The following is a 72,089-nucleotide window of genomic DNA, read 5'->3' as shown; positions in this document are numbered from 1 at the left end:
GCCTGGCATCCAAATTTTACAATTTTGAGTGGCTTCAATACATCACCAGGTACCAGATAATCAGCCTCCAGGAGACATGGGTGGTTGACAATAGCCCCTTTCACATCCAGGGGTACAAATGTTTTTTTGTCCAGGCACTGAAATCACGATCAGGTAGAGCCACGGGAGGACTGTCTATCTATGTAGATCTGAACCTCCAGGGCACATGGTCCAACATGGACAGGTGCTCGCATGCTCTACAGGCAGTACGGTTTAGGGGCAAAGGATTAAGGTTGACCATGTTTAATGTTTACAATAATGGGGCTAGTGGAGATTATAACACATTTATAAGGGAACTGGATGATAGATTGAGCCAAGAATCCACAGTCAGGGAAGGGGCTTATGCCCCGTCTATACTCATTATGGGAGATTTTAACTGCCACCTATGTCTGGCTTTAGTTCCTATAGACGCAAAATGGTCACATTGCCCCGTGGCGGCCGTTCTTTCAGTCTGCTAGCCCCACAGATGTGGAACGCGCTTCCACTCTCACTTCGGGGAGCGACTAGTCTTTTGGACTTCAGGAGAGGTCTTAAAACCTGGTTGTTCACCCAGTAGGCCTCATTAGCTGCTCTTTCTTGTTTTTTTGTGTGTGTGTTGTCTTTTTGTGTTCTTTTTAATTGTGTTATGTTATTCTGAATCTGTTCCCCTTACCCAAAGCGCCGGGACACTCTTTTTGAGTATCCGTTGCGCTATATTAAAAACATAAATAACATAAATAACAGGACGGGCCGCATTTTGACCACACACCAGAAGGTCTCGCCTTTAGTAAACTCCTACATAACAATGATCTAGAGCACACCATTAATATGATGGTTGTGGAGAGGGACGGTAGTTTACCCCCGACATTCAAGGGCAGAGGGTGCTCCTCATTTATTGACTACATCCTTGCTTCTAGAGCCTTAAAAAAAACTGAATTTCCAGTGTAGGGATAAAATGGAGCTCTTTTAGTGATCACAATCCTTTAGTACTGGAGTTCTCCTACTTGGCTCGGCCCAGGTGTAGACAGCCGGGTACAACTATTGAGAAGGTAACGGACCAGGGTAGACGGCTGAGGTGGTCTAAAATAGACGGGGAAAACTTCTACAAATCCTTTTTGGACACTGGGAAATCTGCTGTCGAGGACTGTTTAGATATGTCAGTAGAAGGTTTGGCGTTACTCTCAGCATTTGGGCAGATCGCTAGCCTGATAGACGGGTTGCTAAAAACAAGGGCGCCCACGAGGAACAACTGTCAACCAAGATGGTTTGACAGTGATTGTTCCCACGCTCTAAGGGAGCTTAAAAGTAGCCTCAAAACTAGGCCTAGGAATACCCAACAAGTAGCAATGTGCAGACAAAAATATAAGAGCGAGATCAAGAGGAGGAAATTAGTCCTACAGGGGGAAGCATGGGCTGACTTAAGAGAGGCAGGAGAAAAAAGAGACTTGTCTGAATTCTGGAGAATTATTAACAGACCAAGCTTCCAGGATGACAATGCCCCCGAAATAGGGACAAATATTTTGCCGGAACAGTGGGATACACATTTTAAGGGGCTGTACAACCATGAAGCAGGAATGATTGAAGAGAAGGCAGGGACGGTGCAGCAGGGTCAGCCTGTAGTTTTTTCCATTAAGGAAATTACTGCCGGAATTGAGGGTCTGTCAAAAAATAAAGCCCCGGCCCAGATGGGATCCCGCCTGACTTGTTTCTGAGCTGCATGGAGCTGTGGGCCCCCATAATGACTAGAATTATAAATACAGCTATTAGTTGTAGATTGCTGTCTTCATGGTCAACGGCCATAATTGTCCCTATTTTTAAAAAGGGCAATAGGGACAACCCCCAGTGCTATCGCCCAATTTCACTGATTGACGTGTCTGCGAAACTTCTGGGTCGAGGAATCCTTAATCGTCTGGCTGAGTGGACCGAGGAAAATAACACCATCTCGGACACTCAGTACGGCTTTAGGATAGGGAGGTCTACTAGCGACCAATGCCTGAACCTCTACATGCTGACTGCCAAATACACCAAAGCCAGCAACGAAGTTATCTATATGGGGTTCATGGATTTGGCAGCCGCCTTCGACCACGTGAATAGGGATAAGCTCTGGGCTATGATGACTCTTATGGGGATTGATGTTGGCCTGATTAACATCTTAAGGGAGCTTCATAGTGACACTTCAGCAAAAATACGGTATAACAAGGAGGGTGGGTTGACAGAATCATTCCCATGTAGGAGCGGGGTACGGCAAGGCTGTATTCTCGCCCCTTTTTTATTCTCTCTTTATATACATAGTTCAGAGCAGTTCTTGTTAAATTTGAAGACAGACTGCCCAAGAGTAGGGTCTCGTTACATCCCTGTTTTACTTTTACGCGGATGACGCGGTCCTGCTTGTGCGCACGCCTAAGAGTCTACAAATTTTAATTGACGGATTTGTTAAATTTATGGAATCTTTAGAACTGTCCGTCAACCTGGGCAAGTCTTACGTGCTCTTGGCAGGCAATAAACCTTGCACCAAATCCACCTTCAGGATAGGAAGCCACAAAATAGAAAGGGTTAAAACATTCTCTTAACTAGGCTTACTATTTGATGGGTCTCTACAATTTAATTCCCTGGCGGAGGAGCGTTGTTGTAAAATGATTGCCACTAATGGTGCTATTGCAAGCTAGGGGCGGAGGGTAGGCAGATGGTGCCCCGAACAGGCGATGAACCTTTATGGCTCTATGTGCTGCTCCAGAGTCATCTATGGGGCAGAGGGGCTTTGCTAAGATTACGCAGCTTCAGCGGGAAGAAAATAAATACTTACGATCCATTTTGAAAATCCCACAAAGTACCCCTGCTGTTATAGCACACAGGGAATTAGGGAGGTCATACCTTGAAGATTTGGTGAAGCTCAGACCCATCTTGGCCTGGCGGAAAATTTGGACAAATCCTGAGGCTTCCTTAAGTTGGGAAATTCTAAGTGATTGCCTAGGAAGAGATAAATGTATGAGCATCCCATGGCTCAACTATGTAAAGGCCACCCTAGAAACTCTGGGCTATAAGAATCTCTTTCTCGATCTGGTAACAATTGTACCCCAGGACAAAGTGATCGTAAAGAGAGCCTTTTTAGCGCAGAAAACTAAACATAGAGCAGAGGTTGAAGGGTCTAAAAAAACTGTGAGTGCCCATAGTCTGGTCAAAAGCACTGAGGGAATGGAGCCATATTTATACCTTATGTACAATGCCGAGGATAGGTTTTTTATGTGTCGTTTTAGGCTCAATTTATTACCCTATTTATTAGCGTCCCTGTCAGGGTTTTTAACCACAATTGAGCAGAAGGGATCCTGCTGCTGCGACAATAGGTCTCCGCAGGATTCCCTTCATTTTGTATTATTGTGTTCTTTTTATTCAATGCCTAGGCGTAGATTCCTGGTAGATATTTTAAAACAAGCTAATTTGAAATTTGCTAGAGCTGCTATAATTTTATTTACAACAAGCGACTGACCCTTTTACATTATGCTGTATTATGAATTTCATCAAACTGGCGGTTAGACTGAGGGTAAGGGGTGGACTGATTGATAAGACCTCCAATGTATTTATATTGTTTTCTCCCTCTTTTAAAAATTAGATTGTATTACAAGTTGGGTTCTGACTATGATTTAATGAGATTTTATTAATCTGTATATATGTGTGCTTATATGGTGATTTTTAATCATCGAATAAAGAACTTTTGACTTGACTACTTAATATTTTTTTAATCTCAAATATTTTTTATTGGATCATTTCAGAGATACAAAAAGAGATGCAAATTGTGTACAATCAGTGAGCAGGTAAACATACATCTGAACATAGTCAAAATAAAAAATGTTAAGATCATAGGAAAACAATTGATACAGTAACTGGGCAACTGAGATTGGTATTGTCACGTTCAGATGAGTCCGAGTAGTATCCAAGTACCACGTCCATTAACACAAGGCCATGAGAAGGAGAAGGCCAAGGAAGAGGGAAAAGTAGCAGATAAGGAGAGATAGACAAAGAGAAGAAGAAGAAGAAGAGTAATAAGAAGAAGAAGCAAAATAGTGCACCACGTCGTAGCGGCTAGGGTCTGGTTATCTCAACCCGTCTTGGGACATCTATACAGAGTGTGTATGATCAGGTATCCAGGGGCATTCACGGAGGTTTATGGACACTGGAGTAATTGTCAAGTGTGTTCCACATTTTCCTTCTACTACTAATATCTACTTAATATTTTGATCCATCTGCACCATGATACTTATGCAAAGGTCAGGTGGTACTCTGACGGTAGTCTTTCAAAAGATATTCTGGTTCGCAAAGATGTACGCCAAGGCTGTGTCCTTGCCCCAACATTATTCACCCTCTACATTAATGGGTTAATAGGAGAGCTGTATAATTGCAGTTACGACCCCCTAAAATTAGCAGGCAGTGTAGTGCCCTGTCTGCTTTTCGCAGATGACACGTTATCATTGCCAGGACACCCAAGGGCATTCAGAATATTTTTAATAAGTTTGACAAAGCATGTAAGGACAGGGGGCTAGAAATAAACTGTTCCAAAACAAAGTACATGACATTTAACCCTTATAAATTCCACAAGGGTGAACATGCTGGGCACGCAAATCTTGGTGCAGGTCAATTAATTTGATTATTTGGGACTACGCATTATTAACAGGCTGGTCTGGACACCACAAATTAACAAGCATTGGAAATGCAATAGGTCTCACATTTGTTGGATTTGGAGCTATTAGCATTGTAAATGGCAATGTTTTCTACTTATGTTACGGAGTGTATGTATGTGGTGTATTGTAGAATTATGTGGGCTGGATTGGATTAGTTAGTTGTGCAATTGTGTGTAGTGGAACTGTATGGTGTGTAGTGGATTTATGTATTGTAATTATGTGGATACTAATTATCTGGAATTTAATGTATTGTAATTATGGTGAGTGGGATTCTGTGTTTGAGTGTAATTATGTGGAATGGTATTTTGTGTTGTGGAGTGGTATGTAGTTTAATGATGTGGTGTGCGGTTAATGGTTGCCTTTCATAGTACAGAGACGCCTATAAATAATATTGATAAAATTACATAATACATGATGTAAACAGCTAAACATTATTGCACTTAGTAAGGATAAACCCTTTCCACCTTAATAAAACAAAGAATTGTGTTGTGTCTTTTTTTGTACAACTTTGTACAGAATGCTTATTACTTAGCGAGTCACGTAGCGCCGCTGGAAAGGAAGTTTCCTGTATCAACTCAGCACTTTAAAAACAATATTTTGTAGCAGAACACCATACTCAGTGTGAGAAGTTGGCCTGGTATATGATGTTCACTATTCTAGTGAGCACCTTGCACCAGTCCAAACAACCCTTATGGTGATGGTTGTAAAGTCAACCTTATAGACCAGCTATCCTAGTGGTAGCATGGACAAAGCAGTCTTAGGCTAAACTCAAGAGGGCATGTGAAGCCAGCTGTTTTACCATATGCAAACCTTTTAATATCAAATGAAAGGACACCACACAGGTTATATATTCAAAATATATATGTATTTATATCTAAATTAATCCCCTTAACTCTTTATGAGCACAGGAGCACAAGCGTATAACAAGTAACTTAATATACCATACAAAAGTTGCACAAATATGGATAGGCCCTAGTGGCCCTTAAAACCATATACTAAAATAGTGGTATAAGAACCACGTCACGAACAATGGTAAGGTCTAGGGCCTTGGGAATCGCTGGGGCTACACTGGACTAACAGCAGTTAGAGAGCAGGATGCCCACAGGATGCGGGTGCAGTGTCTAAATGCACACGCGAGCACCTATAGAAGTCAATGGGTGCGTAAAGTTAGAAAGTTGCAGATTTGGAAGTCTTCCGACTGAACTAGAACTTTACCACTTAAAACTAGGACACTAGGAGTGTAAATCTCTACAGGAGCACCGCAGTACTCGCGTTACCTCACCCACAGGAAGCGGGTGCATAGGTGTCAAAGTGTGTCGGGTTTCGTCGTGGAGTTCTATGGAGCCTTGGAGAAAAGATGCTGCAGGCGACCAGGAGAGAAGAGTCCGGTTGGATCCAAGGGTGGATCGTAGATGTAGAGTACCTGAAAGCAGAGGGGACAGAGTCTGGGTCACTAGCCAGTAACCAGGAAGGAACCAGGCTATGTCGGGTTGCGATCAGGTGATGTCGTGAAGTTTGTCTCCGCTGCCACGTGGACCAGGAGGCGTCGACGACGACCAGGAGCTGGACACAGACTGTCCCACGAAGGCTCTCGCTGTCGGCGGTGTCGGTTCTCGATTCGGAGTCAACAGGCCTTGGCAAATGCAACCCACGCAGGAATCAAAGATGGCTTCTGGATCAGACCAGCAAGGTCTGATGGGCTGCTCCTTTTCAGGGGAGCAAGGGCCAGTCTGGAGCAACCAGACCAGTGTTGGAAAATCAAAGGTTCGTCGTCGCAGAGGCCACTAGCCAACGGGCAAGTGACCGGACAGACGCGTCGAGCAGGAAAATGCAAAAGGGCCCCACGCAGCACTCGGTGAGTGTGGAGAGGTGATCTTCGGTGCAAAGGATGCTCAGGGCTGGGGCTTTTAAATCCCCAATGCACAGCTTCGAGGGTGCCTCAGGAGCTGCACAGAAAGCACTTCGCTGGCTTTCCAAGATGGCTGGTCCCACGTCTCTCGTCACCTCCACGGGTCTCAGCTTTGTGGCTGTGGATGTCTGGAAGTCCGGTTCTTGTCAGGCTCTGTCGTTCGAGCTCCGGCGGGAGCAACGATAAAGCAAACCGTTGAGCGCTTGATGGTGCCTGCTTGCACAGGGTGGTCACTCCTTGACCACAAGGGAGATTCTTCAGTCTTCTACGTCGAGTAGGATGTCGAAGGGTCCAGAGTTTCGTATCAGAGTTTCAGTCAGGATTATCTAAAGTCTGAGGACACAGCTCCTATCTTTATTCCAAACCAAGGGGCTGGATTACCTGCTAGGTCCCTCCTATGGGTGGGACCCAGAAAGGGGGTGGTTACACCCCTTTCCCTTTGTCCAGCTTCGCGCTGCCAGCAGCATCCATTTTGTGATGCTGAGGCTCTGGTTAACTTTAACCGGGATTAATGAAAGTAACATGTCTTCTCCCTCTAGAAGGGTGGAATGCTACCCCCGTCGCCAGAATTGGCGAGGGGGTAGTATTCCAAAGCATATGACACCTTACACGACATGTTTTGATAAAGCCAAACCGAAGTTAGCATCTGACTGCGAGGTACATAATGCACTTAAGAGTATATGGTATGGCAATATCCTGGAACAGCTATAAGGACATGGTTCCCGAAAGCTGCAGACAGGCTCAGCTCATGCTAGAGCACCATTTCACATCCAACCAAGCACTCTGCCTTCAGGAATATTAAGGCTGCCTGCCATAGGAGTGACTTATAGGTGTGTATGTGTCCAGATTATAAGGTTAGACATAGTTATACTATATCTAAGCAAGGGGTGATTACACGACCTTGCCCCAGCTGAGTGATCAGCCAGTTGTGTCAGTTTGGATGGCCAGCCAGGGGTGGCAAAAGATATGCTGCAGCCCCGGGTAGGCCTTGGATGCACCTATGCCCTGGGTACCTATAGTACACTGTACAGGGGCTCATAAGGTGACCCAATCCCAATTGGTGATGTACCTAAAGTACATGGTTGTGAATTTAGTGAGAGAACAGCAGGGCTGTGGGTCTGATTAGCAGGCCCACAGCCACATTAAGTCGAAAACCAGTGAAGCAAAAAGCAAAAAAATGGGGTGACCATAGGATAGCAGACCCTACTCTCCTACATAACCCCCCCCCCCCCAACGCAGGGACATTAAACTTAACCTTGACCAGATAAGTCTTCATGTTCTAAGTGGAAATACCTGGAGAGACCATCTGCATTGCCATGGTCAGTCCCTGGTCTGTTCTCCACTGTAAAGTCCATCCCCTGTAGGGAAATGGACCACCTGAGCAGTTTGGGATTCTCACCCTTCATCTGATTTAGCCACAAGAGGGGCCTATGGTCGGTCTGAATTTTGAAGTGAATGCCAAACAAGTATGGTCTCAACTTCTTCAGGACCCAAACCACAGCAAAGGCCTCCCTCTCAATAGCTGACCACCGTTTTTCTCTAGAGGTCAGCCTTCTGCTAATAAAAGCAATGGGCTGGTCTTGACCATCTACATTAAGTTGGGAAAGCACAGCTCCCACCCCCAACTCAGAAGCATCTCTTTGGACAATAAACTCTTTGGAGTAGTCAGGACTCTTTAATATAGGTGCAGAGCACATGGCCTTCTTCAGGTCATCAAATGCCTTTTGACAGCTAACTGTCCACTGAACCTTTTTTGGCATCTTCTTAGAAGTCAAATCATTGAGTGCTGCCACAATGGACCCATAATTCTTGACAAATTTTCTGTAGTACCCAGACAGGCCCAAGAAAGCTCTGACCTGTGTCTGGGTGGTTGGAGGAGCCCAGTCCTGTATGGTCTGGATCTTACTCTCCAGTGGTTGAACCTGACCCCCACCTACAAGGTGGCCCAGGTACACAACCTTACTCTTCCCTATCTGGCACTTTGTGGCCTTGATAGTTAGGCCTGCCTTTTGCAGTGCCTCTAAAACCTTCTTCAGGTGATCCTCCCACCAGGTGGAGCTGAAGACAGCAATATCATCCAGATAAGCTGCACAAAAGTCATCCAACCCAGTAAGGACTTGGTTCACCAACCTTTGGAAAGTGGCAGGTGCATTCTTCAAACCAAAGGGCATTACCACAAATTGATAATGACCTCCTGGGGTTGAGAAAGCAGTTTTTGTCTTGGCATCCGCAGCTAACCTGATTTGCCAATAGCCAGCTGTCAAATCAAATGTGCTCAGAAACTTGGCAGACGCCAATTTATCAATGAGCTCATCTGCACCTTGGAATTGGGTGAGCATCTGTCCTAGTGACAGCATTGAGACCTCTATAGTCCACACAGAACCTCATCTCTCTCTTACCATCTTAGGTGTGAGGTTTTGGTACAAGGACTACTGGGCTGGCCCAGGGGCTCTCTGATGGCTCAATTACTCCCAACACAAGCATTTCCTGCACCTCAGTCTTTATACAATCCCTGACATGGTCAGGATGCCTGTAGAACTTACTCTTCACAGGCAGACTGTCACCAGTGTCCACCTCATGGGTGCACCAGTTAGTCTGACTAGGTGTTAATGAAAACATATGTCTGAAACCCTGCAGAACTTGTCTGCAGTCCTGTTGCTGCTGGTCAGTGAGGCTGCCAGCTAAGGCCACTCCATCAACTGAACCATCATCAGGGTTCTGAGTCAACAGGTCTGGGAGAGGGTCACTCTCTTCCTCCTGTCCCTCATCTGTAGCCATGAGCAAGCCCATGTCTGCCCTGTCAAAATATGCCTTGAGTCTGTTGACATGGAGCACCCTGTGGGGGCTCCTACGGGTACCAAGGTCCATCAAGTAGGTGACCTCTCTCTTTTTCTCAACAATGGTGTGGGGTCCAGACCATTTGTCCTGGAGTGCTGCTGGGGCCACTGGCTCCAACACCCACACTTCTGTCCTGGCTGGAACTCAGTCAGCACAGCCTTTTGGTCATGCCAAGCTTTTTGAAGTTCTTGGCTAGCCTCAAGGTTTTTAGAAGCCTTCTCCATGTATTCAGCCATCCTGGAGCGGAGACCAAGTACATAGTCCACTATGTCATGGTTAGGCTTTTTGAGAGGTAACTCCCATCCTTCCCTCACAAGACATAGGGGTCCTCTTACAGGATGCCCAAACAAAAGCTCAAAAGGGCTGTAGCCAACTCCCTTTTGGGGGACCTCTCTTTAAGCAAACAGAAGGCAGGGTAAAAGGATGTCCCATCTTCGCCTAAGCTTTTCAGGTAACCCTTTTATGATCCCTTTGAGGGTCCTGTTGAACCTTTCAACAAGCCCATTGCACTGTGGATGATAGGGTGTAGTGAATTTATAATTAACACCACACTCCCTCCACATAGCAGTCCAATATCCTGGCATGAAGTTTGCACCTCTGTCAGAGACAACCTCCTTTGGAAAGCCCACTCTGGAGAAAACTCCAAGTAGGGCCCTTGCCACAACAGGAGCTGTTGTGGTCCTCAAGGGAATAGCTTCTGGATACCTGGTGGCATGATTAACTACCACCAGTATAAATCTGTGCCCAGATGCTGTTTGGGATCCATTGGTCCAACAATGTCTATCCCCACTCTTTCAAAGGGTACCCCCACCACAGGTAGTGGTATGAGGGGGGCCTTTGTTGTGCCACCTGATTTGCCACTTGCTTGGCAGGTAACACAGGAGCAACAAAACTCCTTGGTATCTTCTGACATATGGGGCCAGTGAAAGTGAGGGACAAGCCTGTCCCAAGTCTTGTTCTGGCCTAGATGTCCTGCCAAGGGAATATCATGGGCCAGGGTAAGAAGGAAGCCCCTAAATTGCAGAGGTATAACCAACCTCCTGGAAGCACCAGGCTTGTGGTCTCTAGCCTCTGAATAAAGGAGCCCATCATCCCAATACACTTTATGGGTACCTTGAGCATTCCCAGCAGCCTCAGCAGCAGCCTGCTGTCTGAGGGGTTCAAGGGAAGAGCAATCTAATTGAGCCTGCCTCAGATCTGCCCTGGAGGGTCCCCCTGTCCCAAGAAACTCAACCTGATCAGGCTCAAGTTCTTCTGGGACAGTTCCCTCTTGGATCTCAGAATCATCCTCCTGGGAGGGCTGATCCTCAACCTGAGGCAGGGGGGAAGGCACTGCCTTAACCCCCTTGCTCTTTCTCTTGGGTTGTGTCTGGTCTATTGTTTCAAGATCCAGCACTGGTTCAGGTAAGCACTTTTTGGCCTGTGACCTGGTCACAGCAAGGACATGTGCTGAAATACCTAACATCTCTGCATGAGTCCTATACTCCACTTCTGACCATACAGAGTTTTCTAGATCATATCCCAAAAGACATTCAACTGGGAGGTCTGCACTTACCACAACTCTTTTGAGGCCAGTTACCCCTCCCCAGGAGAAAATAACAACTGACACACTATGTGTAGTAGTGACATTGCTAGCATTGGTCACCAGGTAATTATCACCCAGTACAATCTGTCCAGGGTCCACAAAAGTAGATGTCACCATAGTGACACTGGCACATGTGTCCCTGTAGGCCTGAGCCACTTTGTCATTTATCAAAGGTGTCTGTCTGTACTTGCCCAAAGTATTGCGACTCACAGTAGTGGACATAGCCATGTCCACATCACAGATCAGAACAGCCTGAATTGGTACCCTGACTAGGCCAGGATCCACCTCAGTACCCATGGTTAACCCCACTATAGCCTTGGGTTGGGAACTACCACTGCTGACTGTACTAGGGGGTGTAGTTGCCTTAGGGGCTGCAGTGGTAAGGGCAGTGCCTTTCTTGGTGCACTCACTAAACCAGTGAGAGGCAGTTTTACAGTAGTTACTCCAAGGCTTCTTTGGACCTTCTTTCTTTTTCGTAGAGTTTTGGGACCCCCCCCCCCCTCCTTAGAAGTATTTTGGGGGCCTGAAGAAGACTTCTGGTCTTTTTGTTTTTGATCTCCACCCTTTTGGTCTGCCTTTTTCTGGTCACCACCTTGGTTCTGGGGTCTCTGCTTAACCCTGGTTCTGACCCATTTGTCTGCCTTCTTTCCCAATTCTTGGGGAGAGGTCAGATCTGAGTCAATCAGGTGTTGGTGCAACAACTGGTTCTGACAATTATTAAGGATTTGTTCTCTCATTATCAAATTATACAATCCTGTATAGTCCTTAACTTTACTTCCCAGTAACCAACCTTCCAGAGCCTTAGTGGCACAATCAACAAAGTCAGTCCAGTCCTGAGTCTGTGTCTTCTGGGTATCTCTGAACATTAACCTGTACTGTTCAGTGGTTAAGCCAAACCCCTCAATTAGAGCACTCTTCAGGACAGTGTAGTGTTTAGCATCCTCATGGCTAACAGTGAGGAGTTTGTCTCTTCCTTTTTCTGAAAAGGAGAGCCATAAGATTGCTGACCACTGACTTTGGGGAACCTGCTGTACCATGCAGGCTCTTTCCAAAGCAATTATCCACTTGTGGATGTCATCCCCATCTTTGTAGGGGGCACAATCTTGCTCAGGTTTCTATGATCATAGGACCTGTCTTTATCCTTGGGGATATTGCTGCCACCAGTGGAATCTAATCCACTTAACTTTTGCTCCCTTGCTAAAGAAAGTTTAGCTTGGACCAGGGCTGTTTCCTCCTTTTCTATCTGAAGTTGGACAGCTCTCATCCTAGCCTCATGTTCTCTTCTCTGAGGTGAAGTCATTCCCCTTTGAGAACCCCTTGAGGCATTAGAGAGGAGAGACTCCCTGGAAGGAGATCTTTCCCTTCTATTGCTTGGATTAAGTCTACTGTTAGGTCTGGGAATATCCAACCCTTCTCCATTCCCATGTAAGCTTAGGTTAGCCTGGCTAAGCCTCCTGACTTGGACCTGGCTATCATCTCCATCTGAATCTTCCTCCTCCTCTACTTCTGGAGTTAGGGGGTCATCTTCTGTGGATGGTACACCTTCACCTGTATTATCTGGGGGCCTGGTTTAGAGGCCTTCTCAAGATCAGCTGCCTCTAGGACTTCTATCAGGTGTTGGATGATAGGGTTGGAACCCTGTTTCAACTTCCTTGAGGTACACAATGACCTCATCTCTCGGAAGTTGAGCATATCATATCTGGAGGGTGCCTTGGGAAGGTCACTTACCACAGGTAGAGAACTGGAGGGTTCACCTGTGCCAGACATGCCTAGTGAGGTGTGGTGTGTGCACCTACCTACACTAAGTGTTTACCTACTAGAACCTCTCTAGGAGTAGTAGTCAGGGTGTGCTAGGCCCTTTCCTCTACAACAACTAAGTTCAGTAGAACTTAAGTATTTTAAGCTTTGTTATATGTACCTATGGTACCTAATGTGATCTTTCAAATGATATCAAAGATTACAATTGGTAAAACAACAGCAAGCTCAAATCCCAACCGCTGCACACCAATGTGAGAAGTTGGCCTGGTATATGGTGTTCACTATTCTAGTGAGCACCTTGCACCAGTCCAAACAACCCTTATGGTGATGGTTGTAAAGTCAATCTTATAGACCAGCTATCCTAGTGGTAGCATGGTCAAAGCAGTCTTAGGCTAAACTCAAGAGGGCATGTGAAGCCAGCTGTTTTACCATATGCAAACCTTTTAATATCAAATGAAAGGACACCACACAGGTTATATATTAAAAATATATATGTATGTATTTCTAAATTAATCCCCTTAACTCTTTATGAGCACAGGAGCACAGGCGTATAACAAGTAACTTAATATACCATACAAAAGTTGCACAAATATGGATAGGCCCTGTTGGCCCTTAAAACCGTATACTAAAATAGTGGTATAAGAACCACGTCACGAACAATGGTAAGGCCTAGGGCCTTGGGAATCGCTGGGGCTACACTGGACTAACAGCAGTTAGAGAGCAGGAGACCCACAGGATGCGGGTGCAGTGTCTAAATGCACACGCGGGCACCTATAGAAGTCAATGGATGCGTAAAGTTAGAAAGTTGCAGATTTGGAAGTCTTCTGACTGGACTAGAACGTAACCACTTAAAACTAGGACACTAGGAGTGTAAATCTCTACAGGAGCACCGCAGTACTCGCGTTACCTCACCCACAGGGAGCGGGTGCATAGGTGTCAAAGTGTGTCGGATTTAGTTGTGGAGTTCTATAGAGCCTTGGAGAGAAGATGCTGCAGGTGACCAGGAGAGAAGAGTCCGGTTGGATCTAAGGGTGGATCGTAGATGTAGAGTACCTGAAAGCAGAGGGGACAGAGTCTGGGTCACTAGCCAGTAACCAGGAAGGAACCAGGCGATGTCGGGTTGCGATCAGGTGATGTCGTGAAGTTTGTCTTCACTGCCACGTGGACCAGGAGGCGTCGATGACGACCAGGAGCTGGACACGGACTGTGCCACAAAGGGTCTCGCTGACGGCGGTGTCGGTTCTCGATTCGGAGTCAACAGGCCTTCGCAAATGCAACCCACGCAGGAATCAAAGATGGCTTCTGGATCAGACCAGCAAGGTCTGATGGGCTGCTCCTTTTCAGGGGAGCAAGGGCCAGTCTGGAGCAATCAGACCAGCGTTGGAAAATCAAAGGTTCGTCGTCGCAGAGGCCACTAGCCAACGGGCAAGTGACCGGACAGAAGCGTCGAGCAGGAAAATGCAAAAGGGCCCCACGCAGCACTCGGTGAGTGTGGAGAGGTGATCTTCAGTGCAAAGGATGCACGGGGCTGGGGCTTCTCAATCCCCAATGCACAGTTTCGAGGGTGCCTCAGGAGCTGCACAGAAAGCACTTCGCTGGCTTTCCAAGATGGCCGGTCCCACGTTTCTCGTCGCCTCCACGGGTCTCAGCTTTGCTGTGGCTGTGAATCAGGCTGTTGGATGTCTGGAAGTCCGGTTCTTGTCAGGCTCTGTCGTTCGAGCTCCGGCGGGAGCAACGATAAAGTAAACCGTTGAGCGCTTGATGGTGCCTGCTTGCACAGGGTGGTCACTCCTTGACCACAAGGGAGATTCTTCAGTCTTCTACGTCGAGTAGGATGTCGAAGGGTCCAGAGTTTCGTATCAGAGTTTCAGTCAGGATTATCTAAAGTCTAAGGACACAGCTCCTATCTTTATTCCAAATCAAGGGGCTGGATTACCTGCTAGGTCCCGCATATGGGTGGGACCCAGGAAGGGGGTGGTTACACCCCTTTCCCTTTGTCCAGCTTCGCACCAGAGCTGGGGCTGGAGTGCCCCAGCACCGGTTTGAACTGGCCTATGCATGGGACACCTTGTGTGCACCAGGCAGTGTCTAGTTTCATTCAGCCCTACCTGACCCAATCCACTATCTCCTGTCTGGGGTGGTGCTAGCACTTCCCTGTGACAGGAAACCTATTGTCCAGGCTTCCCCTGCCGGAGTTTCGTCCAGCAGCAGGAGGCCAGACTTGTGTCTGTGGCAGCAGCATCCATTTTGTGATGCTGAGGCTCTGGTTAACTTTAACCGGGATTAATGGAAGTAACATGTCTTCTCCCTCTAGAAGGGTGGAATGCTACCCCCGTCGCCAGAATTGGTGAGGGGGTAGTATTCCAAAGTGTATGACACCTTACACGACATGTTTTGATAAAGCCAAACCGAAGTTAGCATCTGACCGCGAGGTACATAATGCACTTAAGAGTATATGGTATGGCAATGTCCTGGAACAGCTATAAGGACATGGTTCCGAAAGCTGCAGACAGGATCAGCTCATGCTAGAGCACCATTTCACATAAAACCAAGCACTCTGCCTTCAGGATTATTAAGGCCTGCCATAGGAGTGACTTATAGGTGTATATGTGTCCAGATTATAAGGTTAGACATAGTTATACTATATCTAAGCAAGGGGTGATTACACGACCTTGCCCCAGCTGAGTGATCAGCCAGTTGTGTCAGTTTGGATGGCCAGCCAGGGGTGGCAAAAGATATGCTGCAGCCCCGGGTAGGCCTTGGATGCACCTATGCCCTGGGTACCTATAGTACACTGTACAGGGGCTCATAAGGTGACCCAATCCCAATTGGTGATGTACCTAAAGTACATGGTTGTGAATTTAGAGAGAGAACAGAAGGGCTGTGGGTCTGATTAGCAGGCCCACAGCCACCTTAAGTCGAAAACCAGTGAAGCAAAAAGCAAAAAAATGGGGTGACCATAGGATAACAGACCCTACTCTCCTACACTCAGCACCAACGTACTGCACTTTGAGATCTTACATGTGCCATCAGTGAACTGCAGTTAGACGTGTTATAGGTGCCATCGTGCACTGCATTCTGATATGTCATTTGAACAACCAGTGCACTGCAGTCAGATGTTATGGGCACCACTATGCAGAGTTGCTCTGCTTTTATAAAAGTCACACGTACAAACAACCTGCCATAATGTTATTGTTGCTCTTAGATGCCTGTGTTCCTGTGCGCACCGATGTTGTTAAATTGCGCAACCTGGACCCCCCGTTCCCACATTAGGCCAAGAAAGGACACCGCCTGAGACAGCTCTGCTTACCCCCTTAGTAGCTGGACAGGAGCAACCAGGCTTATCGCCAAGGCACGAGTTTTTAGTATGTGCAACCACGCCCACAGCAAACCCAATGATGTCACCACAAATGGACTCCACACGAGTTTGTTTAAAATGAGTATGCTTTATATAGAAAGATATACGAAATGACCACACAATACAACTTCCACACATATACAATGGGTAATATTGTTTCTGGTAAGTTGGGTGGTTCTAATCCCCAACCACCGCTTCTAACCAACAGTTACGCTCACTTTTAACTGTTTTCAACAGGTTAGGTACATTGTATCACTAGAATCACATACGTTGCAAAATACAGGAAATTCTGCACTACTTAACGATGGGTTCCTGTACCGTGCCACTGTGAAACAATCAATGCGTAGCGTCACGATAATGTACTGAGTCAACACAAGATAATGTAACTCGGTTTTCTAACAGCATGCCCTGTTCAAGGAAGAAATACATCAATGCGTCACGCTGCAATTACGTACAGTGCGATAGGAAGACAATGCAATGCATATCGCCACCAGCATGCCCTGTGCAAGTAAGGAATAAGGTAATGCATCACAGTGCAATTCAGTACAGTGCAGTAAACAACCAATGTAGTGCACTATGCTAGGATCCTGTATCCTGCAAGAGAAACATAACTTAGTGTGTAGCGCACTAACCACTGAGTTCGTTAAGTACCACTAGTGTCAGACGTTGTTCGATAGTTCGTTAGCATCACATATGCAAAGTGTAATACAACTGTTTTTAGAAGTTATGCGACTGGTTGCCACCAACTCAGATCAACAATGACACCCAAGTTCCACTCCGGGCCCTACTGCCCCATCCGAGACCAGCAACGGCCGAGATCTAGGCCGAAGCAGCAGGTGCACACAACTGCCAGCAGCAAGAGGCCGAGAGAGTGTCCCTCTGAGCCCGCACCCCTGCCCAGGCGATGATCCACTTTACCTGGGGTGGGGGCGCAACCCCACTCTCCTCTCCTGCAGCAGCAGATTGGCCTCACTCCAGAACCTTGTCACTATGGGCAAAGCGCGCTTGGGCCGGTAGTTCAGCTCCTGCGGGGCTGCCGATACGGTCCGCCAATGTTCAGCACAAACTCCTTCCACTGAGCCTTCCACACAACCCTGGTGCCACCCCACGTTGCCTTCGAGGGCCCGGTCACTTGGCCTTCCTCTCCAGCTCTGTTAGGACTTCTTCGCTCCCCAGTGCTCACCACTCTCCGGTACTTCTCACCAGTACCTCCGGTGGCACCTTCGACAAGCACCCCTGGCGCGTCCGAGACTCACTCCTCCAGCCTCAGATGACCTGGCAAACCTCACTACGCCTCGGCTGGCAACTTGACAAGCACCCTGCGCGTCCGAGTCTCGCCCCGTCTCCGGGTGCACACGATCTTCAGGCACTCTCCTCTAGTGCCGCAACTGCGCCCTCACACGCACCCTGCGTGCTGAAGACCCACCTCGTTTCTTGGTGCACTGATGATCCAGGCACTCACCACTATTGCCCTAGGCGCAACACGACACGCACACTGCATGTCTGAGTCTCACCCCTTCTCCTGGTGCACACAAGGTACCAGGCACTCTCCACTAACGCCCTGGCTGCATCACCACACGCCGGTCCACGTGTCGGAGACTCACTCCTTCTTAGTGCCCACGATGTCCCAGCACTCTACACTAGTGCCTGGACTGCACTGCGACACGCACCCCCTTCGCGGCCCGAATCTCGGCTCTCTTCCACGATACCCACAATCCACAGGCGCTCCAACACTTGTAGCCGCACCAAGATATATACCCTGCCCGTCAGAGTCTTGATTCGCTCTGGGTGCCCACGATCACCTTAGGCACCCCTTCGGAGGTCTCAGGCTGCACCGACACGGTCCCACCACCGCGCCACTTGAGACTTCCTGGAAACTTTTATGTTCCTGTCTTTCCGAACAGGGAGCAAGCTCACATCGGGCCCTTGGGGTACAGGACGCAGCACACAGCATAGTCCTGTTCAGGAAGCAGGGGGGACACGACCCACTGCAGCGCCCCTTCAGTCTCTCCTCGGTCAAGAGCGACAAACTGCCCACAAGCCCCAGATCACGAAGGAAGGGTCAAGTGTCTCCCGCAGCCTATTCAGCAACTCTTCCTGAGACAGAGGTTTTCTTCCAGATCGCGGACAGGTCAAAGCCGCCAGAGACTCGAACAGTCTACAGCGTCTTCAAAGCGCTCCCAGCACTTCTCTGAACGAGACCGTTCTCGACGACATCATCAACATAACCCAAGTCTTGGGGTTACCGTTCTTTCAGTTATACCCCTTATTGTCTTTGAAGTTTCCTTGTGCTCAGGGGTCCCGACCCCTCCCTAAATCAGCAGGGCCGGACTGAGAACCAAAACCGGCCCTGGCAAAGTGCTCGGCCGGCCCCCTGGGGGTGCGACTGAGCTCTTTGCCGGGGTCGGTTTTCGACCGATTTTGTTACAGGGCCGATTTTGCAAAAACGGCCCTGTAACAAAAATGGCCCCCAGGGCCCAAAACCGGCCCCCACCCTTGCGGCGCACCGGGGAATTGCCCGGTGCCCGCAACGGCCAGTCCGGGCCTGTAAATCAGTCTTGCGTATCTCCACCCCAGTGTCACCGTCCTCTCCTTGATACTGGGGGCCTGGATCTTTAATCACTCAGAGGGAGATGGGTCTATTGTTTTATGGCTCTGACCCAGGCCTCTTCACCTCGCAGAGCCTCTCCTTCTCCCCTCTCCAGGTGCAGGGCAGCCTGGCGCCGACTCCACCCCTCCCCTGGAGCACGACCTCCCTCATTCTTTCTCACCTTTCCTAGACCCAGGCAGGCAATTCCCAATCTGCTGAGACACACAAAAAGGTCTAAAGCACAAACTCGGCCATTGTCTCAAATAGCAGTTTCTAGACACACAGCGACAAAACCATCTACCCAAAAAGATACGTTATGACGCTGTGAGTTTAGACAAAGCAAACTTCACTGGTCCATTTCCAGTTCTTGGGAAACTAGGCTAACAATACTACACCCAGCATCCCCATTCTGTCCTATGGGCAGGATGGCCTTTCACCAGGGAAAATGAAATGAGAGTATTTTCCACTGTCAGGGCCTAGCACCCACACTGGCACCGATCCTTCCTTTTACCTACACTGCACCCTGCCTAGGGGTTACCCAGGACATCCTACAGGGGTGCCCCATGTGTATGCAGAGTCAGGCCTGACAAGTGGTAGCACTTGTCAGGACAACATGCTAATTTAGCATAATGCGCACAGGCCCTACAATGAAGGCCTATGTTCCCTCTCTGCACATTTTTATAGTACTAGCCCTGGCATACACAGTGCACATCACTTAGGGATCATGCTAGTAAGGCAAACATACCAACCAGAGACAACCAATCACCACTACAATTTATACAGGGAACATCTGTACTTACACACTGATTAGCAGTGGCAAGCACCTACAGCATCTAACTTCACAACTCTGTCAGGAAAACGGTCTAACTTCACAACTCTGTCAGGAAAACGGTCTAACTTCACAACTCTGTCAGGAAAACGGTCTAGGGGAAAAGCAAAAAGTTGAAGTGAACTGTAGCCCGCACGGCCAAGTTCAACAGCTGCCCTAATTTTAGTTAATGTGACCCACTCTTACTGTCCTACAGTGGTCCTACCGAGATTTTAACTTGTGACTTACAGTTCACAAGTAGGTTTCAGTCCACACTGCTTAAATCACTGAGACAACTTGCTGAAAAAAAATGTGAATGCCTATTTAATCGGTGAAAAAATGTCATAAAAAATAGCAAATAAACTGGACAGATGTACCGACAGAAGGGGAAATATAATCTACAACAAAACTAGCACCATAGGGAAAAGACTAAAGAAACTTAAAGGAGAAAGAACTAAGACTAGAACAGTATTATGTGTTGCCGTTTTAAAGAGCGTATTGGCGGGATTTACACGTGCCCTAGTTACATATTAAGTGATTTGCCCAGAATCACAGGATGCTGCTCTGACGCCAGGACTTGGAGCTAGTTTCCCAGGTGAAAAGTCTGCAACTCTGGCTGAAACCCACATCCTCTCCCGGATAACAAATGCTGAGGTAGGACAAGAGAGAAGGTTGGGGGTGGATGCATGCAGAGAGAATGGCGAAAGGGGCTACGGAGGTGAGAGAGAAAATATAGCCAGGAAGGAGATACAGAGGGGGCAAAACAAGGGAGAGGAAAGTGTTGCTATGGGTAACTGATAGAGAGAAGGGGAAGTGGGGCATGGGGAGGAAAAGGCAGAGTTGGAGAGAAGAAAAAAAGGAGGAAGTGAAAAATCTGGAGATTAGTAGAGTACACAGAAGAGAGATTAGTAGACCTGAGAAGAAGAGAGATGTGGAAGGAAAGAGGACAGACTGCTGTTAGAGAGAGATGCAATTTAGAGCGAGAGGGAGAAAAAGAGAAAACAGAAGGTAGGGAGAGGGAATAGAGAACGTAGAGAGGAAGAGAAGAAAAGAGGAGAAATGTGTAGGAGAGCGACGCACGATGGAGTGAGACGAAGAAAGAAGGAGTTGGGAAGAAAAAAGAAAGTTTAATAAAGCTGGCGTCTGCGGAGCTGGGAGAAGCCCCCAACTACGTCCTGCATCACCTGGCTATGCGGATCGAGTTGACAGAGCCCCTTTCCCCCATCCCTATGCCGAGAAACCCTCACCTGAGTCCGCCGCTCCTGTTTCCGGTGAGGCCCTCTCTTTCCCCGCTTAGGGGAGTGAGCCGGGTCTCCTCAGTACCCACCTCACTCACCGGCTCAGTCACACGTCTGTTCTCTCCGCCGAGATACCCTCTTCCCGGGGCAGGAGATGGGCACTTAGTCACCTGTAAGATCCGCACTCTCGGTAGCGCCACGAGGCGCTGCTGGCCTGTGGGGGCGCTGCACCTGTCCCGTCAGCCCCTACTCCCGGGCACACAAATGGAATAATAAATAATAAAAGTACACTCAAGATCAAATCAAAGCCATGCAGCAGTGCTCAAAGAAATCCCGAACAAATAAAGTGAATTATTTTAGTGTCAGGGACGAGTCTCTCCGGAAGGTGGGGCACGACAGCGGAGTATGGCACCCAGAAATGAGTTTACTCTCTGTGCATTGTGGGCCACCACCTCCTCAGCACTGTGGAGGTCACAGCCTGGGCACAGCGAGCCACAGAGATGGCAATTGAAAGCCCAGGGGAGGGCGGTGCATGGGGGTGACGCCAACATGGTAGGGGCGGGCAGAGGGTGAGGAGAGCAAACCTGCCCAAGAAAAGCGAGAGCAGCAGCAGAAAGTGAAATAAAGCGCATTAAAACATATCAGTACCAAATACAACCACTGTGCTTAATTTATACATGTATGTATTGTTATTATTTTATATTGTTACACAATGCATGTGCCACGGTTCTTCTGTCTCTGCAGATTTAGGAAAAGACACAACGGAGAAAGTGTTGCAACTTACTCTGAGGGCCATCTGCCTGAGAGGTAAGCAGCAGCAGAGCATGTTAAAGATGGAGAGGGCGAGGTAGGAGGGAAAGCTGCACTGAGACTGTTCCATGGTGCCTGGAGATGTTGGGCGGCTGTGGTCCTGGAAGTTAGCGGTCCTGGTTGTCTTGGGCCATTCGGGCGCTGGTCCTGTGCCCCGTGGCTCCTTGATGTTAGTTAGACCTGGGCGTGCAGAGCAGTGGGACTTGTCTGGCAGTCGGTCGCAAGGGTTCAGGAGCAAGGGTGAACAGACCCTCCTCGTAGCGCACAGAGGATGTATTAGCGTGCGAATGTCCCCCTCTCATACCGCCCCTCAAACTTTAGGAATTCATCTTCTTCCCCAGCTCTCACGGGCAAGCTGTCACCAATGCTTGAATGCAGCCGCTTGTTTATTTTTGCATTGTGCTTTCACTTTACAGGTAAAGTGAAAGCGCGATCCAAAAATAAACACACGGCTGCCGTTGCCAATGCCGAATGAAAATAATTAACAAGTTACGTGTGCTCCGAGGCGCGGGGCTGAAGCGAGAAGAGTCTCCCTGAGTGGACGTGCGCTCCGAGGCGGGGTGCCAAAGCCGAATGAAAGTAATTATCAAGTTACGTGTGCTCCAAGGCGGGGTTGGGGGGCTGAAGCGAGGAGAGGCAAAACAAGACTTCAGAAACATGACACGTCGCTACACGCCTCCTATAGATAAGAAATATCGTCACGACAGCCATCAAGCAAACGATCCAGTCTGGATGGGCCGTCGCGAAAAGAGACAGAGCTGTAACAAACAAGCCTCATTTTCAATCAGAGACCATCTTTTAGCATAAATAATGACACCAGCCTTTTAAAATAATGGGCGGGGCTTCAAGTCCCCTTCTAAAATATCCTCTACCATGCTATGTCTCGCAACTTCGCTACGCCCAAGGAGTGGGCGTAGTGTTGCCTGCTTCGCCTACTTTGCAAAGGGTGAAGTAGGCAACACTACACCCACTTTGTGGGCGTAGCGAAGTCCTTTGCCCAGGGTTACTTTCAACATGCCGATTGTGCAATAGTCCGGAGGGTTAGGGCTTCCCCATATCGGCCACTCTCGCCCATTCTGGAACTTCACAGGGCCAAAGGTCTAGGAGCAGCCCTACATGGGGCTGAGCTATGGGGGCTGGATAACTTGAAGGATCTAGCCCTTGCACAAAATATATTTATTAGGGCGATCCTGAACCTACCTGTGAATACTCCCCTCCTGCCGCTTAGACTTGATCGTGGTCTTAAACCTATCAACCACTTTGCCATTCTCAGGGCTCTTCTGTTTTGGAAAAGGGTATTGTGATGATCTGTATATTATCTTATGTGCCTGTAACTTTAATTAGTTTGGAGTGTATACATATGAAGATTCTTAGAATGTATAATTGTCAGGATTAGCAGTTTAGCTGAGACCGTTTGTGGCTGAGGTGAATAAAACCCACTTGCTCAATTACACCTCGTAAAATTATTCTTATTTTATTTGTGGTAAACACCACATTAATTTGGCGACGATCGTAAGAAGGGAAAACACCTCAACACATGGTTAAATCTGACCACGAGTGAGGAAGAAACAGCGTCTTGCGCTTCAGTGATGCAGATGACGGCGATTTCATTATGACGCAACACTGATGCTAAGAAGCAAATCAGAAGCTCTGCGCCTGAGGCTAATTGGGAGCATTGTTCTTCTTAAAAACCTGCTGATCTCATAGCGAAAAAAAGGGCTTTGAAGTTGCCTAGCGTGTCTGTAAGATCGGATTACGTCTAGTATGGCGCAATTAACGTGAACACTCATAAAAAGTGGAAATGTTCTTTTTCTGTTGATAATAGATACATGGAATAACAATCTTAATGGTGAAATATAAAAAAAAAAAGAAATATCTGTTTAATAAAATAAAGAATTTCGTCAAAATAAAGAACTCTGAAACTGAACAAATATATATAAAAAAATGAATAATAATAATAACTAAACTGATGTTTGTGCAAAAGAAGAATTAGACTGTTGGATCCATAACAGATACTGTAAAAAAAAAAAAATTAATTATAAACTGCAAAACGTAACTCAACCGGCGTTCTTTCTAACAAGTCCAGGAGAACCTAATGTAAAGTGGCAAAAATGGAAAAAAATCTTTGCGAACTATGCAAAAGTATGTGGCACAAATTTAAGTGCAGAACGTAAGCATTCCTTGCTACTACATTGTTTAGGAGGTGAGGGACAAGACGTTTTGGAACACTTACCTGAACTAAGTGCATCAGAGCAAAGGAATTTAAATGAATATGAAATAGCTATTATACATCTTGATCGACACTATCTACCTAGGTTGAGCACTATTGTGATGTATTTACTATGGGTACTGTATCGATCCGCCTATTTCTGACCCTTGTCTGGTTAATAATTAACTAGCAGCCATTCAACTGCACAGAAACCCGTTATCTGATTAGCCATACAACGGCACAGAAGCCCGTTATCTGATTAGGTCATAGCGCATGCCATCTCATTAGGCAAGCACTATTTCTCCAGCCCCCTAATAGGCATACGGTGTTCTCAAAACAAATCAAACCTACCACGACCTGGGAAATCCCCACAGCCATTGTTTTGATTTGGCCGAGAACTTCAGTAAAGAATGTGCGAACGACCAGTTCGTATGACATCCTTATTGACGTATTTATGTCCATCCTTACGTCAATCTCGGCCCCTTTCAGGTATAAATAATACCGACATTGCCTTAAGAAAACACACGAGGTGGTAACAAGATTGGAGCAGCGAGACTTGCCGAGGAGCCCAGCTGACAGCGAAGCCCACAGACGCTGCCTCTCCTTTCTGACGCGCTGAGAGAGAGACGCTGCCTTTTCTCCTGCCGAGAAATCCAGCTCCGGCGCTTCCAAGCCGCCCTCGCAGGCAGCTGGAATATCAAGCCCTGAGATAGAGATACCAGCCCTCCAGCCTTCTAAATCCCAGGTACTGAACTGAATAACCCCTTGCAGAGAATTCTTGAAGCAGACCCTTGGCAAAGCAAACTTAACTTAAACTGCTACTTATCTACTCCCGCCCACATATTAGGCTTAGGTCAGGTACATTGGGGTAGGCGTAGTTAGAAGCACCAGTTGAGTACGATTAGTCAATGTATATATGTATGTATCTATTTTTTCCATTTTAAGTATCATATGGCTAAGAAACCATATCAATGCTTTTACAGTATTATTTTATAATTCTGTTATTACTGTATGCACTTTACTTAACAATAAGTATTGCAATAATAGCGATTCATTTCTCTTGTATGAGAAAAGAGACTGATCAATAAATAACATCTTTTTATTGAACACGCCCGTCTCTTCCTTTTCTCTACAATCTGGTGAAACTAAGAATGCACTGAACTGACTGAGTAAAATAAGTTGTCTTTTGTTTTCACACGACTCTAGAGATACACTCTTGATTAGGGGAGAGCAAAGTTGTCATGTTCTATGGTTGTCAGAAACTAAATCCCTTCTTGTCTATCCAGGGAGGTTAAACTCCTCCTTGTCTATTCGAGAAAGTTTCTAGTGAACTCTGAGCTAGCTGGCAAAACACTAAACTTTAAGTCTAATATCGTCAGTAGAAGACCTAGTTAACCTCTGTCCTACGTCTATACTATTGAAGATATTATTCCAATGCGCAGAGCCTATTGGGATAATAGGAACTACACTACATGGCGCCCAACGGTTTGGATAGGTGATAAATCTAACGTAAGACATTAGAGTAACTCAGTCGTGCTTTTTCACACAGACCCCTTTTCCCCATAATACTCCAAAGACGTCTGGAGTGGGTGAAAGGTTAAATCCGCCAAACTTAGTAGGAGGAGACTCCTATGTATGGTTCTTGGTGTATTCAACGTTGAAGGATACACTGTTCCAAAATATTGTGCATCTAATCTTTGTTTCCATAGAAACCTGATCTGCAAATAAACAAAATCTTCTTGACAGTAGAATGTCAGAAACTGAAGAAGAAAGGGAGACAGCTAGAATAGCAGCTCAACTCCTAGCAGCTGACAATAGTCTCCTACAGCAAGACCCGGAGGCAATACTCATCCCGGTCAACATAAGGAAATCTATAACTTTAAAACTTATAGAAAATGGGCTGACACCGAGAGGTGGTACAGTCATATTCGTAATTGAGGCACACGAATGTCGGCAGACAGAGGTATTCTATTCATGGATAAACTTTCCAGCAGCAAACGCTGTAACAATGGACTTCCACTATTACAAAATAGAGGAACCTCCTAATGAGTACACTCCTTTCGAGGAAGTGGAAATACCACTCAAATACCAAGAGCACCTGCTCTGGTTTAATGGCGCCCTAAACATAATAATCACATCACCAGGCTCGGTCCACTAGGTAGACCAGGAGCAACGTGGCCGGTCCTAGCCGGATACACACCACATCCAGACATTGAAGAAATGTCTGCACCAGAACTTTTAGCACAGCTAAAACAATTAATTAAAATACATAGACAATTAGTCCAATATGTAATGCGGACTTCAACAGTCCAACCAGCTATTAAAATTCCACAGCTGATCCCTCACCAGGGGAACACAAATAAAATTACACCACAGAACATACAGTCCTGTCTAGGTAAAGTACCCGCGAAACGGGAACAAATTCCATTCTGGTTAGCACAAAAAATCACTCAAAAAGAGGCGGTATTTCCAGATACCACCCCGGTTGAGAAACACAGGTTTCTGACTATCTGTCTTCCAATGGGAATCGCACCACATGTGGAGGACTGTGACACTTGGGGTACAGTCTTTGCTTCCATTTACACAAAAACACATGGTGTTCCATCCATGTCAGTAATACCAGATGTGCTAAAACAAATTCAAGATGAATACGGTCCAGAACCTGCTTTAACTCTTGGTATGAAATTACTAAAAGACTTCAAGCAGGTCTCGGCAATATTATTAGCCAATATAAAAGGAGAAGCAGCAAATGTGGCGATCCGCCAGAGGTTAAAAGAGACAGATATAGCAGACCAACCATTTGAAATTGCCAGAATCATAGAAAAATCCTATGAAGAACTAGGAAGAGATAGTTTGGGTGGAAAACCGGTGAAACCCCAACTTATTGAAAATCCTGAAAAGGTATTTATTAAAAATAATCTAAACACTCAAAAAAAGAGCTGGGATGGAAATAAACAATCCACTCCTAAAGAAAAAAGATTCCAGTCCAGAGGAAGGTCTCCTCGGCGGAGAGAAAGATATCCGGACCAAGGACGCAAGTCTCCCCAAAGGGAGCCCTCTGAGAAAAAATACAACCTTAGAAATAGGAATAATCTAAAAAAAACCTGATAGATATCAAGATATTGATACACGTCCCTCTCAATCTTTTCAGACTTCCTTGCAGAAATCGGAAAGAAGAGGACGATCAGAACACAGGGAAGAGCACGTCAAGTCCAAAGACAAGGAACCTGCTCATCAAAATCAAAAATTACAGTTTCCAAAAAAGAAGGTAGCCAGTATTAAAGTAATCAACCATGCCGAGAATACTGAGGACACAGCTGAAAAACGGAGAGTGGGCTCAGACAATGCTAGACAGCGCAGCAGAAGTGAGCATAGCTCGCAAGATCCTTATGAATCATCTGGAGACAGTGGACACGAATGAATACATTCAGGTGGAAACTGCAGATACCAGAGTTAGCAAACCTCATAAAATATATGAAATAACATTGCGTATAGAGGGGGATAAGACTAGGAAAATAAGGGGTCTCTTTTGGGATAATCTCTCCAAGGGCTATGATATCCTTCTAGCTGAAAGAGACTGGCCACCAGAGTTTGTCAGGGAGTGCCCTCATGGCGAAGAAATAATTATGCCTGCCTTCTCAAATAATATTCCAATTCATAAAAAATATACACTTGCAAGAAAGTGGGCAGTAGCCCAAGCTCCTGCATTATATAAAAACCATGTGGGATGGGATGAGGACTCTCCTCCTCACAAAATCCAGTTAAAATCACAACCTACTGCTCAGAGGCAGTACCCAATTAAGCAAGAAGCTAGAAAACGGGTAAAAGAGATCCTAGATCAACTTGAATACCAGGGGGTGATTGAAACTTGCACCTCACACATGAATAATCCTTTGTTTCCTGTCTCTAAACCAGACAATTCATATCGTCTTGTTTTGGACTACAGACACCTTAACTCATGTTCCAAAACCTTTGCAGTACAAAACTCGCATAGTGCTGCACTAATGAATAACATAGTGCGCAAAAAATACAAAACAACATTAGACATCTCTAATGGATTCTTCTGTCAAAATATAGCACCAGAGAGCAGATATTTGACCGCGTTCTCAATAAATGGCGCGCAAAAAAATTTCTGTCGTTTGCCCCAGGGGTTCAAGAACAGCCCAGGATTATTCTCAGCAAGAGTGACAGAGTTACTACAAATATATGATGATGAGGCATTATCTTATGTCGATGACATCTATCTAACAGATGATGACTTGGATACTCACTTGAAGAGAGTGAACACCATAATACTTGGGTTCGCAGCAGAGGGTTACAAATTCAACTTTAAAAAGTCAAGAATTGCCCATCTAACTGTCCTGTTTTTAGGATATGAACTATCAAGTGAAGGCAAAAGCCTGGCTGACAATTTCCTAGAGAAATGTGCTGTAATCCAAGCACCTAGAACACTAAAAAACGTACAATCAATTCTAGGTTTCCTAAATTTCGGAAGAACTTACATTATAAATTATGCAGAGAGAGTAAAACCTCTCTATGATCTTATAAAACCAGATTTTAAAAGAATCAATTGGACTCAAAAACACACAGAAATTTTGAGATCTTTACAAATAGACATGTTAGTTAAAACTAAATTACAAACACGTGACAACACACGCAACCTTGTGATTCGAGTCATCCAGGAAGATGCGGAGTCTCATACCTGACCTCTAATGAGGGAGAGAAGGTACCAATTGCATACAAATCACATTTGTACACAGAAGCTGAAAAAAGGTTCAGCATTAAGGAAAACATTGTTCATGCGGTTCAAACAGCTGTAGCAAAAGAAAAATACCAAGCCGACGGTAGACAGATTACAGTCAGAACAGCAGAATCAGCTTTTGAGGCATTAACAACACCATGTAATTTACCGACAACGGCACTGAATCCAGAATGGATACAATGGGTAAATTCTGTTGCTACAGACAAAGTAAAATACTATTTTGACCCGGAAATGAAAGAATTAAAATATCTAGAATATGAGAAAGAATACCCTCTACCAATCGACATTCTGCCTTTACGACAGTACGCCTGTGTAATATATACAGACGGTCATGCTCAACCCTCAGTTTGGGGAGAGCTAGCTTACAACGCCACATGCGAAATTGTCAAAGAAGTGTGGCGCGGAGGTAAATTAAGACCTCTACTTACAAAAACACACTCAGTGGAAAATAATTCAGAACAACAAACTGAAATAATAGCGTTAAAAATGGCGCTAGATAATGCCGATCGCGAATTCCCGACACTTATTGTGTGCGATTCGTATTACTGCGTCAAATCATACAATAACGACTTACAGAAATGGATTCAAAACGGTTACAAAGATGACACAGGTGCAACAATAAAGCAAAAAGTGCTTTGGGAACAAGTAGTTCTTTTACAGAAAGAACTACCAAAAACTCACGTGATACATTCACTGAGTCATCAGCGTGATGGCGTTCACGTTGCAGGGAATTCATTGGCTGAGACAGCCACAGCGGTAGCAACTAAATCGGCTTCCGTAGCTACAAAAAAGCGTGCAGTAAAATACATTGACGGTGAAACTGTGCTGGCAGTAAAAACGTCATCAAAAGGCGACTGCTCAGCGCTACCGATCAATTACCCACTCAATTATACATACATAATCGATGCAAACTCAGTCCCTTTTGCTCGAATCCCTGGAGTGGGGGATAGAGTAATTCCAAACACGGACAGGAGAGGCTTGTTAATAGCAGACGCACATATGGGTGAGGGTCTCAGACACCTTAAGCTAAAAGATTCTCTGGAAGAATTACAATCAGTGTACTGGTGGCCAGGCATGAGCCTGCATCATCACATTTTTGTAAAAAACTGCCCAGACTGCAATAGAGATCGCAGTGGCGAGAGAAACGGTTTAATACCATGGCGTTTCACTCCAGAATGTATCAAATCTACAAAAAGAATAAAAACCCAGTATGAATAATGCGTCACATTAACATGTAAAGACTATTTTCACTTATAATGTAGACCCCAACTTTCGGCTGACGTCGGAACTGTTATACAAAGATTTGCGAGTCTAGAATGGCATATACGCTAGAAGCATGTTACGTTCTGACCAAAATCCGTCCTTTAGCTCTAAAACAGCTTATGGGGGTGCCTGGCCAGAATGAACATTGCATTGCGGGACTCTTCTCACTTCCTTCCTGAGGGAAACGGGATGGTGTAAAGAAAAACCCAAGGCATAAAGCAATCTATAACAGCAAAGATATTAGGTTCAGGAGCTGGGTGGGTCAAACATTTAATAAGTGTCCAACGTAGTCTAAATAACCTGCCAAGAAATTCTCTGAAAGGACTCAGTCCGTACGAACTATTGTTTGGGACTAGAATGTTAATCCAGGACTTAGATAGTCAGACTTCAGTGGTTAATGAAAAATGCTTTGATATCAAAGATCGCTTGGCTATTTTACAGGACTTAAATGAAACAAGAAAAGACCTGAGCAACATAAAGTTGAAACAGCAGCCAACAACCACTGAAGAAAAACCACCTGTCCCAGCAAGACCTGTCTGGATTCCAAAAGTCGGGGATCTGGTCAGAGAGAAGATCGCGGTAAAGAAGGAATTTGGGCCTTCTTACAGAAAAGCAGTTCCTGTCTTGTCTATCAACGGGACAAGATCAGTAGTACTACCGCCCCTTGCTGGTAAAAAGGAGAACCGAGTCATATCAATCGACCTGGTTAAACCACAATCATGTGGCCGATAACAAATAGTAGGCCAAGTGGACTCCCAAGAAGTAGCAGAACACCAAAGTTTGCTACATCCACAGAGGTTCAAACTGAAAGACTGACCACATTTGGAAAATCTACAGTGAAACAACAAGGACTATGTAACAAAGCAATGGAACTTGAACCTCTTAAAACCCAAATCAAAGCTTTTCATCAAGAAACAACAACCTACGATGATGTAACCACAGAGTTTTCTAATGAAACAAAGCAAAATCCAAAAGCAAAAAGTAATCCAGAAGCAATTGGAACAATTGACAGAACGGCATCCGGCTACTTCATCAACTTCGATGATTTTTCTGAAGATCAAAGTGAACCAGAAGTACAGTCATCAACAAAAACTTTTAAAGACAAAGCAAAGGAACTTTTTCATCAACTAAAGGGAACCTATCTGACTTCTCCATGGATTGAAATTTGGGTGACATTAGGTGCATTTATCCTCATACTTTGGCTCATCATGGTACTATGCTTGGGACATTTCATTGAGGGAAAATATGCTAAAATGGACACAGCAAGCCAGAAAATCAACTTGGTCCTTAAACCACACACATCTTCACACGTCAAGAAAAGAGAACTTTCTTCAGTGAACTTCACAGCCAATCCTATACCAGGCGGTGTAGCATGGGACAATACTGATTATGAAATCTATGGCCCGGTTGAAATCCTGAAGTATCCACATCAATTTAAAATCTCGTTGAGTGACTTTGTAAAACCAAGCACATTTGCTGATGATTGGGACTTTGAAAGTATTAATGATATGATGTCTGACCTAGTAATGTCTGCCAAATTTACAGAACATGATTATTTGCAGGGTTCGTCTAATTATGATCAAATGTTCTGCTACAACCACTATGGTAACCATTATCTCCATAAATCTGCACAACCTAGAAATGTTTTAAATTATAACCAATGGGAACATTGTGCTACTCCTCCAAAGGGTAGTTCTAAAACATTTTATGATAAATATTCATACTTTTCAGGGTTTAACACAAGTAATGCAGAAACATTTTATTTCAAATTGTCGAATAAGACAGGTATGAAGACCATGCTTACAAACACAAAATTGATATATTCAGATTCATTTTTTGAGCAAATGAATACATTTGGTTTTGATTTCTGGAATAATAACATTGAAACAAAAACTATTTGGGGTACAAAAGATTGGCAAGTACAAGGTATAGAATCATTGTTCAGAGCCTGCATGATCCCAGAACAAATTATATTTTTGAATGACACTATTCAACAAACTACCTGTCTTGGCTTAGCCAAAATCAAAGACTTAAACAAACCGTCTATTCCAAAGCCAACAACGAACAGTAATAGCTCTATAGATGTTGAGATAGACGTGAACCATATTTTAAACCAAAACAGAACACATCCTGATTGGAAACAATGGTTGATCTGGCCCACAGACACAAATAACTGTCAAGACAGATTCCTGAACAAAATACAGGGGTTCAAATTGACCAGGCCAGACCCTAGATATTCCCAAAGACAACATCCAGGGATAGTAACTACTTACAGTGTGGGCAAGCTCTGCCTTCAATGGCTACAAACATCCACACTGGCAGAAATTAAGCAACACCTAACTTTACTTCAAGAGGGTGCTGACTTGCGTGATTTCATTATGGGACCACGCAAACAGCGTCAAAAACGTTTCATAGCGGCCTCTATATATGCAGCTTACAATGAAGTTTGGAAAGTAACTCAAATTGAGACAGCAGAAAAAATACGGGAAATTGACCGTATTAATTTGGAAAAATCACTTTCTGTTGTGGACAATGGGTTAATTACTCTGTCCTCCAGAATATATTCACTGGACAGTATTGTATCTTCAGCAATCGATATAATATCGCAAGACTTACTGATGTTACAACACGGTCAGTCCCAATTGCGTTCTATTGTACAACTTGGCTGGACGTTACAAAATCTGCGTTCAGGCTATGTGCCTTGGCGTTTAATCAACACAACGTCGCTATTTAATATCTTTAACCTTACTGATAAACAAATCAGTTTGGCACAGAAGGGTGCTGACTATACAATTCTGTAGAAAGAAAAAGGAGCTAGGTCCTGGGACGTGTAGTCAGTTGGACCAATAATACTAGAAAAAATATATTTACTGACTACAAGTGGTTTCAAACCTACTACTTATAGGAAAAAAACATACCATGTGATACTTCTAGGTAATTGGGGCATATATTATTCTTACCCTTTTTATTTTATTGTTTCGTTATTTTTCAAGGATTTGAACATGTCATGAAACGAGGGAAACTGAACGTTATCTTCACAATTAACAATTCCCAGTCATATATACAAATATACAATACATTTAAACAATACAGTGCTCACAAATCAACACTAACTTTGCAATATATACAGACTATTACTTCTCAAAAAATGAGAGAAAAAGCATGCGACTCACAAGACAATTTGATTGGAAACAAAACAATTATTTACAACACCAGAACCAAAATAAATTCTATGGTCCTGCCAAGCAACTACTTGCTATCCCTTGTCTTAGTGCCGACGCGTTTCGAACTCGATGTGATCAATAAACGAGTTCTCATCAGGGCTTGATCTCTTGCATATTTCTGGAAGTGTATAAAAACAAAGTGGTCTTACTTATTTGATCATAACCAATCCGCTTTCCAGATGTACATGCCAATGTCTAAATAACTACCTGTGGGCTGGCAGCCGCCGGTCCGCAGGTCCTTTAATTATTTTTCTTATCAGCTGGAGTCACTGGCCTGTAGGTAAGTAAGGACCTAGTATGACATATGTCTGGGCTTCACTAAAACCAAACTACTTTGAGCTAAGCTAGAACTTATTAAAAGCCTACCTTAGGGCTTCTGTCGCAGATATCTGGTTGGGACCTTAAGAGTGTCCTGCGCTGCAATCCACGGCGCTTTATCTGCCTGGATAATAACAGAGCATTACCCTCTATTTCCCGACCTCAATGGAAGAAACAGTGAAGGAGTTCAACATTTAAAACAGGCTCATACCTGGCTGGCTGGCTGGTCGCACGTAGAGGCTGCAGTGTCTCTCACTCTGCCGTGCGCGCCTGCCTGTAATAAACAGTACAATTCTTGAGTCGGTCTGATTGAATTTTTAGTCTAACAAAGGGCATTCACATCCCGAAAGGGACATACCTGGCGAGCGCGGCGTTTTTCTTAGCGCTGCAGCGTTTCTCGCTTTTTCCGCTTATTTCCTTTTAAAGAACAGATTTCTACGTTGTGCTCAGAACTCCGATCAGGAAAACCGCTGTTTGTCTATATATGAAAAAAATCATTAGGCTCTAGTCGGTGGGGGGGCTGACTCTGACATTCTCACAGAGCTAACACTTACTTTCAACCACGGCAATCCGGCGACTTCCTCATTGAGTCTGTGGATGCGGCGGCCATCTTACAGTGGCTTTTTAAGCCCCAAACCTATTACCAGCAATTTACGTCACCGGTGGCGGCCATCTTCGAATGGGTTTTATTTATGAAGAATACAAGGGAAGGAAAGCTTAAACTCGAGTGGTGTGAAGAAGTTTAATTCACCCTCATAAATACAACACCATCTCTTGTGTATTTTATAGCCTTGCGATTTCAGACAGCGAATTCATACCATGTGATGCACTATTGAATTTCAAAATGAGGTATGCCTCCTTTTGCAGCATTATTGAATCTGGATCCATAGGTTTAGTTTGTTGCAAAACATATAGAACAGACCACTTGAAGTCATTTTCTGTGTGGTTTTTCTCCATAAAGTGTTCAACCATTGGAGCGGTTAAAGTTTTGTTTTTCAACCTCGATTTATGCTGCGTTATCCGTGTGTTTACTTGTTGTGTTGTCTTGCCAATATACAACTTTTGGCAAGGGCACACTATGACATACACAACATTTCGTGTTTTGCAATTCGAAAATTGCAAATGTTTCCATTTGGTGCTTCCATGCTGAAATTCCTTACCTTCCAGTGTGTTTGGACATGCCACGCAGGACCCACATTTGTGATGCCCCTCAACTGGTTTCATCCCCCATTTAGACAACAGGTCACTTTTTGGCTTGGGTAGTGTAATGTCAGCCCTAACTAGTTGTTGACCAATACTCCTATTTTTGCGATATGCAAAAAGCGGACGCGGGAAAGGGCATTCCAAATTTTCCAAAAGGTGCCAATTTTTGAGCACCACCTGTCTGTAAATTGCTGGTAATAGGTTTGGGGCTTAAAAAGCCACTGTAAGATGGCCGCCGCATCCACAGACTCAATGAGGAAGTCGCCGGATTGCCGTGGTTGAAAGTAAGTGTTAGCTCTGTGAGAATGTCAGAGTCAGCCCCCCCACCGACTAGAGCCTAATGATTTTTTTCATATATAGACAAACAGCGGTTTCCCTGATCGGAGTTCTGAGCACAACGTAGAAATGTGTTCTTTAAAAGGAAATAAGCGGAAAAAGCGAGAAACGCTGCAGCGCTAAGAAAAACGCCGCGCTCGCCAGGTATGTCCCTTTCGGGATGTGAATGCCCTTTGTTAGACTAAAAATTCAATCAGACCGACTCAAGAATTGTACTGTTTATTACAAGCAGGCGCGCACGGCAGAGTGAGAGACACTGCAGCCTCTACGTGCGACCAGCCAGCCAGCCAGGTATGAGCCTGTTTTAAATGTTGAACTCCTTCACTGTTTCTTCCATTGAGGTCGGGAAATAGAGGGTAATGCTCTGTTATTATCCAGGCAGATAAAGCGCCGTGGATTGCAGCGCAGGACACTCTTAAGGTCCCAACCAGATATCTGCGACAGAAGCCCTAAGGTAGGCTTTTAATAAGTTCTAGCTTAGCTCAAAGTAGTTTGCTTTTAGTGAAGCCCAGACATATGTCATACTAGGTCCTTACTTACCTACAGGCCCAGTGACTCCAGCTGATAAGAAAAATAATTAAAGGACCTGCGGACCGGCGGCTGCCAGCCCACAGGTAGTTATTTAGACATTGGCATGTACATCTGGAAAGCGGATTGGTTATGATCAAATAAGTAAGACCACTTTGTTTTTATACACTTCCAGAAATATGCAAGAGATCAAGCCCTGATGAGAACTCGTTTATTGATCACATCGAGTTCGAAACGCGTCGGCACTAAGACAAGGGATAGCAAGTAGTTGCTTGGCAGGACCATAGAATTTATTTTGGTTCTGGTGTTGTAAATAATTGTTTTGTTTCCAATCAAATTGTCTTGTGAGTCGCATGCTTTTTCTCTCATTTTTTGAGAAGTAATAGTCTGTATATATTGCAAAGTTAGTGTTGATTTGTGAGCACTGTATTGTTTAAATGTATTGTATATTTGTATATATGACTGGGAATTGTTAATTGTGAAGATAACGTTCAGTTTCCCTCGTTTCATGACATGTTCAAATCCTTGAAAAATAACGAAACAATAAAATAAAAAGGGTAAGAATAATATATGCCCCAATTACCTAGAAGTATCACATGGTATGTTTTTTTCCTATAAGTAGTAGGTTTGAAACCACTTGTAGTCAGTAAATATATTTTTTCTAGTATTATTGGTCCAACTGACTACACGTCCCAGGACCTAGCTCCTTTTTCTTTCTAAAGTATAGAGCGGGCAATCCCCGCGAGAGTTCAAAGGGCATATGATTAATTTCTTCCCCTCTGTTTGAATTCTTAATTAAAATACGGAAGGACAATACATCCTTCCCAAGGTATGTCTGAGAGGGATACTTTATCGTTCAGTGAAGATCACATACAAAGCTTAATAGCTTCTGCTGCTTTTTCCAATGTCACTCTTAGCTCAACTGCCCACCAGCAGAATGAGTCAGAAAAATTAATCAGACTGAGTAAAAAACATATTAGGACCGACCTCCATGGTCACTTCTTATTGCAACATTTGAGGGGTGGTACAATACCGTGGGGTCTACAGGTAAAAAATTTTCCTGTAATTTTTACCGAGGATATTGAGTACAGGAAGGGCTTCAGTTGCATTAATACGAAATGCAGCAGGGACCTCATGGTCCATACTATTGAGACTGCACAAAGATTGAGTGCTAAAGAACTAGAGGAAATAGTGGCACTTACCGACGCCATTAAGGCCAGTCCCACAATATCTGACGCAAAGGCCTTACTGGAGAAAATTGAGAAGGAGATTTTGACTTTTAAGGATAACGCACTTAATAACAAACTTGCACAGTACGAAAAAGACTCAAAGGCATTCACACTCGAAAAGGCGTACCCTTTTCTCAAAGACGATTACTACACACAATCTGATTCAAGGCAGGCACTTCATAACTTTCAGGGAAGATCTCGCAATAGGTTTAAAACCTTTTCAGAAACTTCCTCTTCGGCAGAATCATCAGGATCTGATAGCCGTGGAAATCAAAATAAAAAACAGGTGTCTTTTTTAGAAAAGGGCCAACAGGCAAAAACACGGTTCAAAGAACCATGGGAGATGCGGACGAGGAGAAATTACTACAAGTCATGAATAAGACCACCACAGTGGTTAATTTATCATCAAAATTACTCACGAGAGATGAGGAGTCCGTTTTGAACTTGGGACTCAAATTTGTCCCACGCCAGCCTACAGATTTTACCCAGATGAAACTTGAAACAATCGAGTTTTGTCGGAAAATCAGGCTAAGGGCCTTCTTCGCCAACCAGCCACCTATGATGGAGAAAGAAACCACAGGGCTACGCAATAAATCGACCTTTGTACCCACCCAGAGAATTCCAAAACAGGTGTACGCCTTTGAACAAACCTTGCTATCTTCTATTGATAAATTGGAAAAGAACAATAACAAATTTATTCCACAGAATATAAGCAAAGGACAGAGAAGTGCACTAAAAGGCCTAAGGGAAGATCAGTCAATAGTTATCAAACAGGCTGATAAAGGCGGAGCAGTAGTCCTCTGGTCGAGAGATAAATATCTCAAAGAAGCTGAACTACAAGTGAACAATAATACATGGTACAGAATCCTCAATGAGGATCCTGTTAGAAACATTCAAGGCTTAATAGCTGACATTGTTCAAACTGGAATAGATAATGGCTATGTGGGCACAAAAGAAGGCGAGTTTTTAATGAAAAAATTCCCCAGGACACCCGTCCTATATCTCCTCCCAAAAATCCACAAGAACCTGCATGATCCGCCTGGACGACCGATCGTCTCCGGGTGTGATTCTTGCCTGGAACCATTGGCCAAATACGTGGATTTCTTTTTGAAACCCTTTATAAGTACAGTAAAATCATACTTAAAAGACACCATGGACTTTTTGGTTAAAGTCGAGGGCACGGAATTCGATCCAACGTCACATCTGTTGGTCACCATGGATGTGACGTCATTGTATATCCAGATCCCCCAGGATGAGGCACTGGAGGTAATAGAACTTTACCTTGAAAAACGTGAAAGACCACATCGGGTACCCACGAGCTTCATCCTGAAACTAGCTGAAATAGCTCTTAAAAAGAATTACTTTCGATTCAATGAACAATTCTTTTTACAGACGAAGGGGACGGCCATGGGATGTCCCTATGCTCCTGAAATGGCCATTTTGTACATGGCTGAGTACGAAAAAAAGTTCATTTACAGTGATAATCCATATAGTGGCAACATCAAGCAGTGGTTACGTTACATCGACGACGTGTGGCTCCTGTGGCAGGGGAGCCACATTGAATTGATTCAGTTCCACGAATGGCTCAATGCCAAGCACTTGGATATAAAATTCTCAATGGAACAAAGCAACAGACGAATGACTTTTTTAGACGTTGAAATCACATGCAATGAGGGACGGTTAGTCTCTACCTTGTACAAGAAAAAAACTGATAAAAACACCATGCTTCATCATAGAAGTGCCCATCCCAGGAACTTGAAATCTAATTTACCATATGGTCAAATGCTCCGCATAAGGAGGAACTGCACAGAAATTGGAGATTATGAAAGGCATGCATACCAATTTTGCGAGGAATTGAAAGAACGAGGCTACCCGAAAAAATTACTGAAGCACTCATTCAAGAGGGCACGATATACACCTCGTGAGTGTTTGCTGCAGACCAAAACCAAACCAGAATTAGACCGATTGGTCTGTGTAACAACTTTTGGTCCTGATACCAATAAATTTAGACAGGTGGTGCTCAAAAATTGGCACCTTTTGGAAAATTTGGAATGCCCTTTCCCGCGTCCGCTTTTTGCATATCGCAAAAATAGGAGTATTGGTCAACAACTAGTTAGGGCTGACATTACACTACCCAAGCCAAAAAGTGACCTGTTGTATAAATGGGGGATGAAACCAGTTGAGGGGCATCACAAATGTGGGTCCTGCGTGGCATGTCCAAACACACTGGAAGGTAAGGAATTTCAGCATGGAAGCACCAAATGGAAACATTTGCAATTTTCGAATTGCAAAACACGAAATGTTGTGTATGTCATAGTGTGCCCTTGCCAAAAGTTGTATATTGGCAAGACAACACAACAAGTAAACACACGGATAACGCAGCATAAATCGAGGTTGAAAAACAAAACTTTAACCGCTCCAATGGTTGAACACTTTATGGAGAAAAACCACACAGAAAATGACTTCAAGTGGTCTGTTCTATATGTTTTGCAACAAACTAAACCTATGGATCCAGATTCAATATTGCTGCAAAAGGAGGCATACCTCATTTTGAAATTCAATAGTGCATCACATGGTATGAATTCGCTGTCTGAAATCGCAAGGCTATAAAATACACAAAAGATGGTGTTGTATTTATGAGGGTGAATTAAACTTCTTCACACCACTCGAGTTTAAGCATTCCTTCCCTTGTATTCTTCATAAATAAAACCCATTCGAAGATGGCCGCCACCGGTGACGTAAATTGCTGGTAATAGGTTTGGGGCTTAAAAAGCCACTGTAAGATGGCCGCCGCATCCACAGACTCAATGAGGAAGTCGCCGGATTGCCGTGGTTGAAAGTAAGTGTTAGCTCTGTGAGAATGTCAGAGTCAGCCCCCCCACCGACTAGAGCCTAATGATTTTTTTCATATATAGACAAACAGCGGTTTCCCTGATCGGAGTTCTGAGCACAACGTAGAAATCTGTTCTTTAAAAGGAAATAAGCGGAAAAAGCGAGAAACGCTGCAGCGCTAAGAAAAACGCCGCGCTCGCCAGGTATGTCCCTTTCGGGATGTGAATGCCCTTTGTTAGACTAAAAATTCAATCAGACCGACTCAAGAATTGTACTGTTTATTACAGGCAGGCGCGCACGGCAGAGTGAGAGACACTGCAGCCTCTACGTGCGACCAGCCAGCCAGCCAGGTATGAGCCTGTTTTAAATGTTGAACTCCTTCACTGTTTCTTCCATTAAGGTCGGGAAATAGAGGGTAATGCTCTGTTATTATCCAGGCAGATAAAGCGCCGTGGATTGCAGCGCAGGACACTCTTAAGGTCCCAACCAGATATCTGCGACAGAAGCCCTAAGGTAGGCTTTTAATAAGTTCTAGCTTAGCTCAAAGTAGTTTGGTTTTAGTGAAGCCCAGACATATGTCATACTAGGTCCTTACTTACCTACAGGCCCAGTGACTCCAGCTGATAAGAAAAATAATTAAAGGACCTGCGGACCGGCGGCTGCCAGCCCACAGGTAGTTATTTAGACATTGGCATGTACATCTGGAAAGCGGATTGGTTATGATCAAATAAGTAAGACCACTTTGTTTTTATACACTTCCAGAAATATGCAAGAGATCAAGCCCTGATGAGAACTCGTTTATTGATCACATCGAGTTCGAAACGCGTCGGCACTAAGACAAGGGATAGCAAGTAGTTGCTTGGCAGGACCATAGAATTTATTTTGGTTCTGGTGTTGTAAATAATTGTTTTGTTTCCAATCAAATTGTCTTGTGAGTCGCATGCTTTTTCTCTCATTTTTTGAGAAGTAATAGTCTGTATATATTGCAAAGTTAGTGTTGATTTGTGAGCACTGTATTGTTTAAATGTATTGTATATTTGTATATATGACTGGGAATTGTTAATTGTGAAGATAACGTTCAGTTTCCCTCGTTTCATGACATGTTCAAATCCTTGAAAAATAACGAAACAATAAAATAAAAAGGGTAAGAATAATATATGCCCCAATTACCTAGAAGTATCACATGGTATGTTTTTTTCCTATAAGTAGTAGGTTTGAAACCACTTGTAGTCAGTGACTATACAATTCTGAGCATTGAAAAACTTGAGAGATTACCATTGACAATGTCAGAACGACCTGTCATTGAATGGATAATAGATGGGATAATAAATATTCCGATAACAACTTTCCAGTTTCAATACTGCCAAAAATATATACAGGCAGGCCAGTATGAAAGGTTGGGTAAAGGATACATTAAGTCAACATGGAACTTGCCCTATACACACGCATGTGTTAGTAATAAAGGACAAAGTGTGTTCCTTAGTGGCAATAATTGTGAAAGGTCACTAAGCGGTACACTTCTGTGTCAGGGTATTAGTTTGCATGGAGCATGTGAAGGGACTTCAAATAATCTTTCATGTCACCAGCTAGGCACACCTGCAACACAAATAGAACCATTCTTTAGGAGACTCTCGAACGGGAGTTACATTCTAATTGTAGATCGCAGATGTTGCAGTCTGCTGCCCGGAAAACCTTATCTCATAACCGTGACTACGAAGGTCATGTGCTGTGAACGAGTATTGTTTCCAAACGATGCCCGAGACAGGGAGGCAAGGTTATGGCCCAGTTTGAACATTTCTTCTATTCGAATTGATACTTTAAGCAGAATGAAGACAGTGCTCCTCCAGACGCCAACCATGTTAACGTCATCAAAAGAAACGTATGATCTCCAAGTTGCAAGGACAACTGCTGAGATTCATTCACTGTTATCAACCAATTCCCCCATACATTTTGCAGAAATACTGAGCGAAATCTTAAATATTTCTGATACAAGTGGAATCGCGAGTGTATTTAAGACAGTGTTTTCGGGAGCTTTAACCCCATTCAAAGCCATCCTGGGTATTTTTCCTGATTTTGTCCATTCCATCTTTGGCAGACTTCCTCTCCTTTTGGGACTAGTGGCAGGCATCCTATTTTTGATCCTGTTACTTCGCTATGGCAAACCACGTCACAGACAAGACACCAGCGACAATGGAAGAAACAATCCGAGCTATTGGCTACCGGGACCGCATAACTAAAGTCCTTGGACTAGCACGGCTACGAGATTTAAACATGACTTGGTTTCTTTCATTTAGACCGATGTGGCAAAGTTGTGTTATGCCTGTATTAAGGTGCTTGCTGTGCGGCGAAGAATGCGTGTTGGACACCTGTCTGACACTACAATCGGATGTGCCAATGGACGCAGAGACTTTGTTGGGTCCGGTAACGGCTCATGCATTGTATTGTCCCCAGCGGCTACCAATCCTGATGACGGCATTCGTGGAGACTTCACCACTACGATTGAAGAGTAGTGAAGTACAAGATGAAAGCAGCATCGATCAGGTACGACCTTCTGTCAGCTATGCTGATCGAAACATCAATGAAGGCAATCATGCTCATGAATGCATGTTACAAAATTTTTCCGAGTTAGTGGAACTTTCGCAAGAAGCAGTTGACAGTTTTTTCGAAAGTCTCAACAATATGATAAACTAGCACACGGCGTTCCCTACACCCTGTATTTGGCCTTCAACTTTGACAATAAAGCAATAAGAAATTCTCTCACCAGTTTTTACGGAGAGCGAGACATTTTTTTTTCCCCTTCCATTTCCAAAAATATTTACGATTTTTTGGGACACTTATCTTCTGCTTAAAGTAAAACTATTCCTAGAGAACAAAATTTTTATTTTTAGCTACTCTAGAGACATTAGCTACCCTCTAGCATGTTCGCAAGTATTATGATTTTTTGTGATGAGATGGTCTCGACTTTTTCTTCTGTATTAAGAGCCATTTCATGTGTAATTTCCGCATTTTTGTTCATGCTGATTTCAGAATATGCGTATTAGATTTAGCATTATTATACTGCTTGAAGTGCATATAGTAACTATACTCATATTTTCGTGTATTTCGCATTTCCAATTTTCAGAATGCATTTGATTGTATTTTGGGGTGGTTCGGTATACACATGCACTACTAGTTTTGTTTACTATGCCTAGATTTGTAAATATGGACATAGATTACGTGGAGTGGGTGTGATGTATTTACTATGGGTACTGTATCGATCCCCCTATTTCTGACCCTTGTCTGGTTAATAATTAACTAGCAGCCATTCAACTGCACAGAAACCCGTTATCTGATTAGCCATACAACGGCACAGAAGCCCGTTATCTGATTAGGTCATAGCGCATGCCATCTCATTAGGCAAGCACTATTTCTCCAGCCCCCTAATAGGCATACGGTGTTCTCAAAACAAATCAAACCTACCACGACCTGGGAAATCCCCACAGCCATTGTTTTGATTTGGCCGAGAACTTCAGTAAAGAATGTGCGAACGACCAGTTCGTATGACATCCTTATTGACGTATTTATGTCCATCATTACGTCAATCTCGGCCCCTTTCAGGTATAAATAATACCGACATTGCCTTAAGCAAACACACGAGGTGGTATCAAGATTGGAGCAGCGAGACTTGCCGAGGAGCCCAGCTGACAGCGAAGCCCACAGACGCTGCCCCTCCTTTCTGACGCGCTGAGAGAGAGACGCTGCCTTTTCTCCTGCCGAGAAATCCAGCTCCGGCGCTTCCAAGCCGCCCTCGCAGGCAGCTGGAATATCAAGCCCTGAGATAGAGATACCAGCCCTCCAGCCTTCTAAATCCCAGGTACTGAACTGAATAACCCCTTGCAGAGAATTCTTGAAGCAGACCCTTGGCAAAGCAAACTTAACTTAAACTGCTACTTATCTACTCCCGCCCACGTATTAGGCTTAGGTCAGGTACATTGGGGTAGGCGTAGTTAGAAGCACCAGTTGAGTACGATTAGTCAATGTATATATGTATGTATCTATTTTTTCCATTTTAAGTATCATATGGCTAAGAAACCATATCAATGCTTTTACAGTATTATTTTATAATTCTGTTATTACTGTATGCACTTTACTTAACAATAAGTATTGCAATAATAGCGATTCATTTCTCTTGTATGAGAAAAGAGACTGATCAATAAATAACATCTTTTTATTGAACACGCCCGTCTCTTCCTTTTCTCTACAATCTGGTGAAACTAAGAATGCACTGAACTGACTGAGTAAAATAAGTTGTCTTTTGTTTTCACACGACTCTAGAGATACACTCTTGATTAGGGGAGAGCAAAGTTGTCATGTTCTATGGTTGTCAGAAACTAAATCCCTTCTTGTCTATCCAGGGAGGTTAAACTCCTCCTTGTCTATTCGAGAAAGTTTCTAGTGAACTCTGAGCTAGCTGGCAAACACTAAACTTTAAGTCTAATATCGTCAGTAGAAGACCTAGTTAACCTCTGTCCTACGTCTATACTATTGAAGATATTATTCCAATGCGCAGAGCCTATTGGGATAATAGGAACTACACTACACTATAATGGAGAGATATCACTTTGGGTTACGAGCTCAAAAAAAAGATGAATCTGTCGAAGAATATGTATCAGCACTAAGGAAACTAGCCTCGTCATGTAAATTTGGGCCAAACATTGGAAGAAAGGATTAGAGATCAATTTGTTTTGAGGTGTGCAAATGATAACATAAGAAAAGAACTTTGGTTAAAGGACGAACCACCTCTGGAAGAAGTATTAGTCATTGCAAAACAAGTTGAACATATAACAAAATGTGTTGAAGAATTAAAAGGAGAAAAAGAGACAACAATTAACACTGAGACAAAAATAGAATCTAAAGTAGAAGAAGGGATTTGTCAAGTAAAGAAGCAAGATTCTGACCATGTGGAGAAAAATTATCAGAAATTGAGTAACACGTCCACTAATTCTTCTAGTCAGAGCAATAGTTTTTCCTGTTTTAGATGTGGTCAAATTGGGCATTTAGCTAATTTCACAGGTTGTCCAGCATTAAGATCTACGTGTAATACTTGTGGGAAAAAGGGTAATTTTGCGAAATGTTGTAGAACAAAGATGTATAAAAAAGATAACTATGCTAAAAAATGGTCACAACCTCAGGTGAAAACAGTTACTTTTCAGGTGAAAGGAGATTTATTGGAACATCCGTCTCATTTAGTAAATGTTGAAAATATTTTGAATAATTTTAAATTTGATTCATGTTCACAAATTACTATGATTGATGAAAAGTTATATGTTGAAAATTTTGAACATAAGGTAAAAATGTTAAGGAGTGATATATTTCCGTTGGGTTATGGAGAAAAATCCATAAAAATGTTAGGATATTTTATAGCTACCATTGAGTTAGGCAGTTGGATAACTGTTGTAAAAATTTATGTGGCTAAAAAAGGTGATGCGTTATTGGGTTGGAGACATCAGCGGGAACTTGGAGTACAACTTAATCCTAATGCATCACCTCAAGTGCAGATACAGGAGGTTGGAAATATGTCTGCAATGTTTGCAGAGAAATTTCCAGATGTTTTTAAAGATAGTCTAGGGTGCTTGCAAGGATACAAACATCATATAAGGTTGAAAGAGGGTGCTGTTCCAGTTGTGGCTAAAGTAAGGAGAATTCCAATAGGTGAACAGATTGCTGTAGAAAAAGAAATAGAGAAACTGGTTGTTAATAAAATAATAGAACCTGTTGAAGCCACAGAATGGTTGGCTCCTGTTGTTATAGCTAAGTAACCATCAGGCGAAATTTGTTTATGCATTGATTTACGTTCCTTAAACAGAGAAGTGGTAATGGATAAATTTCCGTTACCAAATATAGATGAAATGGTTGGAACATTAGAAGGTGCGAGGTATTTTACAACTCTGGATTTGGCTTCCGCTTACCACCAGGTGGAATTGGATGAAGCTTCACAGGAATTGACAGCGTTTGTTACTCCAATGGGCACATTCAAATTCAGGCATATGCCTTTTTGTCTCATTTCAGCCGCTTCAGTATTCCAACGCATTATGTCTAAAATTCTGCAAGGTCTGAGTGGTGTGAAATGTTACCAAGATGATTTGTTAATTTACGGTGATAACATTCAGGAACACAACAAACGTGTGTGTGCAGTTTTGGATCGTTTGAACGTGGCAGGTCTGTCATTAAAAAAAGAAAAATGTAAATTTGGAGTGGAAGTGGTCAATTATTTAGGACATCGTATAACATGTGAAGGTGTTTTTCCAAAAAGAGAGCTTGTTGAATCTATAGATAGAATTGCTGAACCTGTTAATAAAGAAGAACTTCTTTCTTTTTTGGGCATGGTAGAATTTTATGGGAAATTTATAACAAATTTCGCTGACAAAACTTGCAACTTAAGAAAGTTAACAGCAAAAAATGTGGTATTTGAATGGAATAGTGTGTTCAAGAGTGAATTTGAGGGTATAAAAGTTGAGTTAAAGAAAGCTCCGTCTCTTCATGCGTTTATTCCTGGATTTCCAACATACATGTTTACAGATGCAAGTGATAAAGGACTTGGCGCAGTTCTAGTTCAAAGAAGAAATGGGAAGGAATTTTTAATTGGTTGTTCTTCAAGGTGTCTTAGAGGTTCAGAGATAAACTACTCAGTTATAGAAAAAGAATCATTAGCAATTTTTTGGGCACTGAGAAAATTCAAAAATTTGATTTGGGGTACTAAGATCTGTGTTTTATCTGATCATAAACCTTTAAAAGAGGTATTTTTGAAGAAAGGTCTAGATGCTATTTCATCAAGGATTAGGAAGTGGATTATTACGTTACAAGAATTCGATTTCGAAGTACAGTATATTCCTGGTGTGGCAAATAAATATGCTGATTGTTTGTCGAGATTGGTAGATGGAAATTCTATAGGTGATGAGGATTTATATGAAAATGAAGAAGTGATTAATGTTTGTGAAATTACTGAGGGTGTTGTGGAAGAAGGCGAGTGGAGATGTGAATTGGAGAAAGATGAAGAGTTAATCAAGGTTATGGATTTATTAAAAGAGAATAAAAGATTGACAAAACCCTGGTCTCTTGTTTGTGAAGAACTATCAATAACAGATGGCATGTTGACACGTGGTACAAAATTGGTACCACCTCTTGGTGTTAGGAAAAGACTCCTTTCGCATGTACATTGTGGACACTTAGGTATTGTAAAAACAAAGGAAATAATGCGTATGCAATTTTGGTGGCCAGGAAGGGACTTAGAGATAGAAAGAATGGTTAGAGAATGTGTTGAATGTTGTGCCAGCGATAAGATTCTTAAAACTAAGCAGATGCCCATGGTTAGCAGAGAGTTGCCACGTTATCCGTGGGATGAAGTTGCTATTGATATATTAGGTCCACTTAATGGTGTTTCTGATACTCCTTATTTAATAGTACTTATAGATCTTTACTCTAGGTGGATAGAGGTTTGTGCTGTTAGAGACATTACTTCTGATTCTGCTATTAAGTTTTTAGAGGATATATTCAAGAAAGAAAGTTATCCTAATAGTATTTTATCTCACAATGGTCCTCAATTGTGTTCCACTTTGTTTCAGAGTTTTATAAAAAAAAGAGGGATTTGTCATAAAAGATGTTCTTTATACCATCCCGAGACTAATGGAGCAGTAGAGAGAGTTAATAAAACTCTTAAAGAATGTATACAGCTTGCCAGAGTTAATGGGTTGAATTGGAAGGTTGCTCTTCAAGACAGAATTAATGCTTATCGTTGTTCTCCACATTCCACTACTGGAAAATCACCGTTTGAACTGTTTAAAGGTAGAGTTCCTAATACTTTGTGGTGTCCTGGATGGATGAAATTGAACAAAGGTTTAATTGATAATGGCATAGGAGAATGGAGAGAAAGAGAGTTGAATAAACAGTTGAATAGGAAAAAATATTTTGATGGGAAGAAATGTGTGCAATATCAGGAAGTAAAAATTGGTGATCTAGTTAAGATAAAAACACCAGTTGGTTGTAAAGCTTGGTCTAAGTATACCAATGTTAGACCTGTTACTAACGTTTTTAAAGAATGCTATTAAAACATTAGATGGGAGAATTTGGAACAAAAGTCGTGTAGTGGTGGTTAAAACTAATGATTTATGTCAATATGTTTCTGATTATAACAACAACTTGTTTAACTTAGTGAAGCTTTCCACAGATTACTCCACACCTTTATTTGATGGTAATAAGAGGAGTCAAAGATCTCGCAGGGCTCCTGCATACATAAAAGATTATGTCTGATTTTGTGTTTATTTTTCCTCATTGTTTATTACAGTATTCACTTGAGTATACTTAGCTTTAATTTGTATTTTAGCATTCTTATAAAATAAGTCTCTCTTTTTTCATTTTATTTTGTCTTGTTAAAGAAGGGAGATATGTGATGATCTGTATATTATCTTATGTGCCTGTAACTTTAATTAGTTTGGAGTGTATACATATGAAGATTCTTAGAATGTATAATGGTCAGGATTAGCAGTTTAGCTGAGACCGTTTGTGGCTGAGGTGAATAAAACCCACTTGCTCAATTACACCTCGTAAAATTATTCTTATTTTATTTGTGGTAAACACCACAGGTATAGACTAGTAACACACATGTCCCAGTGAAGGAGGCCCTGGAAGAGCTAATGACTCTACAAAGACAAAAAGATTGTGTTAAGTGGTTTAACGTGATCAAGGATTGGTTTTTAAAACTAGGGTTGCGGTGTATCTGGGAGGAGCCAGGGTCGATAACAAAAATCAATGGTTCCCCTCCTCAAAAAAAGGTTTTGGGAGTATATGGACTTATATACTTAGAAAGTATTGAAGGCAATGCACATGGCACTTTAACCTCAAGTTTTTTAAACATTAAAGGATGGTTTAGTTTCGAAATGTATCTGGATGACATCGAACCACCCCAGGCAAGAGCTCTGTATATCCTATTTAGATATGGAGTTCTCCCCTTAAATTCAAGATGAAGTACCTGGGAAAATGTATCTGTAACACCATTGTGCCCCACCTGTCATACTTCACCTGAGACCCTTGATCACTTTCTTTTCTTATGCCCCTCTTATGTTGACCTTCGGAAAACCTGGATAATTTCTTCCTCCCGTTTATGATCTTTTACACGCTCTAGTGAAGCTCTACGTATATTTAGGTCAGATACCACGAGGTGGCTAGTATTTGCAATCTCGAGATTTCTGCTCTTTGCCTGGTGGAAGAGGTCAAAAATGATAAAAAAATGTTTCTGATAATTTGATATGAAAATGCACACCAAATTAATCTTAGGGAATAGAAACATGAATTTTATTAACAAACTTACTCAGGAACATGGAAATAAGCTTAACCCAACAAACCCTGCAAGAGCTGGACTCAATGCAAAATTTTAATACTGCTAGACGCTGTGATAACTTGTTTAAAATATAATCTTTTATGATGTATTGCAATGTAAAATGTTAACTGTTTTTTATGCTAACAAATTGTTTCTTTTCATGATGTAAATGATCATATTTTTGATCAAATAAAATAATATATATACTCCTAATCATTATGAAATTTAATGCATTTCTACTGTATTTGCACATAATTTTTCCATCATATCACAGTATAATAATATTGCGATGACACCACCTTTAAACATCAAAAAACCAAACCAAAGATTTGGAAAAGGGACCTCAGAGATATCAATACAGCTGACCTAGCTACCCGCTGTAATCGGGCCCTCTCTCCCCAATTGGATATACTTGAAGTCCATGCTCTCACAGACTTCTACAACTCTTCTATTTCCAACATCATGGACTCTTTGGCCCCACTTCAACAAAAAAAGGCACCTGCAAACATTTCCAAACCTTGGTTCAATGGCAACCTAAATTCGGAACGTCGCAATCTAAGGGCCATAGAACGTTCCTGGAGAACCACTCCATCTGCGGACCATCTAAAAAACCTTAGAGCAGCAAGCAGTGCGTATAACAAACAAATCAAGTCAGCTAAGGTGGAGTATTTCAGATCCCAACTTAACCAAGCGGCGAATCGACCCAAGAAACTGTTTGAATTGGTTAAACAACAATCAGTGGTAACCCCTAACCGATCAGCCTCGGAAGTCAGACCTCCCTCATGTGATGATCTGGCTGCCTTTTTCACTGAGTAAACAAGACTTATTAACATTGATCTGGAAGCCAGGAGGGCTCTATTGCTACCTAATGAGCCTACACCCCCACTGGCCGTACTAGACAAGACAGCACCAGTTAGCTGGGGTATCAAGAACAACGCTTCCTGGGACACCTTTACCCCCCCTCAATGAAAATGATATCAAAAAGGTCCTTCGGAGTATCAACCCATCTAATCACTTCAGTGACCCATTACCACCTACCATCTTCAAAGTAATTAAAAGGATGAAATCTCCCCCTTCTGGACAAAGATAGTCAATGCGTCTCTGTCACAAAGCACGATCCCAGAATGCCTAAGAGAAGCTCAAGTTACACCTATATTAAAAAAACACAGCTGACATTACAGACCTTAACAACTTCCGACCTATCTCCAGCATCCCCACTCTAGCCAAACTCCTTGAAAAATGCATCTAGTCACAACTATGTGCACATCGAAAATTTCCATCTCCTGGACCAACACCAATCTGGCTTTCGCAGTGGGCACAGCACCGAATCGGCTCTCACCCACGTGATGGATGACATCCTAATAATGCTTGATCGAAATGAATCCTGCCTCCTTATCCTACTTTACCTTTCCTCTGCATTTGACACTGTCAATCATGACAACCTCCTATTCATTCTAGAGCATAGGATGGGCCTTTCTGGTCAGGTACTGCATTGGTTCTCGTCCTTTTTGCAGCACAGAACCCAAAGAGTTAAAGCGAACCACTCACTCTCCCAGCCATCCCCAGTCAGCATGGGGGTTCCCCAAGGGTCCTCCTTATCTCCCATTCTCTTCAATTTGTTTCTGGAACCATTAGTTAATGTTCAAAAATCCTTGGACATTCGCTTCCATATGTATGCAGACGACACCCAACTCTATCTGAAAAACTCCTCCCGGATGATATCACTTCACTCAACTCCACCCTACAGACTACCCAAAACTGGTTAACTGTAAACCACCTCCTGCTAAACACCTCCAAAACAGAATTCCTCCTCATTTCTCCCCCGAAACATACTCCTAACATCGACCTATGGATGAACCAACTCACAGCCTTCAACTGCTCCCCCCGCATTATCGACTCAGCTAAATCTCTAGGAATTACCCTGGACAAGCATCTGAATATGAAGACTCACATTAGCAACGTGTGCAAGGGAGCTAACCACCTTCTGAGAACACTCAGGAATCTCAAACCTTTCCTACCTCAAGCAGATTTCAAGCAAGTGGTCCAAGCGCTTGTTCTGCCGTGATTTGACTATGGCAGTGCTACACTATGTGGCCTCCCCAAAAACACCTTATCCCCCCTAAAGGCTTCTCTGAACGATGCGGCCAGATTGGTCACGGGCACCAAGAGAAATGCACACATCTCCCCGGTTTTAAAATCGCTAAACTGGCTACCCTTCGAAGCTAGAATTCAACTGAAGATTGCCTGCCTATCACACAAAGCCTCCCACTTCAAACCCCCCATCTACCTTGCACAAAAACTAGAACTATCCGGGGTGGGGGGGGGGGAGGTAGACTGTCAAGGAGTGCTAATTCCCTCCTCTTTAAACCACAGATCTTCAGCAAAAAGAGAACATGCCAACAAGCCTTCTCTGGTGCAGCTCCTAAAATTTGGAACTCTCTTCCACTGGCAATTCGGAGGATCTCTTCCAAGACTGCTTTCAAACTGGAAGCAAAAAAATTCCTCATGAACAAGTTCTAAACTTAACATGAGGGGCACTTTTTAGCTCTAAGCACATAGGACATACTATAGTATTGGTTATTATTCCTGTACATGATTATTGAATTTACTCCCCTTAAGTAATTATGCTCCATGGTCTAGCACATTCTTTGTTTACCCAGGTGCATAAATGATCTGTTAGATGTTCAACATTTGATTCAATGCCTTTTAGACTGCCCATTTGACTCCTGTCTTGATTATTGTTTTGGGTACTGGTTATTATTCCTGTATATGATTATTGTACGTACTCCCCTTATCTCTCTAGGCTCCATCGCATAGCCCATTCCTACTTTTTCACTCAGGTTATATTGAGCTGTTCTGTTTGTACTAGTTGATTCAATGCTTATTAGATTCCCCATGTTAGACTCATGTTTTGATTTGTTTCCTTTGCCTCAAATTGTAAAGCGCTCTGATATCCTTCGGGATCAAGTTCACGCTATATAAAACGTTATAAATAAATGAATAAATAAAACATCGCTTTTATTTAAACAACTTAATCTTTCATTACCCCACTTTTTTTAAATCAGTATTTGGATGCAGTTCTGCAAAGTTACATTACTCAGAAAATAGTTCAGATTTTACAATTAAAATGTTCGGAAGAAAATTAGGACTTTTGCAGCACTCTACACATGACACAAATCACACTGTTAGCATCAGCCAAAATCTTGACCTCGGGCCATTTTGCATAGAATTTAATCAAGACAACAGTGAAACAGCACAGTGAAGAAAACAGATTTAAAGGCCCCAACAAGTCAATTCCTACTTTCACTCAAAGGCCTCGTAGCAGCTCAGTAGTTTATAGAGGAGGTGTGCCTACTCCCAAGTTTATCTCTCAGCCAGCACACACAGTACTGTTCACCACATCCTCCACTTCCTTATCCAGCAGAAGGCGGCACAACCCTTTTGTTTACTGAGAGTGCACCCCATGTGTCTTTACTGCCCATTGTCCATCACCACCAGATATATCCTGGAGGGGAACAAAAGTAAAGAAAATACAAACATTAGCAAAGTCAATATGTCTCCCCCATTTAAATGCATTACCCAACCTTTGGGCTTTGCCAAAGCTTTTTGCTGATGATGTTCCGCATCAGCAAAGTGTAAAAATATGCTTCTTTGCTGATGCAAAAGCCCAAAAAAATAAAAACACAACGGTAAGCTTGTTTGTGAATTTTAAAATGAGCAAATCAAATTGTTGTGTGCCTTTTATTTACAGTAAACGCCCCCAAAATTATTAGATGATACAGAGAACAGAAACTTGAGTTCATATCCCAATTTCCTTTTAGATTGCCGACTGTGATATTGTGTAATTGGGATTATATCTCTGAGCTTCATTTCTAGTATCTTCTAAGAATGGGGGACTCTCAAAAACAGAAAGGGGACCTTTTACTTGTATTTTAACGCCGACCTGCACAGAGTACTTGAAACTCTGCAACGTTTCTTCTGACCCCGCTCCAGCCTAATCCAAAGCCTCGCCGGACCCGCTCCGCGGGTCCCGCAGCGCAGCTACAACCACCGGAGCTGCTTGGGAAGGGGGCTGCTTTCCACTGACCGGCAGGGCTGCGAGCACCAGCAGGGACTCCGAGGACCAGGAGCCCCTGCACGCCCAATCCAGACCAGCTGGGCTGCTCTCCCTGCCGGCCCCGCCCATCCGCCCACGGAGCTAAAGGGCTGCACGGCCAGAAACCACCTGGGACCTTTTACTTGTATTTTAACGCCGACCTGCACAGAGTACTTGAAACTCTGCAACGTTTCTTCTGACCCCGCTCCAGCCTAATCCAAAGCCTCGCCGGACCCGCTCCGCGGGTCCCGCAGCGCAGCTACAACCACCGGAGCTGCTTGGGAAGGGGGCTGCTTTCCACTGACCGGCAGGGCTGCGAGCACCAGCAGGGACTCCGAGGACCAGGAGCCCCTGCACGCCCAATCCAGACCAGCTGGGCTGCTCTCCCTGCCGGCCCCGCCCATCCGCCCACGGAGCTAAAGGGCTGCACGGCCAGAAACCACCTGGGACCTTTTACTTGTATTTTAACGCCGACCTGCACAGAGTACTTGAAACTCTGCAACGTTTCTTCTGACCCCGCTCCAGCCTAATCCAAAGCCTCGCCGGACCCGCTCCGCGGGTCCCGCAGCGCAGCTACAACCACCGGAGCTGCTTGGGAAGGGGGCTGCTTTCCACTGACCGGCAGGGCTGCGAGCACCAGCAGGGACTCCGAGGACCAGGAGCCCCTGCACGCCCAATCCAGACCAGCTGGGCTGCTCTCCCTGCCGGCCCCGCCCATCCGCCAATCACATCACTTGTTATTTAAAGGCAGACGCGCCCCCGCTGCGCGGGAGCGCGCGGGACAGCGCCGGGAGAAGCCCGGGATAAGGGCGGGACCGTCTGTGGCCGTCCGGGGCCGGAGGAGGCCGGGCTGGGCCTATTCCCTTGGCCCCGCCGCCCACCCCCAGGTATAGAAGTCGATCATCAATCACCCAGCTTGGACCACATCCCAAAAGACTATGCCGTCCCCGGCAAAGGAATGTACCCCCTCAAGACAGGCAGGAACAAGAAACATGACCTTAGAAAATTATTTCCCGCGGGCGGGGGTAGAAGGGGACAAGGAAAACACGTTAAGTCGTCTTAGGGCTGAGCGGAGACGCTCTATTGACAATTTGAAAGGTCGACCCCTAGGAGACCATCCCCCTACACCCACCACAGATCTAACACTATTGGAAGACGTCCCTTTTTTGCTCAGGGACGTTACAAAAACTCCCTCAGAAATACCAAGGTCCTCAACCCCAGTGAGGAGCGAAAGCCCAACTAGGGAGATGATAGATCTAATCTCCCAACTCCCCCCACAAACCAAGCCTAGAAATGCTAAATCCAAACAAATTGTTGCGCAGGGTGTATTTGGACCCCCTCCAAATAAACGTAGGAGGAAGTCGAAGGGGGCCCAGGCTAAAAATAAACCCAAGATCTCTCACTCCGAATTTGGGAAGCCACCGAAACATACTACACCAACTGTAACTGTGGCGGGTGATTCACACCCTGTTCCCACGGCGCTGGAGGGTGGGGCCCCCATTGTGCCCAACGAGATGATTAGTAACGCCTCCAATGCCCCTCTCCCTGTTGCACCCATTGTACCTAATGAGATGGCTAGTAACCCCACCAATGTCCCTCTCTCTGTTGCCCCGCTGGGCAATTTGGAATTCCTACTTAGGTCACTTTTGCTACCTATTAGTGAAAGTATTAAAAAAGTGGAAATAAGATTAACAATCCTTGAGGCCACACTAAGTAGTATTAAAAACCCCCCCAAATCCCACGAAAAGGACCTCAAATCTACTGTTAGCCCAAAAGCCTCGAACAGCGTACTACATCTGGCCCCCCCACAGGCGCCCATTACGACCATCCCACCACACACCCAGAGGAACATTCCCGCCTTAAATAAACCATCTCATAGTACAGGACCTAGCACCCCTGTAAAGGTAAACAGTGTTCCTATAGCACAGCGGAAAGAAAGTGTTGCCCCAAACCCATTAATGAAGCCCCCCCCTAGGCCACGCAGACCCAACCTACCACCAGAGGCGAATGACTACACAGTAGTCATGGCGGGCGTCCCACCGTTAAAGGAGGGTGAAGTTGAGGATTTTTGCACTTTAAAAACTAGGGTGATTAAGTGGCTAAATCAGAATAGACCCTTACCTGTACACCTAAATAACGAGATAATAATGGTAAGAAGGGTACCCTGGATAGGGAGAACTCAAAAATCCATCACAGGGGATTGCATATTGGTGAGCCTCAGGGATACTGGAACAGTTGCTCACATATGCCAGGGAAGGAATAGATCACTAGTGACAACAATCCAAACACTTCAGGTGTCCTTTTTCTTTCCTCCCGCACCGGCTCGCACACACGGGACCCGTTCTGATGACAATTGGGAAAGGGTGGGTCGAAGGGGCGCCCAGCACTATGAGTTCAATCCAAGGCCTCCATTTAATGGGCCACTACCACCTTTCCAAACTCTTAATCGGTTCCATTGCTTGGAGGGACTAGAGGGGGTGGATTGACAAACAGATCTCTGTAGGGGGGATAGCGGGGGCAGAGGTGCCCAAAACTTAGAACAGGAGACTCCCAGCCCCCTAGTAAGAGATAGTGCCCAGAGTCAGGTGTTGGATGAACCGAGGGTTGTAGAAAACGCTCAACTGGGGGATGCACAAGGACCAGTCTTGGGGGAGGTAGGGCGAGAACCTCTAGATGGGATGCAACGAAATGGGGACCAGGTGGGGGATGCACTAAAAATTATTTCATGGAATATAGCCGGTTTGGCCGGGAAAATCAACAACAAGGAGTGGCTTGAATATATTAGGAAATTCCACATAATATGCCTGCAGGAGACCTGGGCCATGGAGAATAATTTTCACCTAGAAGGGTATAAGTCCTTTGTTGTACCCGCGCAAAAATCAAGATCAGGGAGAGCCATGGGTGGTTTGGCTATTTATACTGACCTGAGCCTACCGGGAAAATATGCTAGCCTTGAGTGCAACTCTCACAGAATTCAGGCTGTTAGGTTCACGGGGAAAGGACTTAGATTCGTCGCTGTAAACCTCTATAATAATGAGATCGCGGGATCTAACTCTCCTCTTACCCCCGAACTGGATAACAAGTTGAGTCAGGTACTTACAGGTCAAAAAAACGGGCCTTCTTATGGGCTAGTGGTTATGGGAGATTTTAACTGCCATTTGTGCCCTGTATTGGTCCAAACAAATATAGATTGGTCCCGATGTCCACTGGAGAATGGGCCGCATTTCTCACACACGCCGTTGGGCCTTGCCCTTAGGATGTTACGGTCTAAATATGATCTGGGACATACCATTAACAAGGTAGTGTTGCAGGAGGGTGGCACACTCCCCCCCACATTTAAGGGTAGAGGATGCTCCTCTTTTATAGATTATATCTTGGTTTCGAGGGCACTAATGAATAAGACAATCAGTGCTGGGATTGAGTGGAGTGGTTTTAGCGACCACAACCCTCTTACCCTGGAACTGTTGTACTTGGCAGGCCCAAGACCTAGAGCCCACCCCACTATCATTGAGAGGGCAACAGACCAGGGCAGGAGACTAAAATGGGCAAAAATTGATGGGGAAAAGTTTTATAAGGGCTTGGTGGATGCAGGGAGACTAGCTATTAATGACTGCCTGGATACCGAAGTCCATGGACCGAGGGTAATGGCAGCCTTCGACCAGATCGCCAAGCTGGTCGACGGTTTATTAAAAACCAGTGTGCCTCTCAAGTCTGATGGGAATCCGCGTTGGTTTGATAAAGCCTGCTCTAAAGCCCTGAGGGAGCTGAAAAGTAGCCTTAAAGCCAAACCAAGGATCCCCCATAAAGTTAAAGAGTGTAGAGACGTTTACAAAAGAGAAATTAAGAGGAGGAAGTTTGCCTTGCAGGCGGAAGCATGGGCAGATCTTCGAGAAGCGGGGGAAAAAAAGGACCTAGTGGGTTTCTGGAAAATAATTAACAACCCAACTTTCCAGGAAAAAGACTCCCCGGATGTAGGGGCAAATATTCTCCCTGAGCAGTGGATTAACCACTTTAGGGGCCTGTATAACCATGAGTCGGGTCCCATTGTAGACTCCCCGGCCAGTTCTATTGAGGCTACACCGGTGGAATTTTCCATCAAGGAAATAATTGCAGGGATTGAGGGCCTGACCAGAAATAAAGCACCGGGGCCCGACGGAATTCCTCCCGACCTTTTTCTGAGTAACATCGAACTGTGGGACCCCCTTATGACAAGGGTAATAAACACCGCTATTATTCATGGCCTGCCCCGATCCTGGTCCACGGCAGTAATTGTGCCAATTTTCAAAAAGGGCAACAGGGATGACCCAAAGTGCTACCGCCCGATCTCCCTGATTGATGTGTCAGCAAAGCTTTTGGGGAGGGCAATCCTTAATAGATTGTCCGAGTGGACCGAGGAAAGGAACATCTTCTCGGACACCCAATACGGCTTTAGGGTAGGGAGGTCCACTAGCGATCAGTGTTTGAATCTATATATGCTGACTGCCAAGTATACCATAGCTAGTGATGAACCGATTTACATGGGTTTTATGGACTTGGCAGCAGCATTTGATCACGTGAACAGGGAAAAACTGTGGGGCATGATGCTCAACCTGGGGATAGAGAGCGGCTTAGTTAAGATCTTGAAAGAACTGCATAGTGATACTACTGCCAAGGTCCGCTTTAATAGGGAGGGGGGGCTGACTAGTTCCTTTCCTTGCAAGAGTGGAGTTCGTCAAGGCTGCATTCTTGCTCCCTTTTTGTTTTCCCTTTATGTTAACAACTTAGAGCAGTTTCTGCTAGGATTGAAGGCAGATTGCCCAAGGGTGGGGTCGCGGCATATCCCCGTCCTGCTTTATGCAGATGACGCGGTTTTGATCGCACGCACACCGAGGAGCCTTCAAACCCTGATTGATGGATTTGTTAGCTTTATGGGCGCCCTGGATCTTTCAGCAAATCTCAGTAAATGTTATGTGCTCCGGGCAGGGAAAAAAAATGCCTCTAAATTTACCTACAAAATAGGGAGCCATACATTGGAGGAGGTCAAAACATTTCCATACCTTGGTGTTACATTTGATGGTGCCTTGCGGTTTGATACCTTGGTGGGGGAACGCTGCGGTAAAATGTTATCATCGAACGGGGCAATTGCTAGTTATGGCAGGAGGCTAGGAAGATGGTCCCCGGAACAGGTGTTAAACCTGTATAGCTCTGTATCATGCTCCAAGGTAATTTATGGGGCAGAGGTATGGGGCTTTGTTAACACCACTAGCATACAGAGAGAAGAAAACAAATACTTGAAATCAGTTTTGAGGGTCCCACAATGTACCGCTGGTTCGATTGCTCACAGTGAGCTAGGGAGACCACACATAGAAGATCTGATAAAGTTGAGGCCAATTATAGCCTGGCTAAAAATTTGGGTGAACCCGGAGGCGTCACTAAGTAGGGAAATTTTATCAGATTGTCTAAAGAGGGATAAATGTATGTGTATTCCGTGGCTCCTTTATGTAAAGAATAACTTAGTGGAGCTAGGCCTGGGGAACCTCTTCCTTCACCCTACATCGATTGTAGCCCAGGACAAACAGTATGTGGGGAGAATATTCCTGGAACAGAAAACCATGTGCAGAGAGGTGGTTGAAGGCTGTAAAAAAACTGTGAGGGCCCATCGCCTAGTAAAAAGTGTTCAAGGCATGGAGCCGTACTTGTTTCTCATACATAATGCCCAGGATAGGTTCATGATGTGCCGATTTAAAATTAACTTACTCCCATTCATGTTGGCATCACCAGCTGGGTTTGTTACAACAATAGACCAGAAGGGGCCCTGCGGCTGCGACAATAGGTCTCCGCAGGATTCCCTTCATTTGGTCTTACTTTGCCCCCTCTACTCTATGCCCCGGCGTAAATATCTTGTAAACATCTTGAAAAATGCTAATTTGGTCCACGCAAGGGAGGCATTAGTTTTCTTACAGAAAGCTGAGGACCCTTTTACACTGTGTAGTATTTTGAATTTCATTAAAGTTGCCCTAAGATTAAGGCTCACTAGAGGTGTAGATTGAAACTTTTTATTCTGCTTTTTTTTAATGTTAAATATGGTCATATTACTGCAACTATGTCTGTAAATTTATCGTACAAAGAATTCTGAAATGTTTAATGCTTTTTTATTGTGTATATATGAATGTGCTTTTATGGTGTTTTTTAATCACCGAATAAAGATTCTTTGAATTGAATTGAATTGAATATTGTGTAATTGGGATTATATCTCTGAGCTTCATTTCTAGTATCTTCTAAGAATGGGGGACTCTCAAAAACAGAAAAACACACAAATTAAAAAAAGTATATTGAAACTGGATATTTTTTATTTTATTTAGACTATATCAAAGTGCCAACCTTTCTCCGTAAGCGTTGGCACCCAGTTCTGAAGGGAATAACTCCTTGTGGAGAAATCATACATTTTCGTACATATGTCTGTTGTCAATTGGCACAGCCAACTTGCTTCCCCCGAAAAAAACAATTTTGAAACGTGTTGATAACTTCACAGGTCAGCATTTGTCCCCTTCAAGTCCCAATTGCAAAGCAATTGTGTCTCTTTGTGTCCCAGATCCTCGGAGAAAACACAAAACGTGGTCAGAAAAACAGTGCTATTATGATACGTTTGTACTGTTTTCAGAATATCCTATTCTTCAGTTGTGTAATTGGGTTTCAAAGACAGAGGAGCTGCCCAGGAAGGGCAAATACTATTTCTGTTTAGAAAGACTACTTGAAACCATTTCCTTGCCTCCCACAGGCGCTAGTACTGGGAATCCCTCCAACACATCCATCTGGTTGGGCCCTGTTGGCATCACTGAACCTGCAGCATAATTCTTCTTCTGGGACCAACCAATGAAAGTTTTTATTTCCATCATTTTGTTTTACATTACAGTACAGCCACTGCATTACAATCTTTTTTTTAAATAAAGTTAAATTAATAAAATGCGAGTTTACAATGTGAAGAATTTGAAAATAGAGGAAAATGAGTTAGATGAGCCAGCTGCAATGACGGAAAGTCATTGGTCATAAAAGGTCAGTAACAAAGAGGAGGCATAAACAAAGATGTTCTTGATTATTATTATTGTTATTTTGTGCCACCAGGCAACATTTTGTTTTATTAGGAGATGTGCAGCTAATCTTTGATGTATTCCACTGGAGGTCTTGTGTGCTTAACTAAATATCGCAACCTATGGCTTTCATCCAGCAGGCGAGAGCTGACTGGCATTGTGGGCCACAGCGATGTAGAAGTCTAATCAAGGAATTGTTTGTTGGGGGTTGGGGTGGCAGTGGTGGACTATAGGGAGAGTGCGGAGCAGAGGCTGGCGAGGGTGTTTGGGGGCAAGATATTTCAGTGAGCAAGCAGCACATGAGGCAGAGAGGAAAAACACATGAACTCCCTTGGAGTGCTAAAGGAGAAGTTGTTCCCTAAAACTGAGAAAGGATAGAAGCCAGCCAGTCAGAGAGGTGGTAATGCTTCAGGGAGGTATAACCACAAAATGGACAAGCAGGGACAAGGAAAGCTGCTTTGGGAGTTTGCTTTTGAAAACTAAAATACATTGGAAAATTGCAATGGCTGACATACCTTTTTAGGTCTCGCCTACGCTCGCTGCTGGAGTGACCTCTTGGTATCACTCCGGACTTTGTTGGAAACTCATGCATGCTCTGCGCTGATTTCCAATGAGGACTCGTGCATTTACAGCTTTTACCTTGCTGGATCGAGCAGCGGCACCATCTGTTTGCAGTTATCGCGTTCGTGCTTTGGAAATATATGGTGCCTCTGCTCGCTCCCGCAAGGTAAACGCTGTACATGTACCGAGCCTCAAAGCCGCGCCCGTGCAACTTCCAAAATCGCCAGGCATCAAGCAGTTAATGAAGTAATCCCTTGTTAAGCTTTCCTTACTTACAGATTTACTTCCATCGTCCACTAGGTGTCACTGTTTCCACACTTGTTTGTAATGAGCTTTCACTTGCACTGCTCCCGAGCAGTTTCACGAGCACGCTGGTTTCCCTTAAATTTTTAGGTCTCGCGTGGAGTGGCAGCGCATGCGCTACTCGCCTTGCAAGATTTATTGTTAACATGTACTTACACTAGAGGGCTTTAAGCCTGCCCCTCATTTCCATTGGCTGGCATCACCGTTTATGCTAAACATTGGCCTGCCATTGGAAAGGAGGGTTTTATGTAGATGTCCTTTCGCCTCCGAGCCGGACTCGGTGGCCTGCTTTGCGTATGTCGCAAAGCACTTTCTTATCTTTATGGGGCCATGTGTTTTAAGTGATCGATGCTTGTTCTTTCTGCCGCTGTGATCCCTGGCTGAGGTCCTCTTTGTCAGGGACAGCCCGCGGACCCCCGCCACCCTGCCAACCAGCCTCAACAGTTCAGGAGCAAGTCACCGCCATGAGTAATCAGGTCGTAGCTCTGCATTTGCCTGTCTCGCCTGACGAGGTCAAGGAAATTTGCCTTCAATAATACTTGGTTTATCAGCTGGATTGTGGGCTGTGGTTTGTATTCGAGTTTTTCTTATCGCGTCATGCTTTATGCACCCAGGGATGCTTACTTCGCAGTGTGCTTTTACAAGAAGCTGGTCACGCTAAAGGCACAGCCGTAACACTTGTAAAGCTCGCTCCTGTCCCGAGAGCAGGATCTTGGACTTCCATAAAGTTTGAGTCAACAGTTCTGCTCTCCGTCCCACTGAGGCCGGTGGATATCAAAGTGCTCTCCCTTGAGCGTGTTAAGCATAAAGCCTTGCTGTGGGTTTTCCGTCCTCCCTGCCAAGCGGGACAATCTGCAACTCCCAGAACCTTCCGGGGCTCTCTGGGTGTTAACCATCACGAACACCACCCAGCTCTGTGATCCCACACCCCTTCCCCTCGAGGCAGCACCCAGCTCCCACTACCACAGTATAAGGAACGCATATCTAGCCTTCACTTTTACTCCAGTTTACAGGGCAGGGCTGCCTGTGTGCGTTCGCTTTGAAGGCCGGACAGATGTGCCAAGTGCTGCGTGTGCTCAGCACTGCGCCTGAGTGCCGCTCGCGGACTGCCTGCGCACTAATATTTCGCAGGGCTGTCTCCTGGAGTGAATGTCTGCATTGCTTCTGCGCAGGGTGTCTTTGTATCGGACTGCCTGTTGTGCTGGCTGCCTGTCTCTGTATGGTGCCTGTGCGCAGAGCTCTGTTGCTTCTCTGTCTGTACCAGAGGATTTAAGTACCGAACTTTTTTGCTGGCTTCCTGTCTTTGTACTGGAGTGTCTGTGCTGGTTGTCAAAGTGTTCATGTCCCTGAACTACAGTCGTTTCCACGATTCTCTGAAGTATATAAAAAAAGCACGGTTTAAAGGGCACCGGAAGCGAGGGCAAACTAGGAGAGAGCCTCGCCTTTGATAGCACTGACTTTTACTGCATGTAAATGAGTTGCAGCTATGAGAAAGCTGAGCGTGCTCTGGGTAGAGTACTGCCTCGTCTGCCTCTAAGCACTGGCAGTGCTCTCTGCACTATTATGACAAGAGGAAATGATGTCCGATCCTTTTCACTAATTGGATCGGAGAGTTTCGCCATACTCTGCCGAGTGAGGGGGAAGAATGGATTTCGCCTACTAATTGGGCTCCCCAAATGCTTCTTATCGGTAAAAAAGGCGCACATGGATTTTTGAAGTTGGACCTCATTCTTGCACCATTTCCAGGTACAGCGCTTTGAAACCCTTGGGCGGAGGAGCGCTTTATAATAACATTACTATAATTATGTTTGCGCTTTCTGACCAAGTTAAATATACGTCCTGGGTTCGGTATTACTTGCCACAGGGTGTAAGGCTACACCTTTGCCCATCCCTTCCAGATTTCTAGCTCAGTGGGTTGAGCGTCCCAAGCAAACAGGCACGTGCGTCGGGTTCTATATACGCAGGCAGTGATGAAGCAGCATGTAAGTGTTCCTAGGTGATGACAATGAGTAACGTTGCCTTTAAGCTGTCCTATTAAAGATATGCCCTGTTACCATCGGGTATTATTGCCTAAAGTTGCAATCGCCAAGGACTTACACACAGATTTCTATACTGTATGTAGATTTTTCGATGTCCCGTAGATTCTGTACAAGGCTTGCCTCTCTGGGCCCTGCCCAGCCCCTGGGTACCCTGGATGCTGGAGGACTTCTTGTGGACCCTTCTTCCTGGCCCTGAAAGCCTTGTCCTGAGTTGCCCAGCTTGATGCTGGGACCCTTTTCTTTCTGGAGGAGTCCTTCTTTGGGGGATTTTGTAATTGCCATGCCCCCAGCGCCTTGTGAGCGCTGTATTTTGCTGAGTATTGGTGGCTTTGATACCGCAGGAGCCCACCCTGCTTTATATTTAATTATTTATCCTTGCGGGTGCCACCCCGCTTATTTAATTATGGGTGTGCGCAGGTGCCTACCCTGCGACTTTGCCCGCCGTCGTTGTTGCAGCACGGGTGCCCACCCCGCTTATGGCTGCTGGCCGACTTTCCTTACGAGCGGGGGCCCACCCCGCGAATCACCGCCGCAGCCCCAGCTGCTCGTGGAACCGTTGCCGGGCTGCTGCCTGCCACGACCCGGAAGTGCTGGAGGTGGGCGGGGCCTGGCGCCCCTTTGTTCCGCTTCCCCCTGCCCGGGGAAGCCATTGTACGCCTTGCCGGTCTCCCGTCTGGAGAGGGAGACCGGAGAGGCTGGCCGCCGCCAGCAAGGAGAGAAAAGCACGGTCGCCGGTCGGCAGGGCTCCAGAGTTGAAGGGAGAGCCCCGCGCCTGCCGCGCGGACCAGGAGCCGAGTCCTGCCTCCGTCCCCCAACCGTTGAGTTTCACAGGGGAGTCCAGGGGGGAAGGCAGTGCCCGAGTGGCCCAGTCTGGCAGCGGACCGCTCCCCCGTAGGCACAGTAGTTGTTTTTCGAGCCTCGAGGGCTCCGTGGGGGCATAATGATTTTCGGAGTCCGTGCGCTCCGCAATATGCAGAGATGCCTTCAGGGCGGCCCCAGATGGCAGTGGGCTGCCCCAACATGTTAATAGTGATTTCCAGAGCCTGCGTGGCTCTAGCGAGAGGCACAGTTATTTTAAGAGCCTAGATAGCTCCCGGGGCACACTATTCATTCAAAAGGGCCGGAGGAGCCCGTGCTGAGCCCCGTGGCTCCAACGATGGGGGCATTTATGTCTTTAAGGAGCCGGAGTGCTCCCATGCATACAGTTGTCAGGTTCCAGAGCCAGAGGACTCCAACGATGAGCCTGCTTTGTGTCAGAGCCTGGAGGGCTCCCCATGTTTTGCGCAGTGTTTGCTCCTAAGGGCTAGTGAAAGCCCCAGTCGCAGTTTTGAGCTCCCAGCTGCCCAGCAAGTAGTGGGCAGCTGCACCGTTTAGGCTTTTCTTTCAGGGGACCTGTTCTTGGTGAACCTAGGAGTGAGTAGCACTCCTTCGCCCCTACTTTGGCCTTCCCCAGCTGCGCAGTACTTAGTGCCAGCTGCAGCGTTTAGGCCCTTTTCTTGTTCCCAGCTGCCCAGCAAGTAGTGGACAGCTCCAACGTTTAGGCTTGCGCAGATGGCGCCCCCCTGACTGGCGATGCGTTGGCAGCGCGCCCTGACATTCTGGACACAGGGCATTTGAGCCCCTTCTTGGATGGCCAGTTGGCCAGGGGGGCTGGTATATGGATAGGGCGCAAGGCCCTAATGTGATTTATGTGCTAGAGTGATGTGGTGCTAGGAAACGTATTGGACGCCTTGATGCCCTTGGGCTAAGTTGCACGGTATAAGACTCCCTTCATTCATTCATTCATTCATAGTATGTTTTGTGCACCCTGTATCTGATGCCTCTAAACTGTGGTTTATGATTATGAGGTTATTTTGCATTTCTTGTGGTTATGCTAGTGAGATGATGTCTCACTCTGTGATTTACGCCCCTAAATGTGAGCTATTCTTAGGAGGCAGGGTCTAATGTGTTTAGACTAGTGAGGAGATTGCCTACTGTATTTATACTGGTTAGGCCTAATGTGATTTATGCGTAATGTGCAATGCCGTTATGCCTGTGATTCCTCTAAATGTGTTTTCATGCTTAGGAGGTTGTTTTGCCTAGTATAGTTTATACTAGTGAGTTTATGTGTCCCTGCGTGATCTATGCCTATGGTTATTAGTATTGCGTGGTGTGTACCTACCTTTTACCAGTGGTTACTGGTTGTGGTCTATAATTGTTATTTGGTGTTACAGTTACTCTAAGTGCTATTTCTAAGTGCTGATCCTGACAGTGGCCCACGTGGCCCTGTCCTGTGTAAATAATCCCTTGTGAATATTGCCCGTGCCAGTTGGCACAATGTATATTGTGTGATTACTATCTGATGTGTTTTGACAATACAAAAGGCATTTTCATATAACCTTGTGTGGAGTTCCTTTTGTAGTGTGCCTGGGATGTTGTTGCTGTGTGCGTGCGCAAATGCTTTACACATTTCCTCCCGGATAAGCCTGTCTGCTCATGCCAAGCTACCAAGGGGGTGAGCAGGGGTTATCTTTGGCGTGTAACTCTCTTGCCCTGACTAGAGTGGTGGTTTCTGCCTGGCTTTGGCGCAAGCCTTATCCAACCAGAAATCCCAGTTCTAACATTGATGATAAGCGGTGAGGATTAGGACTTGTATTTGCGCAGTACCACAGCGACAACTGGCTACATTACAAAACTCTGAATTTTAGATAGTCACATGTTTGGGATTATTGTTTTTGTTTTTGTTTTTCCTCAAGAGTGTCATTTTCAAATGGTGTTCCTGCGCTTTTATGTTTAGTGGCAGAAGAGAGAAAATGACAGGGCGGGACGCCAGTAGATAGGGATTCCCTTGCTGGGTCCACTGCCCAATCCCTGTTCCTGTCCCCAGAGGTGTGGGTAGATGGAGAGAGGGAGTGTGGAGGAGAAATGACTAGCTCTGTAGGGTGGTTATCCCCTAAGTGTAGTGTGTGTGTCTGGATTCCCCAGTATGGTAGGATCCAGTGGTGGCAGCATAAGTGTGTCCAGTGCATGTGTTCCCCGTCCCGTTCCTGGAGTAATGATACCTGTGTCACATGGTGGTCAGGTTGAGAAATCAGGGGCGGTAGAAACTGTCTCACCAGTCTGGAGGGGGAGTGTGTGGATGAGTGGTGTGTTGAACTGGAGGAGTTGGTGTGAGTTTTTTTTTGGGTGATAAAAAGAGCTTGCACGGGAGGTTACCTCTGGTGGTGCAGGAAGTCCTGCAGAGGCACTGGACGAGAAGTTGGACATCTGGCGGTGTTCTAGAGGTCTTGTAGAGGCATTGGGGAGTGATTCCAAAAGGAGTGACTTGTGTATCTTATGATGCTGTGTAGGGGAAGAGGTTCATGTGTAGCCCAGCTAGGTCCCAGTAGAATGAGGGGGGTGTAGGGGCTCACGTCCTGTCTCAATGGAGGCGTAGTGAGTGTGGGACGGTGTGTCCCACGGTGGCCCGAAACCCTGTCTCAGGGCCTGGAGGGTTCCCTTAGGGAGCGCCAGGTCGGGGGCCTAGGCTGAACTTACAGGTCATTTGAGGAGGATCTTCCTTTGTCTAGAAGACGGGGAGTGTCTGTAACCAGAACTCCGGCAGTGCTGGTGTTGGGCAGTACCGCACCTAAGAGGAGGGTGCAGAAGTCCTGGTTGAGGAGTGAGAGGGGAAAGAGTCCCCAGTGGAAGAACCAGTGGGTCGGGGGCCAGCCAGAAGGGCTGGGCCACCAGTGAGTGACCATGGTGATGCCACTTCTGTCCTGGGGGATCTCTGCGCCCGTCAGGTGGACAGGAGGTCGCTAGGTTGGAGCCAGGCAGACTGTCACACGACACAGTAGTTATGAGTCACCCTCAGGGGAGGGCATGCGTGCTCCCCGTGAAGTCCTGGTTCACTGGGCATTTGACCGTCTAGAGTGCTTGACCATTTGTGGAGCCTCTGGAGGTCGTTCCCCGAGAAGGGGGTATGCCAGGTTCAGGTTCAGCCTGACCTGGAGGGAAGGGCATCTGTAATCAGTGTCCTGACCGGCTTGGCTTCCAGGGGTACTGCTCCAAGGTGGGAGGGTGCAGAACTCTGGAAGGGGGTGCAGAGGGAGGGCGTCCTTGCCTCTGACCCCGGTGCAACCTGAGGGTTTAGACCCTAGGTTGGGAGATTAGGAAACTTCCAGGTCAAGAAGGAATCTCTGCCAAAGTAGATCAGCTGAAGAGACTGAGGAGGCTGCCCTTGCTGTGTGTTCTGGGTCTCACCTGCAGTTTGTTGTTGCCACTAAGGTAGAGGAAAGGGGACTTTGCTGTGTGCTGTGTTCCCCCACCTGCTTGAAGTGGGACTGTGCTGTGTGCTTCGTACCTCCAAAGTGAAATAGTTTCCAGATCCCAGGTGGTAGACCAGTTGATGGAGAGAGGTCCTGAACTGGTGGGAGAGTTGTGTTCTGGTGGGTGCTTTCCTGGGAGGGTGCGGAACCCCAGAAATAGAGGTAGGGTGAGGCATTCTTGCCCGTGACCTCTGGTCGGCCTGAGGGTGCGGACCCTAGGTTGAAGGATCAGTGTTAGTTTGGAACTACGCTGAGAGGGAGAGTGGAGAATGGCTATTGTGTGGCAGGGGTTACTACCCCCCACTCCGTGGATTGGCTAGGACCTGTGACATCTGGACGGCCTAGGACCTGGTCCTGGCCGTGGACGACTAGAGAGTGCCAGTGGGGTATCCTAGTTGGGCCAGAGAGCTCTTGTTGAGAGGAAACCATGTGGGTTCAGAATGGCGTAGAGCCGGAGGCTGTCCCTGCCGTGCGGGCCCGCGTCCGTGTTCTATCGCCCAAAGCAGGGAAGCCCATCAAGGGAGTGATTGGTCTACCCTGCGTTTTGGCTGGAAGGGGGTTGTGTTGGACTTGGCCCTTTTGGCAGGTTCACCCTGATACTTTTTTGGCTTTTGCCTAGCCTGTTTCTGTAACCTGGTGTTGGTGATTTTAGGCCTCTGCGCACTTTTTCACTGTGGTACAGTGTAAAGTGCGTGAGCTCTCTGTGTATGTGTGGTGAGTGGCCTGCCCTCCCATAGGAATGCCTGGGGAATATGTGTGTCCATGGTAGTTCCTGATGTGTGGGGAGTGCAGGGTCGAGTTTGGTATGTGCGAACTCGTGAGATTAAAGGCTGCACAATGATGTGCGTGGATTTAATGTGTCTGGTGTGGAAGTGCCACTTCTAGAAGTTGCCATGTTTGTGTAATAAATGTGAATTGGCTGTCTGGCTTGTGATTAGCTGGAGCTGGCTGGTGTGCCTCGCTCCAGGAGTCAGGATGGGTCTGCCCCAGTGGTGAATGGGGAGATCTGCGTGTTGATGGCAGGGAGGGGCTGCACCTGGGACCTGAATAGGGCTGGGCTTTCCCTCCACAATGCTGGCTCCACCCCCTGTGGCGTGTCTGATGTCCCTGACCCATCGTGTGAATAGGAAGAGGGGCTGAGCAAAACAAAGTGCTCAGGAACCAGTTGCATCTGGTTCGCCCCTTGCCTGCACCTTTGGTAACAAAGGGAAATGGTGTATAAAAAGAGGCTGTGACCTCATTTAAAATGTTCTTGTTTTTCCTGACTTGAATCTACCAGTGGCGTGCTGCTGCTGGGGCCCAGGGGAAGGCTTGCCTCCCTGGGCCCTGCCCAGCCCCTGGGTACCCTGGATGCTAGAAGACTTCTTGTGGCTTGTGGACCCTTCTTCCTGGCCCTGAAAGCCTTGTCCTGAGTCGCCCAGCTTGTTGCTGGGACCCTTTTCTTTCTGGAGGAGTCCTTCTTTGGGGGCTTTTGTAATTGCCATGACCCAGCGCCTTGTGAGCGCTGTATTTTGCTGAGTATTGGTGGCTTTGATACCGCAGGAGCCCACCCTGCTTTATATTTAATTATTTATCCTTGCGGGTGCCACCCCGCTTATTTAATTATGGGTATGCGCAGGGGCCTACCCTGCGACTTTGCCCGTCGTTGTTGTTGCAGCACGGGTGCCCACCCCGCTTATGGCTGCTGGCCGACTTCCCTTACGAGCGGGTGCCCACCCCGCGAATCACCGCCGCAGCCCCAGCTGCTCGTGGAACCGTTGCCGGGCCGCTGCCTACCACGACCCAGAAGTGCTGGAGGTGGGCGGGGCCTGGTGCCCCTTTGATCCGCTTCCCCCTGCCCGGGGAAGCCATTGTACGCCTTGCCGGTCTCCCGTCTGGAGAGGGAGACCGGAGAGGCTGGCCGCCGCCAGCAAGGAGAGAAAAGCACGGTTGCCGGTCGGCAGGGCTCCAGAGTTGAAGGGAGAACCCCGTGCCTGCCATGCGGACCAGGAGCCGAGTCCTGCCTCCGTCCCCCCACCGGTGAGTTTCACAGGGGGAGTCCAGGGGGGAAGGCAGTGCCCGAGTGGCCCCGTCGGGCAGCGGGCCGCTCCCCCGTAGGCACAGTAGTTGTTTTTCGAGCCTCGAGGGCTCCGTGGGGGCATAATGATTTTCGGAGTCCGTGCGCTCCGCAATATGCAGAGATGCCTTCACGGCGGCCCCAGATGGCAGTGGGCTGCCCCAACATGTTAATAGTGATTTCCAGAGCCTGCGTGGCTCTAGCGAGAAGCACCGTTATTTTAAGAGCCTAGATAGCTCCCGGGGCACACTATTCATTCAAAAGGGCCAGAGGAGCCCGTGCTGAGCCCCGTGGCTCCAACGATGGGGGCATTTATGTCTTTAAGGAGCCGGAGTGCTCCCATGCATACAGTTGTCAGGTTCCAGAGCCAGAGGACTCCAACGATGAGCCTGCTTTGTGTCAGAGCCTGGAGGGTTTCCCATGTTTTGCGCAGTGTTTGCTCCTAAGGGCTAGTGAAAGCCCCAGACGCAGTTTTGAGCTCCCAGCTGCCCAGCAAGTAGTGGGCAGCTGCACCGTTTAGGCTTTTCTTTCAGGGGACCTGTTCTTGGTGAACCTAGGAGTGAGTCGCACTCCTTCGTCCCTACTTTGGCCTTCCCCAGCTGCGCAGTACTTAGTGCCAGCTGCAGCGTTTAGGCCCTTTTCTTGTTCCCAGCTGCCCAGCAAGTAGTGGACAGCTCCAACGTTTAGGCTTGCGCAGATGGCGCCCCCCTGACTGGCGCTGCGTTGGCAGCGTGCCCTGACATTCTGGACACAGGGCATTTGAGCCCCTTCTTGGATGGCCAGTCGGCCAGGGGGGCTGGTATATGGATTTATGTGCTAGAGTGATGTGGTGCTAGGAAATGTATTGTGTATAGTATGTTTTGCGCACCCTGTATCTGATGCCTATAAACTGTGGTTTATGATTATGAGGTTATTTTGCATTTCTTGTGGTTATGCTAGTGAGATGATGTCTCACTCTGTGATTTACGCCCCTAAATGTGAGTTATTCTTAGGAGGCAGGGTCTAATGTGTTTAGACTAGTGAGGAGATTGCCTACTGTATTTATACTGGTTAGGCCTAATGTGATTTATGCGTAATGTGCAATGCCGTTATGCCTGTGATTCCTCTAAATGTGTTTTCATGCTTAGGAGGTTGTTTTGCCTAGTATAGTTTATACTAGTGAGTGTATGTGTCCCTGCGTGATCTATGCCTATGGTTATTAGTATTGCGTGGTGTGTACCTACCTTTTACCAGTGGTTACTGGTTGTGGTCTATAATTGTTATTTGGTGTTACAGTTACTCTAAGTGCTATTTCTAAGTGCTGATCCTGACAGTGGCCCACGTGGCCCTGTCCTGTGTAAATAATCCCTTGTGAATATTGCCCGTGCCAGTTGGCACAATGTATATTGTGTGATTACTATCTGATGTGTTTTGACGATACAAAAGTTATTTTTATATAACCTTGTGTGGAGTTCCTTTTTTAGTGTGCCTGGGATGTTGTTGCTGTGAGCGTGCGGAAATGCGTTACACATTGCCTCCGGGATAAGCCTGTCTGCTCATGCCAAGCTACCAAGGGGGTGAGCAGGGGTTATCTTTGGCGTGTAACTCCCTTGCCCTGACTAGAGTGGTGGTTTCTGCCTGGCTTTGGCGCAAGCCTTATCCAACCACAAATACCCGTTCCAACATTGGCATTTTTATTATCATACAATATGAACAGTGCATTGACACTATGTTTACCAACTTCAAAGCAATGCAGTTTTGTGTACAAACCAACTGAATACCAGGTAAGTTATCGAGCAGGTTACTGAAATACTACTTGGAATAGTGTCATTACAATGGCCAAGGCCATGCTAAGAGAACGTATGGTAGGACATTCATTAGGCGTTCTAGACATGGTGCACTGCATAACAGAACTGTTCAACAAAATGAAGTAAAGTAAGACAATGAATTTTAAATGACAATGCCTTTTAGTTATGTTTTAAAAACAAAAATAAAAGGCATTGTCATTTGCAATGTCAATAGCTCAAACTCGCACAAATGTGAGACCTATTGCATTTACCATCTCAATTTGCAAATATGGGCCACTTCTTTAGCTATCTGATGCACTAATTGAGATGGGGGGGGGGCTTTTTAATTCGGTGCCCAGGGATATTCCTGTTCCAGTCCGACCTTGATAACACAGCAGAGTAATAGATTAAGAGGGCTAGCCGAAAGCCCCTGAAAGCATCTATTCCAAATGACCTAATTTAGGTGGGAGACTCAAGCGATTTTTAAAGCCAAAAATGGTTTTATTTGAGCTGCCCCCCCCCCAAAAAATTAATTAACTCGGTTCCAATGTTAGTCAATGGGGAAAATACATTCCCCCATTTTTTTCATCATAAAAAGACCACGACTACTGTAATAACAAGCATTTGCAATGCAATAGGTCTCGCATTTGCGAGATTTTGAGCTATTGGCATTGTAAATGGCAATGCTTTTTAATTATGTGTTTGAAAAAAGTGGTGCATAAACACGCACTTTCTACTTTTGTTCCTTGCTTACGAGAAGCAAAGCTGGCAGTAACTGCGCCTCTTTTACTGCCTGCATAGCTTCTTGTAAGCAAGGACTAGTAGGAAATGTGCATGTTTGCAGGTTTTCAAAACATATAAATAAAAGGCATTGTTATTTACAATACCAATGGCTCAAACACTAGCAAATGTGAGACCTATTGCATTGCAAATGCTTGTTATTTCTCTCTTCTTAACCTCTTCTTCCTTTGGTTTCATAGTTACTTTTCCTGTAAACTGGCTAGTCGCAATTCTTTTGTTGTGAAGGTATTTAGGTCTTGCATTAGCTAATGCCTTTTTATTTTACCAATA

The sequence above is a fragment of the Lissotriton helveticus genome, chromosome 1_1, assembly GCF_964261635.1.
Source record: "Lissotriton helveticus chromosome 1_1, aLisHel1.1, whole genome shotgun sequence".
Taxonomy (NCBI): domain Eukaryota; kingdom Metazoa; phylum Chordata; class Amphibia; order Caudata; family Salamandridae; genus Lissotriton; species Lissotriton helveticus.
This window is presented reverse-complemented; position numbering follows the sequence as displayed.